Below are 72,089 nucleotides of genomic sequence, written 5' to 3'. Positions count from 1 at the left end.
TTTTTGCTCTTAAAGCATTCAGCTAATTGGATGATACCTACCCACATTATCGAGAGTGATCTCCTTTGCTTAAAATGATCCAATTGTAAATAATAACATCTACAAATTACCTTCACAGCAAAGCTTAGAATTGTATTTAATTTAAAAATCGGTTACTATAGCCTAGAAAAGTTTACACATGAAATTAATTTATACATGCAACGTTTATAAAAAGTAATGACACTATAAAGATATTGCTATACCATGATGATAAATTTATTACTATTTCTTATGGATTTTGGCAGAGTAGCAAGTGCAGAATAATGCCGGCTAGTTTACTGAAAATCATTGTGTATTGAGATAAAGTTTTTACTGAATAGGGGAAAATCCCATGTTGTACTTTTGTGGGGGTTGGGGATCAACGCTGACATATGTGTTGGGAAAACAGACATTTAGGTACCAGGGCAAATTATGCTTTTAGCACCAAAGCCCTAAGTTTTAGAAAGTGGAACTACATTCACCGATGAGCAGCAGTGCAGGGCTACCGTCTTAGAACTGCCTCGGTGGCTGCTTGTACCTACCTACTCAAGGAGTCCTAGTATTTCAGAAAGCTCCTGTTAAATAACCACACAAAAATGCAAAGGACAAGACTGAAAGACCCTGCGTCATTGGAAATGGCAAAGTTTTGATGGATCATATTATGTCTTACCTAATGTTTGTTTTTATATGTCCAATTCATTTTACAGCTTAACCCTTCTTTTAAAAACTTCTTTAAAATTTGGGATTATGCAATGATTAATAACTAAGAGGTTAAACTCATGACCCTAATATTCAGGAGTCAATGTGAGTATGACGAGGTAGAGGGAAAGATAGAAGAAACAAGCAATAACATAATGGAAAATATACATTTTTTAGCAAAGAAAATATATAGTAGCCAACTAACTTTAGGACTGTTGAAAGAGGGATTGATTTTTAAAAACACAAAATCCTCATAGGAATGAGAAAAAGTTAAGTATCAATTTACATTAGATAAGAATTTTGCAATATAGTACAGAAAAAGAAATATAAAGCCTTATTCTGTTATTGTAGCTAGCTTATGCTTCGGAAGAAAGAAAAGAAATCAAATGTATTTATTTAATCCTTTTTGTCAGTGCTACCCAGGGTGAAGAATTCATTTGTAGCTTTTTCATTGCTGAGTTGAGTCTTAGAACTTCACATATATTAAAGTAAAATGTACTTTCCGATCCGAAGCCTTTAAGATACAGTTCATTTCTATTTATAAAAAGAGGGAGGTTTATATAATTCAAATTTCATGGAAATTGTCTAAGACTATAAAAGTTAGCAAAATAAAGGTTAAGAACATATTGTTCTTAGAACGTATCAAGTCAATTTTCAAAATTTTGTATGATTCACATTTCCTTTCACATTGAGTTACAGAAGGTAAAGAAGTCATTAAAAGTCTAATATGTTTTTATAAACATTTAGAAGAATGTATTACAACAGCTAGAGAAAATAGGTTTCCATTTTCCTTTAAGTTCCAATGCAGTCACTGAGTTAACATGTACTTTTCAGTGAAATAATGATCATCTGGAGAAGCAAATATATATGTGCCTTTAAAAGTTTTCTACTTCTGAAAAGGCAGATAGACATTATGAAATGGAAAAATAACTCAATGAAAAGATACCACCTATTAATCGTTTCATTATTTGGTTTTAATAAAAATTTCAGAAACCTGGATTATTGACGGAGAGTCAAAAACGAGGAGGGAGGAATATGCTGCAATGTGGAGGAATCTTTAAAGTTCTATACTAAGTGAAAGAAGTCAGGCATGAAGGTTACTTGTTGTGTGAATCCATTTCTGGAGAATGTCCAGAATAGGCAAATGCATAGAGACTGAAGATTGTTTTCAAGGGAAGAAGAGAGACCTGAAAGACTAGCACCAGCAAGTAAATGCTTCTCCATGGACATAACACATACCTATTCATATACACATACAGCTATTTGGCAGTATAGAGAAAGTAACATGGTTTTATCTGCCCCTTCAGGAAGTATGAAAATGCAGATGTCTCATGTTCTCAGAAGGAAGAGAGCCAGACATCATGATAAACAGAACTAGAATCTAAAACAATATACATTTCTTTATTTTAAATTTGGAGCCAGGATCATGGGTTACCTAACCAAAAATGATATTTTATTTAAAAATACAGTTTGATCAAATAAGAAAGAAATGAAGTTAGGTAAATAATTACTGAAAATAATCAGTTTATCAAATATGTTAAGAATGAAGGGTTTTATAAAATCGTTAGCTGTCTATCAGCTCTATGCATCATTTTCTAGCATGCAGTGAATAATACTGAAAAATAGACAAAATAAATAAATTGGTTATCTTTCAGTAACAGAAACATGAATGATTCTTATTCTATTCATGCACTTTTCTAGAGGTTTTTTCATAATTTTTAAAGTACATATTTATGCTAAGAAGTAAAGTATTAAATACAATTTTAATGTGATTATCATTTTTGAATGACTATCCAGTTTTGTACTGCTACACTAGAATTTTGATCCCATATGTAATATTTTGTAATCACTGTTAATACTTAAAAGGAAGAATGACTGTAGTATTCTCTTATAATAATATACATTAAATTGTAATGGTAATATGGTTGAAATCTTTTATGGCCAAATAACAGTGCAATCCAGTGTGGATATATTGGTAATCTAATACATATTTAAATTATGATGGGCATTTTTGTTTTTTTCAATGCATTTGAAATTGTGTATTTTTTAGATATAAAGCAATAGACGGTAAAGGACAGAGTAGTATATAGGATTGAAAGCAGAAGGAGCCGTTATTACCCCAGGCCTGGAAGAACAAGTGGAAGGACTTGTCCCAGACTGCAGATGGATAGAGACCTATAAAAGAAGTCGTCTTGAGAGAAGCAATGATGTTCTGTCTAAGGACCCAGCCAGCCCATAGAGTTGGGTTACAGATCAACCCAGAACATTAAACACCCTGACATTCCCACGCATCCTGTGTCCAGTCTCCCTTGAGCTCTTATTGTTTGGATATAACTAGAAAAGGCATAGAAGTCGCAAGTTGTTGCATAGACCAGGCTTCAGTGTGAGAGGGTGAGAGGGCAAGTGAACTGGGAGGAGCACACACAGCTCTCTGAAAGGTCACTAAATTATACTTTGAGGGTGATGTGGTTTGGCTCTGTGTTCCCACTAAATTTCATGGCATTGTAATCCCCATGTGCCACGGGAGAGCCCTGTAATCCCGAATGGAGGGAGAAGGGGTGATTCGATCATGGAGGCAGTTTTTCTCCATGCTGTTCTCGTGATAGTAAGTGAGTTCTCAGGAGGTCTGATGGATTTATAAGGGGCTCTTCCCCCTTCATTCTCACACTTTCTCTCCTGCTGCCTTGTGAAGATGCTGCCTGCTTCCCCTTCACCTTCTGCCAAGATTGTCAGTTTCTTGAGACTTCCCCATCCATTCACAACTGGGAGTCCAACCTCTTTTCTTTATTATTACTCAGTCTCAGGTGTGTGTTTATAGCTGTGTGAAAACCAACTAATACAGAGAGGTACTACTGTGTAGAGATTTTATTAAATTGTTTTTTTTTTTTTCTTTTTTTTTTTTTGAGATGGAGTCTCACTCTGTCACCCAGGCTGGAGTGCAGTGGCATGATCTCGGCTCACTGCAACCTCCGTCTCCCAGGTTCAAGTGATCCTCCTGCCTCGGCCTCCTGAGTAGCTGAGACCACAGGCACGTGCCACCACGCCTGGCTAATTTTTGTATTTTAGTAGACATGGGGTTTCACTGTGTTAGCCAGGACAGTCTTGATCTCCTGACCTCGTGATCTGCCCACCTCATACTCCCAAAGTGCTGGGATTACAGGTGTAAGAGAGAGAAAATGGTATAATTTTTTCAAAGCAATTGTAGTCAGAAATAAAGTTGAAATGACAATGTATTGGTAAGAAATTATAAGTTTTGTCTGGGGAAAATTATTTGGGAACAAAAATACTGAAGAATGATGAGATTTATCATGCTCTATGCATCTATCTACAGATTAGGTCCGTCATTTTATTCTTTCACCTGTAAATTCAGAACGAGAGAAGCACAAAATCGAATCTGTACATTAAAAAAGAGACTGGCAAATGTGAAAGAGACAAATAATCCCTTGTATCTTATGAATTGTAAGCAATTATAACTTTTAGTGACAATTTCTTTGTACGTTAAAGCTGTGTGAAATTTATTTTACTCAAATAAATAGGCCCAATTTAAGAGATGATTTTAGGGAAAATCAAGAGATAAGACATAGATTAAGTAACCATTTAGAGAGTTGAAATGTGGAGGCTATGCACTTTGTATGTGGAGCATAGTTTGTTCCTTTGCTTGCATTAATTGTGGCAGATTGCTTGTTGAACTGCCCAGATTCATTCTCCCTTTCTGTTGTGCAGAGGTGTTTCGGGGAGTGGTTCACCTGCCAGGCATGACATTTACCAGCTCCTAGTGAAACAGTAATTACATGTTGGGGAATGGACGGAAGAATAGTGTGTGTCACTGAGGGGCTAAGACGGTGACTGCAGTCTCCCAAGGGTTCTTTTGGTTCTTGTCAAACTACTGGCAGCAGTGAATATCGGAGAGGAATCGGAGGACCTGAGCCATGGTAGAGCCATTACGTACAAATAACATGAATCTCAGAGTCACCACTTCGTGGTAAATTGTCCAGGAGGACAACCTCATCAAAAATACTAACATTTTACTTATCATGACAAAGAGAAGAGTGCCGTGTTAATGCACCTGAGAGTTGGGGATTATTTATTGCATTAACTAATACTAATTATTCTGTCTAAAATAGTAGCTGGTGTTAATCAAAATAGAGAATGACAAAAATAAAAAAAAAAGGAAAGGAACAAAAAAATAGCAACAAGTCCAAACAAAATCGGTGTTAACATATATAGGTATATATTAAATAAATACATGGCATATATACTTAATGTCCATTAAAGTATATATAATAAAGTGAAGAGATCTCATTTGCAGCTTAACTAATTTTTACGTATGTGTATACCTGCCTTCGGTATGCAGTCTGTTGGTAAAATAATTCAAGGGGTGATTTTTTTTTAATCAGATATTATATTTTATTGTTCTATAATGATATTTGATTCTGTTTTTTTTGTTATTATACTTTAAGTTCTAGGGTACATGTGCATAACGTGCAGGTTTGTTACATATCTATACATGTGCCATGTCAGTGTGCTGCACCCATTAACGTGTCATTTACATTAGGTATATCTCTTAATGCTATCCCTCCTCCCTCCCCCCACTCCATGACAGGTCCCAGTGTGTGATGTTCCCCTTCCTGTGTCCAAGTGTTCTCATTGTTCAGTTCTCACCTATGAGTGAGAATATGCGGTGTTTGGTTTTCTGTTCTTGTGATAGTTTGCTCAGAATGATGTTTTCCAGCTGCATCCATGTCCCTACAAAGGACATGAACTCATCCTTTTTAATGGCTGCATAGTATTCCATGGTGTATATGTGCCACATTTTCTTAATCCAGTCTGTCATTGATGGACATTTGGGTTGGTTCCCAGTCTTTGCTATTGTGAATAGTGCTGCAATAAACATACGTGTGCATGTGTCTTTATAGCAGCATGATTTATAATCCTTTGGGTATATACCCAGTAATGGGATGGCTGGGTCATATGGTATTTCTAGTTCTAGATTCTTGAGGAATCACCACACTGTCTTCCACAATGGTTGAACTAGTTTACAGTCCCACTGACAGTGTAAAAGTGTTCCTATTTCTCCACATCTTCTCCAGCACCTGTTGTTCCCTGACTTTTTAATGATCACCATTCTAACTGGTGTGAGATGGTATCTCATTGTGGTTTTGATTTGCATTTCTCTGATGACCAGTGATGATGAGCATTTTTTCATTTGTCTGTTGGCTGCATAGATGTCTTCTTTTGAGAAGTGTCTGTTCATATCCTTCACCCACTTTTTGATGGGGTTGTTTGTTTTTTTCTTGTAAATTTGTTTGAGTTTTTTGTAGATTCTGGATATTAACCCTTTGTCAAATGAGTAGACTGCAAAATTTTTCTCCCATTTTGTAGGTTGCCTGTTCACTCTGATGGTAGTTTCTGTTGCTATGCAGAAGCTCTTTAGTTTAATTAGATTCCATTTGTCAATTTTGGTTTTTCTTGTCATTGCTTTTGGTGTTTTAGTCATGAAGTCCTTGCCCCTGCCTGTGTCCTGAATGGTATTGCCTAGGTTTTCTTCTAGGGTTTTTATGGTTTTAGGTCTAACATTTAAGTCTTTAATCCATCTTGAATTAATTTTTGTATGAGGTGTAAGGAAGGGATCCAGTTTCAGCTTTCTACATATGGCTAGCCAGTTTTCCCGGCACCATTTATTAAACAGGGAATCCTTTCCTCATTTCTTGTTTTTGTCAGGTTTGTCAAAGATCAGATGGTTGTAGATGTGTGGCATTATTTCTGAGGGCTCTGTTCTGTTCCATTGGTCTACATGTCTGTTTTGGTACCAGTACCATGGTGTTTTGGTTACTGTAGCCTTGTAGTGTAGTCTGAAGTCAGGTAGCATGATGCCTCCAGCTTTGTTCTTTTGGCTTAGGATTGTCTTGGCAGTGCGGGCTCTTTTTTGGTTCCATGTGAACTTTAAAGTAGTTTTTTTTTTTTTCCAATTCTGTGAAGAAAGTCATTGGTAGCTTAATGGGGATGGCACTGACTCTATAAATTACCTTAGGCAGTATGGCCATTTTCATGATATTGTTTCTTCCTTTCCATGAGCATGGAATGTTCTTCCATTTGTTTGTGTCCTCTTTTATTTCGTTGAGCAGTGGTTTGTAGTTCTCCTTGAAGAGGTCCTTCACATCCCTTGTAAGTTGGATTCCTGGGTATTTTATTCTCTATGAAGCACTTGTAAATGGGAGTTCACTCATGATTTGGCTCTCTGTCTATTATTGGTGTATAAGAATGCTTGTGATTTTTCCACATTGATTTTGTATCCTCAGACTTTGCTGAAGTTGCTTATCAACTTAAGGAGATTTTGGGCTGAGATAATGTGGTTTTCTAAATATACAATGAAGTCATCTGCAAACAGGGACAATTTTACTTCCTGTTTTCCTAATTGAATACCCTTTATTTCTTTCTTCTGCCTGATTGCCTTGGTCAGAACTTCCAACACTATGTTGAATAGGAGTGGTGAGAGAGGGCATCCCTGTCTTATGCCAGTTTTCAAAGGGAATGCTTCCAGTTTTTGCCCATTTGGTATGATATGGGCTGTGGGTTTGTGACAAATAGCTCTTACTATTTTGAGATACATGCCATCAATAACGAATTTATTGAGAGTTTTTAGCATGAAGGGCTATTGAATTTTGTCAAAGGCCTTTTCTACATGTATTGAGATAATCGTGTGGTTTTTGACTTTGGTTCTGTTGATATGTTGGATTATGCTTATTGATTTGCGTATGTTGAAGCAGCCTTGCATCCCAAGGATGAAGACCACTTGATCATGGTGAATAAGCTTTTTGATGTGCTGCTGGATTTGGTTTGCCAGTATTTTACTGAGGATTTTTGCATTGATGTTCATCAGGGATATTGATCTAAAATTCTCTTTTTTGTTGTTGTTGTTGTGTCTCTGCCAGGCTTTGGTATCAGGATGATGCTGGCTTCATAAAATGAGTTAGGGAGGATTCCCTCTTTTTCTATTGATTGGAATAGTTTCAGAAGGAATGGTACCAGCTCCTCCTTGTACCTCTGGTAGAATTCGGCCGTGAATCCATCTGGTCCTAGACTTTCCTTGGTTGGTAGGCTATTAATTATTATCTCAAATTGAGAGCCTGTTATTGGTCTATTCAGGGATTCAAATTCTTCCTGGTTTAGTCTTGGGAAAGTGTATGTGTCCAGGAATATATCCATTACTTCTAGATTTTCCAGTTTATTTGCATAGAGGTGTTTATAGTATTCTCTAATGGAAGTTTGTATTTCTGTGGGATTGGTGGTGCTATCCCCTTTATCATTTTTTATTGTATCTATTTCATTCTTCTTTCTTTTTTTCTTTATTAGACTTGCTAGTGGTCTATCAATTTTGTTGATCTTTTCAATAAACCAGCTCCTGGATTCATTGATTTTTTTCAAGGGGTGTTTTGTTTCTCTATCTCCTTCAGTTCTGCTCTGATCTTAGTTACTATTTCTCGCCTTCTGCCAGCTTTTGAATGTGTTTGTTCTTGCTTCTCTAGTTCTGTTAATTGTGATGTTAGGGTGTCAATTTTAGATCTTTTCTGCTTTCTTTTGTGGGCATTTAGTGCTATAAATTTCCCTCTACACACTGCTTTAAATGTGTCCCAGAGATTCTGCTATATTGTGTCTTTGTTCTCATTGGTTTCAAAGAAAATCTTTATTTCTGCCTTCACTTTGTTATGTACCCAGTAGTCATTCCAGAGCAGGTTGTTCAGTTTCCATGTAGTTGAGCAGTTTTGAGTGAGTTTCTTAATCCTCAGTTCTAGTTTGATTGCACTGTGGTCTGAGAGACAGTTAGTTATAATTTCTGTTCTTTTATATTTCCTGAGGAGTGCTTTACTTCCAACTATGTGGTCCATTTTGGAATAAGTGTGATGTGGTGCTGAGTATATGCTGTTGATTTGGGGTGGAGACTTCTGTAGATGTCTATTAGGTCCCCTTGGTGCCAAGCTGAGTTCAATTCCTGGATATCCTTGTAAACTTTCTGTCTCGTTGATCTGTCCAATGTTGAAAGTGGGGTGTTAAAGTCTCTCATTATTATTTTGTGGGAGGCTAAGTCTCTTTGTAAGTCTCTAAGGACTTGCTTTATGAATCTGGGTGCTCCTGTATTGGGTGCATATATATTTATGATAGTTAGCTCTTCTTATTGAATTGATCCCTTTACCATTATGTAATGGCGCCTTCTTTGTCTCTTTTGATCTTTGTTGGTTTAAAAATTGTCTTATCAGAGACTAGGATTGCAACCCCTGCCTTTTTTTGTTTTCCGTTTGCTTGGTAGATCTTCCTCCATCCCTTTATTTTGAGCCTGTGTGTGTCTCTGCATATGACATGTGTCTCCTGAATACAGCGCACTGATGCTTGACTCTATCCAATTTGCCAGTCTGTGTCTTTTAATGGGAGCATTTAGCTCACTTATATTTAAGGTTAATATTGTTATGTGTGAATATGATCCTGTCATTATGATGTTAGCTGGTTATTTTGCTCGTTAGTTGATGTGGTTTCTTCCTAGCATCAATGGCCTTTACATTTTAGCATGTTTTTGCAGTGACTGGAACTGGTTGTTCCTTTCCATGTTTAGTGCTTCCTTCAAGAGCTCTTATAGGGGAAGCCTGGTGGTGACAAAACCTCTCAGCATTTGCCTACCTGCAAAGAATTTTATTTCTCCTTCACTTATGAAGCTTAGTTTGGCTGGATATGAAATTCTGGGTTGAAAATTCTTTTCTTTAAGAATGTTGAATATTGGTCCCCACTCTCTTCTGGCTTGTAGAGTTTCTGCTGAGAGATCTGCTGTTAGTTTGATGGGTTTCCCTTTGTGGGTAACCCAGCCTTTCTCTCTGGCTGCACTTAACATTTTTTCCTTCATTTCAACTTTGGTGAATCTGACAATTATATGTCTTGGAGTTGCTCTTCTCGAGGAGTATCTTTGTTGTGTTCTCTGTGTTTCCTGAATTTGAATGTTGGCCTGCCTTGCTAGGTTGGGGAAGTTCTCCTGGATAATATCCTGCATAGTGTTTTCCAACTTGGTTCCATTCTCCCCGTCACTTTCAGGTACACCAATCAGATGTAGATTTGGTCTTTTCACGTAGTCCCATATTTCTTGGAGGCTTTGTTCATTTCTTTTGACTCTTTTTTCTCTAAACTTCTCTTCTTGCTTCATTTCATTCATTTGATCTTCAATCATTGATACCCTTTCTTCCAGTTGATCGAATTGGTTACTGAAGCTTGTGCATTCGTCACATAGTTCTCATGCCATGGTTTTCAGCTCCATCAGGTCATTTAAGGACTTCTTTATGCTTGTTATTTGAATTAACCATTCGTCTAATTTCTTTCAAGGTTTTTAGCTTCATTGCAATGGGTTCAAAATTCCTCCTTTAGCTCGGAAAAGTTAGATCGACTGAAGCCTTCTTCTCTCAATGCGTCAAAGTCATTCTCTGTCCACCTTTGCTCCATTGCTGGCAAGGAGTTGCGTTCCTTTGGAGGGGCAGAGGCACTCTGGTTTTTAGAATTTTCAGCTTCTCTGCTCTGTTTTTTCCCATGTTTATGGTTTTATCTACCTTTGGTCTTTGAGGATGGTGACCTACGGATGAGGTTTTGGTGTGGATGTCCTTTCTGTTTGTTAGTTTTTTTTTTCTAACAGTCAGGACCATCAGCTGCAGGTCTGTTGGAGTTTGCTGGAGGTCCACTCCAGACCCTGTTTGCCTGGGTATCAGCAGCAGAGGCTGCAGAACCACAAATGTTGCTGAACAGCAAATGTTGCTGCCTGATCGTTCCTCTGGAAGCTTCGTCTCAGAGGGGTACCCGGCCGTGTGAGGTGTCAGTCTGCCCCTACTGTGGGGTGCCTCCCAGTTAGGCTACTCGGGGGTCAGGGAACCACTTGAAGAGACAGTCTGTCCATTCTCAGATCTCAAACTCTGCGCGGGAGAACCACTACTCTCTTCAAAGCTGTCAGACAGGGACATTTAAATCTGCAGAGGTTTCTGTTGTCTTTTGTTTGACTATGCCCTGCCCCCAGAGGTGGAGTCTACAGAGGCAGGCTAGGTCTCCTTAAGCTGCAGTGGGCTCCACCCAGTTCGAGCTTCCCAGATGCTTTGTTTACCTACTCAAGCCTCAGCAATGGCAGGCGCCCCTCTCTCAGTCTCGCTGCCACCATACAGTTAGATCTCAGACTGATTCTGCTTTTATAGATTCCCATTTTCTGTTGTAATCCCTTTCTTTTCATCCACTTGTCTATCATTTATATTATTGAATATATTGAACATATTATGAAATTTTTATTATGTTTCCTTCACTATTTTGATGATTGTTCTGTTTCTATTTGCAGTTGGTTACCTTTCACTTCCCTTTTTGAAAGCCTGGTTATTTTTAAAAGAACTATAGAGGCTCCAGAAAGCTTTTTTTGTTTGTTTGTTTCAAAGAGGGCTTTCCTTTTCCCGTGTAGAGAGACAGGCTAAAAACTGGTAAGACAAATAAGACAAGAAATGCATGTGTTGTCCCTGGGCTGCAGCTTTCATAAGACTCAATCTAACTCTGGTTGGGTTTTGCTCTTGGGGCATATTCTTGGAAAATCTCAAGCTTTGGGTTAAAAGCCTATTATGTTTCTTCCTCAGCTTTTAACACCTGGGAGATCCTGATCTTTAGAAGTTACCAGTTTCACTCTTTCCTCTCGCTCTTGTGGCATCTAAATATGGCAGACACCTCAAAGAGAAAATGAACTGTGTTTTGAAGCAAGCCCCATTTGTCTAGGGGGAATTGTCCTAAGTAATACAAGGTTATAGGAGCTTGTTATTCAGCTAACTAGCTCCCCAGTCACCTGCAGGCAGGTCAAGATTCAAGATACAGCCCATTGGGGAAAACTGGCTGTATTTGGGTATTCTCAAGTTTCCTGTTTCCCATCTCCCCTATCAGTCCTGAACAAATTTCAAAAGGTTGACAAATTTTTATTTACTTATTTATTTATTTATTTTTACCTTTATTTGCTTTCCTCTGCATAAATCATGCCTCACCCAGAGCCAAGCCCCAATGTATTTCCAGAGCATAATCAGCATTTGCCACCAAAAAAAATAATAGCCACTGAAAGGATAGTTAGCTCACCAAAGAAGAGTTTCCTGTCTTGAAATTTCAATTCTATTTTACTTTTGCTTCCATTGCTCTTTAATTTATTTAAAATGATAATTTTTATAATACTTTGAGCTTTTTGTAATTGTTACAATTGAACTGTTAAGATCATAACTTTTACACTTAATTTATACACAAACACAAATATACGAATTAAGTGTTTAAATGTGTTTTAGAGATCATATGTATAAAATAAAAGTAGAAGCAGGAAGCCTTCCTGGAAGCAGGGAGATACAACAGAAGCTATATATATGTATACATATACTTCCACATTAAAGTACATACTTCCTCCCAAGGAAGAGCTGGTCTTTTAAATTACTAATGCATTTATGGAAATCCTGTAACATTTCCAGTGACTTCTTTGCACATTTAAATAGATCCAAAATTCTTCCTAGCGGTTAAAATATTATATCATCTGATTACAAACTGATATCCTGATTTTATAATTTCTAAAAATTGGAGCACAACTTTTGGAAATTAGTTATTCATTATAAAGAAGTTTCTGTCTTCAGATTTTCCTATCATAGGGTCTACCACCCCATCTAATGCTGCAATGCCCCTATCTCTCTCCTACCACTCTTATACTTACCTCACATACATTGACCATTTTCTTATCCTTGAAAATGTCAAACTTATTTTCATCCCAGTTCTTTATCAGTCTCACATAACTATTTGTCTAGGATTATTGAAGTGGCAAGCTACTCCTCATTATTTAAAAACCAAATGAAATGTCACATTCACAGAGAAGCTCTCCCTGAACACCTTCCTTAAATTAGCCTCTTCTCATCACGCCCAACTGTAACACCATTTCACTTCCTTTACAGTATTCATTCCTATCTGAGGCTCTCTCATTTACTCATCCATTCACCATTGCATACTTTCCAACATAAAGAAAGTTACAATCAACTTTCTTGCGTCTTTTTCTTTGCTATTTATCAAATTATTTCCAAAGCATGTATTTGCCACCCATCAACTTGTATATTAAAGTCTATGCTGCATTTTTTTCTTTCACTCATCTTGCTATCCTTTTAGAGAAAGATTTTACTAATGTGTGTCTATGCCAACAGTATATGTGCTACAGTTCGAATGCTTGTGTTCCTCCAAAATTCATTTTGAAACTGAATCTCTAATGCAGTAGTATTAAGAGATGGGACTTTTCAGGAGGTCATCAAGTCATGAGGGCTCTTCCTTCTGAATGCGATTAATGTCCTTATAGAAGAAAGAGGTTTCACACCATGTTCAACCCTGTAGCCCTTTTTTCCCTGCCACCATGAGAGGACACAGCTTTCCTCCCCTCTGGTGGATGCAGCAACAAGGAACCATCTTGGAAGCAGAGAACAGCCTTCACTAGACACTGAACCTGCAGGTTTCCTGGTCTTAGACTTTCTGGCCTCCAGAACTGTGAGAAATAAATTTCTATTGCTATAAATTATCCAGTCTGTGGCAATTTGTTACAGCAGCACAAACAGGCTAAGAAATGTGAATATTCAATAAAATAACCAAATATAATACAATGAAAGTAACACAAAATATGCACTATTCCTTATAAAATTTCTTGATCTTTAGTATTTTATAATCAAATTTGTTGACATTTATATAAATACAAACATGTTAAATTAGAATTTCTCTGATTTCACAATTTTTTATATCACTCAACATTTTTCACTGTGGTATAGAATATTTTACATATGTACACAGATCTATATTTACACATCGTAGACTCAGATTCAAAATGCATTCTATGTTGAGCAAATTATTCAAATTCAAACCCATACCTAGAGGTAATATTGGCTGATATAAAAATAATTTTGTAGTTTCAAAATACTCCGAAATAAATTTAATTTAATAACAGAAATGAATCATTATTTCCTTAGCTTGATTAAAGAGGTATCAAAGAGCTTAGTTCATTTTAATGCCAGAAAATTTCATGATTACTGAGGAATGTTCCTCCTTAGTGAGACCAATAATTGACATATGCAGTTTTTATACAAATGCTGATTTATGAGTTGTATATTTAATATTTTGGCCTCTCTTATTGCTTCTCCTCATCAATATGATTTTGAAAAATTCCCTAATGGGGCATAATTTGCTTGTGTCTGTCAATATGAAAAACAGTCATTAAACAATAACAAAGGCCATGACTTTCCCTCTTCTCAACTATCATATCTCCTAAATAGAAATTTGATGCAGCTGATATATTTGTATTAATAACATCTGCTGCTTTCATCATTAAATTCTACCCACTGGTTAATGCCTGGAGCTGTAAAATTATGAGAATTAGCTGAAGGAGTCTTAAAGAATAAAACAAAAACTTTGAAAACATATATTACCACCTATAGTACTTCATAGTGGGCAAAATCACAGCCTCCAACTATGCATGGAATGCATCAAACTTCTTAATAGTGGAGGAAATTAAAATAAAATAAAATTATTGGAGAAAAGCTGTTTATATTGTTGGGTTAAGACTAGAGAATAAAAAAAAATCTTCAGAAATGTGATGAAGTTAATTCAGTGTCTGAATACAAGATAGAGGGCCTCGTTTCTGAGAAACTGTATATCTGACTATGTGTAATATTAGGTCATTTGTTATTAAGGAATATTTAAACTAAATTTAAACATTAAATGCAGGTAACAATCTAACATATATATCATAAATAAGAAAATGATTCTTTAGGCCTATTTAACATTATAATGTAAAGACTACAGGAAAACGAATATACTAGGGGGAATATAAGCAGGGAACCATAAAGATTATATTCTAGGGATATCATTGGTTTTAGAGTTCCTTTGTACTATAAAGTAATAAAATATAAAACTGTATCTTCTCCCTCATGTCATTCACTGAGGACATACTTTTTGACTTTATTTGTTCACTTCAGGATTTTCCTTGAAATCAAAGTTGTGTTGTACATGATTGCCATAAATTGATACTAATCACTCCTGCATTATCTAATAAGGGTCTACATACATAGATAAGAATCTACCTCTAGGTTTTGGAAACTTGGTTGAGAGAATTTCTATGTAAAGTTCCTTTGTTTGCATGCCTGGCTAATTCTCTGCTTTGTTCTCATCTAGAGATTGCTACATTCTTTCGTCCACTTAGACTATGATCTTCATTTTCAGAATTCATAATGCCATTCAGTTGATCTGTGCATTCCCTTCCCAACATTATTTTTTAGCAGCATGCTTCATGACACTTCAACACTCCCAATGTTTTGGTTAAGTGGCTTGTAGCTCCTTGTCATTAATAATTTGAAACATTTGCCTTCATTTGGAAATATTTTTAATAAATATATAATAATCATAATTTTTTAGAACTTCAAAAATTACTAAAACATTAAATCTCCAATTTTCCAACTGTAAATTAAAATTATTTGGTGATATACAGCTTCATTATAATATACTACATATTTTTAAAATCTGCTTCATTATTAAATTGTCTTAGTTTCCAATGATGCTGTTGATTAAAGAAATTTAACATTTTATCTGAATAGTACAGGATTTAAATTGTTTGCTAATATATGTAGGACTCATAGAGTATTAAGACATATCCTGATTTATCAAGCAAAAATTAATTCAGGATTTAAAATCAATGGCAGGCTTAGTGCTTTTTAAAATAGATAGCACTGTTTTAATTAAAAATGTCAGCAATGTAATTACTCCTTAAGCAAAAGGCCACAGAGGGGAAAATTGAATAATACTTAAATTGAGCATATGAAAAAATTAATTTGTGTTAAAAAAGTAGCAATTAGACATTTCCGTGGCAGCGTGAGAGATCATGATCTCAATTTATTGGATTCATTTAGTTTAAAGAAAAATCATGCATTTTTAAAACTAGAAAATAGCAATAGTTACAAAATCCAAAAATTCACATTATCTTAAAATATTTCTGGGATATTGCAGATTTCACTTGACCCTTTAAATCTGTTGTGTCTTCTTTCCTGTAGTAAGTCAGGAATAAAATTTTAGTTATACTAAAAATGTAGTTACACTGAAATTTTAATGTTCCTACATTATTTTTGTAATTTCTTAGTTAATTGCCAAAATATGTACTGCTTGATATTGGAGAAAACTGATCAGTTAAGATTAGTCAGTTTGAGAGTGGATGTGTAGTTTGTTTACAGGGATCTTGAAAAGGCTCAGTTTGAAATTCATTTGAAATGCTAGCAATGAGAAGACAGAGAAAGAGGATCAGTGAAGACACTTAAGAAAGAATGTTCAGAAAAGTAGGAGTAAAAACCTTGATGTCTTGGAAATATAAATAGAAAGAAAAGATAATCACATTGTAAGAAGACATGCCAAAAGTATAAAATGCTTCAGAGAGATTAATTAAGCATTAAAATATACCCATTTGATTGAGCAATCAGTAAGTTTATGGGGGTCACATTTATGAGTCATTTAGTGAAAAGGTAAAAGTAAATGCTTAAATGAAATAAGTGAAAAGAGTTTATCAGGTGATGAACTGGATTATAAATTGTGGTTTGGAAAACCTCATTTGGATAGGTTACCCACCTGAATGTAAGCGAGGAAGCAGAGAAGTAAGTCGTGGAGAAGGAGGGGTATACAATTGGGTGCTTTTATGCTTCATGTCGTCTATAATTTATCTATTCAGAAGCAACTATGATTCCTGATAGAGAGAAAATATGATTGGTACCTGTTTGGGAAAAGAGGCATGTAAGATGGCTGGATTAAAGCTTTGAGATAGTTTACCTTGAGTAAAATTATGAATTAAAATCAATAAATTACACAGAGCTTATACTTTTCAAGAATAATGGATTGAAAAAAAAAAGCAACAGGCATGTCCAAGAGCTGATTTGACATATCTCCCTGTATCAAAATCTACTTGCATACTAAATTATGTAGTTCTTTAAATAAAGAGTTAAAGGCATCACTCAGCTATGCCAAGATCCTCGGAAGTACTACGGCTTGGGTTCTGAGTGTGGTTAGAGCCCAAGGTCATACCAGGGAGGCACCAGTTTAGCATTTGCTTAGGGAGAAGGCAGTGCGTTTGGTTGGCTCTAGTCTCAGATGCTTGCTGTGATACTGGATGACCAGTAAAGGGATGTTATAACTGGTGGTTCTTTGACTACAGAAGAGCAGCTATTCATTTTCATTCAGGGTTGCCAGGTATGTTTTAATTAATGTTTTCAGCAAGATAGACTGATGATAGCACTGGGAGCTGGGCAGAGAATCAAGACAGTGAGATTTAAAGGACAAGAAGGATTCACTATGCCATCAATGGCTTGACAGTGGAAGCTATGAACATGATACGAAATGTAGATGAACTCTAGAAATTGAGGAGATGGCTACATTTATGGCTTATATTTACACTGGCTGCATTAGTAACTATTTTAGAAGGTCTATGTGTCCTACTAAGTGCTATTTTTCTTGATACTTTTTGTAGGATAATTTTTCCTAAGATTTAATTTTAATCTTCATGAGAAAACTGGAAACTTATTAAGTTGTCAACAGTCTACGATGTTGGTCCTTCATGCTTCAAAAGAACAGGAGATACAGACCTTGAGTAAAATTTTTCACAAACGAATTGACCAAGTTTGATGTTTGTTGAAACCTTTGTGGTCACTGTGACATTGATAATCTTTGTGGTGAGACCTTGCCATGGACACAGACATTTATAAAACGATATGCTCTGTAACTGTAGCATTTCCAGTATCGTGTTTTAAAGTCCTGGGTATTGTTATTAAATTGCTTTTTGTTTGAAAGACTATGCTGGAATTCCTTGGTTTGAATTCTTCTTCTAAGCTTTATAGTCTGTTTAAGCACATAGATTAATTATCTAAATAGGGCCCTGGATATATGCAATGCATCTATGGTGATTCTATTATATTTACGTATTTTTATACTACCAGTTTTAACTAGTTCTGTTCTTCTGCTTAAAAAGTGACAAAATATGCTTGCTGATTGATACTTTGAGTGTCTACAATTTTGTGGGAAAAAAAATCTGTAATATTTTTGGGCCTTTACAGGTGTCAATTTTCATTTACCAAGTCAACCTCTGTCTTTTCCAAAGATGAGAAAGCAATGAATTATGAACTCTCTAATAAGCATGCAATTCTTAACAATAATGAAGAAAATTTAATCCAGGTAATTGAATAACAAACTGTATAAAACCTCCTAGAAAAATGAAAATCTAATGCCTTTATGAAGAAAGATATGGAAAACTTAATCTGTAATTTGCTACTAAATGAATTTAAATATCAAATGTGTCTGAAAATGCATTTTCCTGTGTTAACCGGAATTGCTATATGTTTCCTGTGACCTTTACTCCCAGGTATCAGTCTTATGACTATGTTACACTACATGGCAAGAGACTTTGCAAATGTAGGTGAGATTAGGGAACTGATTATAAAATAGAGAAAGTATTCAACTATAGATAACCTAATCACATGAGTCCTTTTAGAGCAGAGTTTTCAAACTGCTGACAGAAAATGAAGTCAGAGAGATTTGAAGCACAAGAAGGATGTTGTACTTGCTGGCTTTAAAAATGGAGGGAGTTATATGAGAAGGATTGCAGGTGGTATCTAGAAGCTGAAACAGAGCTTGGATACAATAAGAAACTGAATTTGGCCAGCAACCCGAATGAGCTTGGAAGGGAATTCCTCCCCAGAAACTCCTCATAAGAACTCAGCTCAACCAAGACCTTGACTTTAGTTTGTAAGAAACTAAGCAGAGATCAAGCTGAGCCTATCTGGACTTCTGACCTACAGAAACTGTCATAGAATAAATGGATGTAGTTTTAAGTAATTCACAACTAATTTAATGGTAATTTGTTACCAATGGAAAACTAAACCAGTTCTCAAATAATGTACTCTAAAGACCATCATTTTAAGTTTTCATTAATTTAAAACAAGAACAATAATCTCATATTTACACGACAATATGTCAACAAAAAAGGCCTTAGTAGATGACTGGTTTCTATTTCTGTTAGCATTCATATTTTCAATGTCAATTCTTTCACCAAAAACTAAATGCACTAAAGACAATTTTAAGAATAAACAAACAAGTAATTTACTTCTTCATTGACAAAATAAAAATTGTAAAATTTTGAAATACACTAGTATGGTAGGCCTCTTCATTGTTAAATTTGCATTTTATTTGGTATTAAAACATTAAGAGAGGCTGGGTGCTATGGCTCATGCCTGTAATCTCAGCACTTTGGGAGGCCGAGGCAGGTGGATCACTTGAGGTCAGGTGTTCAAGATCAGCCTGACCAACATGGCGAAACTCCATCTCTACTAAAAATACAAAAATTAGCTGGACATGGTGGTGTGCACCTATAATCCAAGCTACTCAGGAGGCTGAGGCAGGAGAATCACGTGAACCCAGGAGGCAGAGGTTGCAGTGAGCCGAGATTGCACCACTGCACACCAGCCTTGGCAACAGAACGAGACTCCGTCTCAATAAAAAAAATAAATAAAATAAAATAAATTAAGACAGAAAATTTCATATCCTGTGTAGTATGAGACTGTATTATTTGGACAAAATTATTTCTATTATCTTCAATCCTGCTGTGACTTCCCTGTGGGTTGATATGACTTTCACACACTCCACTGATGAAATATGAGACTTAATTGGCCAATGGAAGAAGGACAGAAGTGAAAATCAATGAGTTCTAAGATGATTCCATAAGAAGCATAACAAGTTTCCCCTCATCCTTTCGGAGCTTTTACTGTCTTCAGTGAGCAAGCAGGCCCCAGGTGAATGTTGTAAAATAATTTAATTATAGTATTAGGATTGATACTTCTAATAGTTAAGAAATAGGAAATGCACTGGCACATATGTCTGTTTTTCTTTTAAATAAGAGTCTGAATTAAGCCTAATCCTTAAGTTCAAATGTTAGAAATCCTATTTTTACATAGACTAAGAAGTATCTAGACCTTCGAAGATGAGTATGTCTAAGTTCTAGGCATTTCTGTTAAGTCGATCTATATACTCTAGGCCTTTAAAATATAAAATATATTTTATTTTTAAAAGTCTCTTTTCAATCCATATGTATTACCTTTGTTAAATTAAGTTGAGCCTTAAGCTGCCCCCTTGCATAGTTTGAGTTTAGCCTAAAGGTTTTTCTGTACATCATCCCCTATAACAAATGGAGGTGTAACCAGACTGCAGCCTACACTTGTGCCAATCACTGAGTTTTGGACAGTCAGCTGTAGTCAACTGTTTGAATCTTATTCAAATAAGGCAAATGCTGAGCTGTAACCAATCCAGCTGTTTCTGTACCTCACTTCCGTTTTCTGTACATTACTTTCCTTTCTCTGTCCATAAATCTTATTCCACTATGTGGCTGCGCGGGAGTCTCTGAGCCTACTCGGGGTCAGAAGGCTGCCCCATTCATGAATCATTCAATGCTCAATTAAACTCCTTTACATTTAATTTGACTGAAGTTTTTCTTTTATGATCTTCTTTGAACCATTGAGGTTTTCTTCTAAAACATGATGATATACATAAAATTATCCTATTAATGATGTGCCTGTTTGAATTCAAACAACAAATGGTTTTCCCTATTTTGAGCACCTAGCTTTGTGGAAGATATATAGTCCCATTATATAATAGAGTTACCTTGTACCAGGACAGAGAACTGTCTTTGAATAATATATCAAAGAGTGGGCTCTGCCTCATTGCCTAAGTAATCAATTTCACAGTGAGACTATTTAGTCAGCTTTACAGATGAGTGTAATGCAGGGGAAAGGTTTAGAAATATATTATTATATCTACTTGAGAAAAATACATCTTTGAGTACAGTACTTAAACTAAGAATTTTAAAATGCATAATAGGAGACAAAGTGCATTGGAGGCTAAGTGGAAAGAATTGATGTTCATCTTTGAGCATAGGGAAAAAATTTTAAAGAAAATCAAAACCCATCCAATTAAGTCCTACCTATTTGATACTTGAATTTTTCCTTGAAACTTTTCTGAGACTTTAAATAGGTCCATAACATTCTGCTCTTAAAAATAGGAGAGAAAAAATTTTGCTGTAATACTTACTATATGAGGCACAAGTTGAAAAGATTTTGCAATATTGAAGATATATTATAAACCTTTTGTATATCATTAAAAATAAAAATAAGAATGCATGAAAAGAGTTGATAATTTTTATACTATATGAAAATATAATTTATAGCAATGGAAATTTCAGAAGAATATTTTAAATATATTTTATTGTTGATATTTCTTAATATTATATTAAGAAAAAATGCTTTAATATTTAACAATACCAAAATGTGAAGTTTTGTAAATACATATTTAAAAAAATACTAGTTTCCCTATATTCACATAAAAAAGGAAAAAAACCACAGATTTTTAAAAATTCTGTGATTTTAAATTTTCAAAATGTTCATATTAGCTGACACCTCCAATGCAATTATTATATATGTGCAAATGCTTATTTATATAAACATATATTTACTTATCTGTGGTGAAAAATCTTTAAAAATTTTAATCACTAATTTAAAAATAACAGTTTTTTTTCTTGTATAGATATTATCATAAAAAAAATTCTTACATATAACCAATTTTCATTCTTGGATTGCAGAATCAAGTATGATTCCTTTTTATTGAGTAGTATATGGAAAACTTAGAGAAAGAAACATCCTTATAAGTAAAAGTGGATTTTTATTTACAAATTCTGCATAAATCCATTGTCTTTTAGACACTATATAATAATAAAGGGGTCAATTCAGCAAGTGGATTTACTAATTATAAATATATATGCAGGCAACACTGGAGCACTTAGATATATAAAGCAAATATTATTAGAGCTAAAGAGAGAGATAGGCCCAATACCATAATAACTGGAGACTTCAACAGCCCACTTTCATCACTGGACAGAACTTCCAGACAGAAAATCAACAAAGAAACATCAAACTTAATGTGTACTCTCATCCAACTAAACCTAATAGATATTTACAGAACATTTCATTCAATGGCTGCTGAATACACATTCTTTTCCTCAGCACATTGATCATTCTCAAAAGTAGACGACATATTAGGTCACAAAACAAGTTTTAAAATAATAAAAAACAAACAAACAAATAATATCAAGCATCTTCTTTGACCACAATGAAATCAAACTAGAAATCAATAACAAAATGAATTTTGAAAACTTTTCAAATACATGGAAATTTTAAACCATGCTTTTTAATCACCAATGAGTCAATAACAAAATTAAGGAGGAAACTGAAAATTTTTCTGAAACAAATGATAATAGAAACACAATATACAAAAACCTATGTTATACAGCAAAAGCAGTACTAAGAGGGAAGTTTATAAATATTAGTGCCTACATTTAAGAAGAAAAACTTCAAAGAAATAACCTACTGAGCCATCTTAAAGAATTAGAAAAGCAAGAGCAAATCAAAGCCAAAATTAGTAGAAAAACATAAAGATTAGGGGAAAAATGAATTAAAATGCAGATAATAATACAAAACATTAATAAAACACAAAGTTAGTGGGGTTTTTTTGAAAGTTAAACAAAATTGAGAAAACTTTAGCCAGTCTAATAAAGAAAAGGAGACAAAAGACCTAAATAAATAAAATCAGAGGTGAAAAAGAAAACATTACAACTAATACCACAAAATTCAAAGGATCATTAGTGGCTACTATAAGCAACTATATGTCAATAAATGAGAATATCTGGAAGAAATGGACAAATACCTAGGTGCATACAATCTACCAATATTGTACCATGAAAAACATCAAAAACTTGAACAGGCAAGTAATAATATTGAAGCCATGACAAAAAGTCTCCAAGCAGTAAAGAAAAGCCCAGGACCTGATGGCTTCACTGCTGAATTCTACCAAATATTTAAAGAACTAATACCAATCCTACTTAAACTATTCTAAAACATAAAGGAGGAAAAAATACTTCCAAAGTTATTCATTGAGGCCAGCATTACCTTGATATCAAAATCAGACCAAGACATATTGAAAAAAAAGAAAGAAAGAAAACTGCAGGCTAATATCTCTGATGAATATTAATACAAATATTCTCGAAAAAATATGAGTAAACTAAATTCAACAATACATTAAAAATAGCATTCATCATGATCAAATGTGATTAATCCAAAAGATGCAAGGATGGTGCAATGTATGCAAATCAATCCATGTGATACATAATACCAACTGAATGAAGGATAAATACCATATGATCATTTCAAAATGATGTTAAAAATGTATGTGATAAAATTCAACATCTCTTCATCACAGAAACCCTAAAAAAACGGGATAGAAGAAACATACCTCACCTGCTTTCACCACTGATATTTAATATAGAATGATATACCTGGAGCAATTAGATGAGAGAAAGAAATAAAGGGCATTTAAATTGAAAAGGAATAAGTCAAATTATGCTTGTTTGCAGATAATATGTTTTTTTTTTTTTTTTTTTTTTTTTTTTGAGATGGAGTTCTGCTCCTTTTGCCCAGACTGGAGTGCAGTGGCATGATCTTGGCTCACTTCAACCTCTGCCTCCCAGGTTCAAGTGATTCTCCTGCCTCAGCCTCCTGAGCAGCTGGGATTACAGGCACCAGCCATGACACCTCGCTATTTTTGTTTGTATTTTTACTAGATATGGGGTTTCATCATGTTGACCAGGCTGATCTCAAACTCCTGACCTCAGGTGTTCCACCCACCTCAGCATCCAAAAGTTCTAGGATTGCAGACTTGAGCCACCACTCCCGGACTATATGATCTTATATTTAAAAAACTAAAGACTCCACTGAAAAACTCTTAAAAGTGATAAAGTCAGTAATATTGTAGAATACAAATCAACATGAACAAACCAGTATCATATCTACAATGCCAATAGCTAACAATCTAAAAAAGAAATAAAAGAAAGCAATACCTTTTACAATTCCTTCAAATAAAATTAAATATCAAAGAATTAACTTAACCAAAGAAGTGAAAGATCTCTATGATGAAAACTATACAATGCTGATGAAGGGGACATGATTGGTTTTGAAATGTGAGGACATAAGATTTGGGAGGGGCCAGGGGCAGAATGATATGGTTTGACTGTGTCCCCACCCAAATCTCATCTTGAATTGTAACTCCCACAAGTCCCACATGTCATGGGAGGAGCCCAGCATGAGGTATTTGAAACATGGGTGTGGGTCTATCTTATGCTGTTCTTGTGATAGTGAATAAATCTCAAGAGATGAGATGGTTTTAAAAATGGGAGTTTCCCTGAACAACCTCTCTCTTTGCCTGCTGCCATCCATGTAAAATGTGACTTGCTCCTTTTTGCCTTCTGTGTGATAGTGAGGCCTCTCCAGCCATACAGAACTATAAGTCCATTAAGCCTCTCTTTCTTTAGTAAATCATCAAGTCTTGGGTATATCTTTATCAGCAGCATGAAAACAAAGTAATACAGGACTCTGTCTTCAGTCTCCTTAAATAAAACAATTATCAGCCAGGAATTTTTGTATCCAGTGAAACTAAGCTTCATAAATGAAGAAAATATACAGTATGTTTCAGACAAACAAATTCTTAGAGAATTTGCAACTACCAAACCAGTACTACAATAACTTCTATGAGGAGCTCTATATCTTGAAATAAATCCTGGAAACTCATCAAAACAGAGTGTTTTTAAAGCATGAATCTCACAGGATCTATAAAAACACAAATACAAAATTCTAAAAAAAGGATTCAGGCAACAAATAGCATGATGAATGGAATAGTACCTCAGATCTCAATATTAACATTGAATTTAAATGGCCTAAATTCTCCTCTTAAAAGATACAGAATGGCAGAATGGATAAGAATTCACCAACCAAGTATCTGCTGCCTTCAAGAGACTCACTTGACACAGAAAGACTCACATAAACTTAAGATAAAGAGGTGGAAAAAGACATTCCATGCAAATGGACACAAAAAGTGAGAAGGAGTAACTACTCTTACATCAGACGAAACAGACTTTAATGCAACAGCAGTTAAGAAAAGCAAAGAGGGGCTATATATAATAATAAAAAACACTTGTCCAATAGGAAAATATCACAAATCTAAATATATATGCGCCTAACACTTGAGATCCCAAATTAAAACCATTACTTACTACTAGGCCTAATAAAGGAGATATACATAAACACAATAATATTGTGGCAATTCAATACTCCACTGAGAGCACCAGAAGGTCAAGACAGAAAGTCAACAAAGAGACAATGGACTTAAACTATACCCTGAAACAAATGGACTTACAGATATTTACAGAACATTCTACCTAAAAATCACAGAATATACATTTTATTCATCAGCACATGAAATTTTCTCCAAAATAGACCATATGATAGGCCACAAAACAAGTCTCAATAAATTTAAGAAAATTAAAATTATATCAAGTATTCTCTCAGACCACTATGGAATAAAATTGGAAATCTCCTCCAAAAGAAATGTTCAAAACTATGCAAATACTTTGAAATTAAATAACCTTTTTTATTGCATCTATTTGATTCTTCTCTCTTTTCTTCTTTATTAGTCTTGCTAGTGGTCTGTCAATTTTGTTGATCTTTTCAAAAAACCAACTTCTGGATTCATTGATTTTTTGGAGGGTTTTTTGTGTCTCTATCTCCTTCAGTTCTGCTCTGATCTTAGTTATTTCTTGCCTTCTGCTAGCGTTTGAATGCGTTTGCTCTTGCTTCTCTAGTTCTTTTAAATGTGATGTTAGAGTGTCAATTTTAGATCTTTCCTGCTTTCTCTTGTGGGCATTTAGTGCTATAAATTTCCCTCTACACACTGGTTTAAATGTGTCCCAGAGATTCTGGTATGTTGTATCTTTGTTCTCATTGGTTTCAAAGAACATCTTTATTTCTGCCTTCATTTCGTTATGTACCCAGTAGTCATTCAGGAGCAGGTTGTTCAGTTTCCATGTAGTTGAGCGGTTTTGATTGAGTTTCTTAGTCCTGAGTTCTAGTTTGATTGCACTGTGGTCTGAGAGACAGTTTGTTATAATTTCTGTTCTTGTACATTTGCTGAGGAGTGCTTTACTTCCAATTATGTGGTCAATTTTGGAATAAGTGCTATGTGGTGCTGAGAAGAATGTATATTCTGTTGATTTGGGGTGGAGAGTTCTATAGATGTCTATTAGGTCTGCTTGCTGCAGAGATGAGTTCAATTCCTGGATATCCTTGTTAACTTTCTGTCTCGTTGATCTGTCTAATGTTGACAGTGGAGTGTTGAAGTCTCCCATTATTATTGTATGGGAGTCTAAGTCTCTTTGTAAGTCTCTAAGGACTTGCTTTATGAATCTGGGTGCTCCTGTATTGGGTGCATATATATTTAGGAGAGTTAGCTCTTCCTGTTGAATTGATCCCTTTACCATTATGTAATGGCCTTCTTTGTCTCTTTTGATCTTTGATGGTTTAAAGTCTGTTTTATCAGAGACTAGTATTGCAACCCCTGCTTTTTTTTGTTCTCCATTTGCTTGGTAAATCTTCCTCCATCCCTTTATTTTGAGCCTATGTATGTCTCTGCATGTGAGATGGGTCTCCTGAATACAGCAGACTGATGGGTCTTGACTCTTTATCCAGTTTGCCAGTCTGTGTCTTTTCATTGGAGCATTTAGTCCATTTACATTGAAGGTTAAGATTGTTATGTGTGAACTTGATCCTGCCATTATGATATTAACTGGTTATTTTGCTCATTAGTTGATGCAGTTTCTTCCTAGCCTAAATGGTCTTTACATTTTGGCATGTTTTTGCAATGGCTGGTACCGGTTGTTCCTTTCCATGTTGAGTGCTTCCTTCAGGGTCTCTTGTAAGGCAGGCCTAGTGGTGACAAAATCTCTAAGCATTTGCTTATCTGTAAAGGATTTTATTTCTCCTTCACTTATGAAACTTAGTTTGGCTGGATATGAAATTCTGGGTTGAAAATTCTTTTCTTTAAGAATGTTGAATATTGGCCCCCACTCTCTTCTGGCTTGGAGAGTTTCTGCCGAGAGATCTGCTGTTAGTCTGATGGGCTTCCCTTTGTGGGTAACCCGACCTTTCTCTCTGGCTGCCCTTAAGATTTTTTCCTTCATTTCAACTTTGGTGAATCTGGCAATTATGTGTCTTGGAGTTGCTCTTCTCGAGGAGTATCTTTGTGGCGTTCTCTGTATTTCCTGGATTTGAATGTTGGCCTGCCCTACTAGGTTGGGGAAGTTCTCCTGGATGATATCCTGAAGAGTGTTTTCCAACTTGGTTCCATTTTCCCCCTCACTTTCAGGCACCCCAATCAGACGTAGATTTGGTCTTTTTACATAATCCCATACTTCTTGCAGGCTTTGTTCATTTCTTTTTCTTCTTTTTTCTTTTGGTTTCTCTTCTCGCTTCGTTTTGTTCATTTGATCCTCAATCGCTGATACTCTTTCTTCCAGTTGATCGAGTCGGTTACTGAAGCTTGTGCATTTGTCACGTATTTCTCGTGTCATGGTTTTCATCTCTTTCATTTCGTTTATGACCTTCTCTGCATTAATTACTCTAGCCATCAATTCTTCTACCTGACTTCAAACTATACTACAAGGCTACAGTAACCAAAACAGCATGGTACTGGTACCAAAACAGAGATATAGACCAATGGAATAGAACAGAGTCCTCAGAAATAACACCACACATCTACAGCCATCTGATCTTTGACAAACCTGAGAGAAACAAGAAATGGGGAAAGGATTCCCTATTTAATAAATGGTGCTGGGAAAATTGGCTAGCCATAAGTAGAAAGCTGAAACTGGATCCTTTCCTTACTCCTTATACGAAAATTAATTCAAGATGGATTAGAGACTTAAATGTTAGACCTAATACCATAAAAACCCTAGAGGAAAACCTAGGTAGTACCATTCAGGACATAGGCATGGGCAAAGACTTCATGTCTAAAACACCAAAAGCAATGGCAGCAAAAGCCAAAATTGACAAATGGGATCTCATTAAATCAAAGAGCTTCTGCACAGCAAAAGAAACTACCATCAGAGTGAACAGGCAACCTACAGAATGGGAGAAAATTTTTGCAATCTACTCATCTGACAAAGGGCTAATATCCAGAACCTACAAAGAACTCAAACAAATTTACAAGAAAAAAACAAACAACCCCAACAAAAAGTGGGCAAAGGATATGAACAGACATTTCTCAAAAGAAGACATTCATACAGCCAACAGACACATGAAAAAATGCTCATCATCACTGGCCATCAGAGAAATGCAAATCAAAACCACAATGAGATACCATCCCACACCAGTTAGAATGGCGATCATTAAAAAGTCAGGAAACAACAGGTGCTGGAGAAGATGTGGAGAAATAGGAACGCTTTTACACTGTTGGTGGGATTGTAAACTAGTTCAACCATTATGGAAAACAGTATGGCGATTCCTCAAGGATCTAGAACTAGATGTACCATATGTCCCAGCCATCCCATTACTGGGTATATACCCAAAGGATTGTAAATCATGCTGCTATAAAGACACATGCACATGTATGTTTATTGCGGCACTATTCACAATAGCAAAGACTGGGAATCAACCCAAATGTCCATCAGTGACAGACTGGATTAAGAAAATGTGGCATATATACACCATGGCATACTATGCAGCCATAAAAAAGGATGAGTTTGTGTCCTTTGTAGGGACATGGATGCAGCTGGAAACCATCATTCTTAGCAAACGATCACAAGAACAGAAAACCAAGCACCGCATGTTCTCACTCATAGGTGGGAACTGAACAATGAGATCACTTGGACTCGGGAAGGGGAACATCACACACCGGGGCCTATCAAGGGGAGGGGGGAGTGGGGAGGGATTGCATTGGGAGTTATACCTGATGTAAATGACGAGTTGATGGGTGCTGACGAGTTGATGGGTGCAGCACAGCAACATGGCACAAGTATACATATGTAACAAACCTGCACGTTATTCACATGTACCCTAGAACTTAAAGTATAATAATAATAATAATAAAAGAAATTAAATAACCTGCTCCTGAATGAGCATTGAGTCAACAATGAAGTTAAGATGGAAAATTAAAAATTCTAGGATCTAAATGGTAATAGTGACACAAGGTATCAAAACTTCTGGGATAGAGCAAAGATGGTGCTAAGAGGAAAGTTCATAGTCTTAAATGACTAAATCAAAAGTCTGAAACAGATAATCTAAGATCATATGTCAAGGAACCAGAGGAATAAGAACAAACCAAACCCATACCCAGTCAAAGAAAATAAATAACAATGATCAGAGCAAAATCAAACTAAATTAAAACAAACAAATACAAAAGATAAATTAAACAAAATGTTGGTTCTTTGAAGATAAATAAAATTGATAGACCATTAGCAAGATTAACCAAGAAAAGAAGACCTATGATCCAAACACGCTCAATCAGAAACAAAATGGGAGATATTACAACTGACACCACAGAAATGCAAAAGATCATTCAATAGTACTATGAACACCTTTATGCATATAAACTAGAAAACCTAGAGGGGGTGAATAAATTCCTGGAAATATACAACCCTTCTAGCTTAAATCAGGAGTAATTAGAAACACTGAATAGACCAATAAAAAGCAGTAAGATTGAAACCGTAATGAAAAAATTACCAGAAAAAAATAATCCAGGAGCAAATGGATTCACAGCTGAATTCTATTAGATATTCAAAGGAAGAATTGGTACCAAAGTTATTAACACTCTTCCACAAGATACAGATGGAGGGAATCCTTCCTAAAAAATTCTATGAAGCCAATATCACCCTATTACCAAAACCAGGAAAAGAATTAACAAAAAAATAAAACTAAGGACCAATATCTCTGATAGACATAGATGCAAAAATCCTTTAGAAAAATACTAGCTAACCAAATCCAACAACATATCAAAAAGACAATCCACCATGATCAAGTTAGTTTCATGCCAGGGATGCAGGAATGGTTTAACATGCACAAGTCAATAAATATGATACACCACGTAAACAGAATTAAAAACAAAAACCACGTGATCATCTCAATAGATGCAGAAACAGCATTTCACAAACTCTAGTGTTTATGAATGATTAACACCTTCAGCAGAATCGGCATACCAAGAACATACTTCAGTGTAATAGAAGCCATCTATGACAAATTCACAGCCAGTGTAATACTGAACAGGGAAAACTTGAAAGCATTCCCTCTGATTACTGGAACAAGACAAGCATGCCCACTCTCACCATTTCTATTCAACATAGTATTGGAAGTCCTTGCCAAAGCAATGAGACAACAGAAATAAATAAAGGGCATCCAAATTGGTAAATAGGAAGTAAAACTGTCACTTGTGCTGATGATATGATCATATGCCTGGAAAACACTAGACTCATCCAAAAAGCTCCTAGAACTGATAAGTGAATTCAGCAAAGTTTAAGAATAAAAAGTAAATGTAGAAAAATCAATAGCTCTGCTATACAGCAACAGCCACCAAGCTGAGAACCAAATCAATAGTTCCACCCCTTTTACAAAAGCTGCAAAAAAACAAAACAAAACAAAAAAAAAAATAGGAATATACCTATCCAAGGAGGTAAAGGCCACTACAAGGAAAACTATGAAACACTGCTGAAAGAAATCATAGTTGACACAAATGAAAACACATGCTAGGCTCGTGGATGGGTAGAAACAATACTGTGAAAATAACCATACTGTGAAAAGAAATCTACAAATTCAATGTCATTCCCATAAAAATACCACCATCATTCTTCACAGAACTAAAAAAAATTCCTAAAACTCATATGGAGCCAAAAAAGAACCCACACATGCCAAGCAAAACTGATCCAAAAGAACAGATCTGGAGGTATCACATTACCTGATTTTAAACTATGTTCTAAGGCCATATTCACCAAATCAGCATGGTACTGGTTTAAAAATAGGCACATGTTCCAATGAAATAGAATAGAAAAACCAAAAATAAACCCAAATACTTATATTATCTTACCTAAATACTTACGTTATCTTCAGCAAAGCAAATAAAAACATACAGTGGGGAAAGGACACCCTATTCAACAAACAGTACTGGGATAATTAGCAAGTCACATGTGGGAGAATGAAACAGTATCTTCATCTCTCACCTTATACAAAAATCAACTCATGATGGATCAAGGACTTGAACCTAAGGCCTGAAACTAAAACTTCTAGAAGATGGCAAAGACTTTATGACCAAGAATCTAAAAGCAAATGCAGCAAAATCAAAGATAAATAGGTGGGACTTAAAGAGCTTCTACACAACAAAAGAAATAACCAGCAGAGTAAACAGACAACCCACAGAGTGGGAGAAAATATTCACAATCTACACATCCAATAAAGGACTAATATCCATAATCTACAATGAACTCAAACAAATTAGCAAGAAAATACAAACAATCCCATCGAAAAGTGGGGTAAGGACATGAATTAACAGTTCTCAAAACAAGATACACACACCCAACAAACATGAAAAAATGCTCTACATTACTCATGATCAAGGAAATGCAAATCAAAACCATGATGTGATACCACCTTACTCCTGCAAGAATGGCCACAGTCAAAAAACAAAAAAATACTAGATGTTGACATGGGTGCAGTGAATAGGGAACACTTCTACACTGCTGGTGGGAATGTAAACTAGTACAATCACTATGGAAAACAGTGTGGAGATTTCTTAAAGGACTAAAAGTGGAACTACCAATTGATCCATCAATCCCACTACTGGATATCTACCCAGAGAAAAAGAAGTCATTATAAGAAAAAGATACTTGCACAAGCATGTTTATAGTAGCACAATTCACAATTGCAAAGTATGGAACCAGCCCAAATGCCCATCAATCAACGAGTGAATAAAGAAATTGTGAATATATGTATACACACATACACACACACGTGCGCGTGCACACACACACACACATATATATACCACTCAGACCTAAAATGGAACAAATTAATGGCTTTTGCAGCAGCCTGGGTGTAACTGGAGACTATTCTAGGTGAAGTAACTCAGGAATGGAAAACCAAACATTGTATGCTCTCATTCATAAGTAGGAGCTAACCTATGAGGATGCAAAGGCATAAGAATGATACAATAGACTTTGGTGACTCAGGGGGAAGGGGTATGAGGGGGGTGAGGGATAAAAGACTACAAATTGGGTTCAGTGTATACCGCTCAGGTTATGGCTGTACCAAAATCTCACAAATCACCACAAAAGAACTTACTCATATAACCAGATACCACCTGTTCCCCAAAAACCTATGGAAATAAAAAAAATTTTAAAAATTTTCCTAGGGCAGAGTAATGGTTTTTACTTTGAAGTTCAGAAAACAAGATGCATTCCATCCTGTAGGAAAAAAATACCCCACAAGCACAGGCAAGCAAAGCAAAAATGGATAGATGGGATCACATCAAGTTAAAAAGCTTCTGCACATTGAAGGAAACAATCAACAAAGTGAACAGACAATCCACAGAATTGAAAAAAAATTTGCAAACTACTCTTCTGACAAGGGGTTGAGAATATGAAAGAAGTTCAAACAACTCTATTGGAAAAATAACTTCATAATCTAATTAAGAAATGGAAAAAAAATTGAATAGACATTTCTCAAAAGAAAACAGAAATGGCCAATAGACATATAAAGAGGTGCTCAACATCAGTGATCATTAGATAAATGCAAATCGAAACTATAATGAGACATTATTTCATCCCATTTAATAACAGAAAGAATGAATAAGACGTAGTATTTGATAGCACAACTAGGTGATTATAGTCAATAATAATTTACTTATACATTTAAATATAATGAAAAGGGTATGATTTGTTTATAAAGCAAATGATAAATGCTCGAGGGGATGGATACCCAATTCTTCCTAATGTGTGTGTTTGACATTGTATGCCTGTGTCAAAAAATCTCATGTACCCCATAAATAAACATAGGATGTACCCACTAGCTTAAAAATATGTATTTTAAAAGTGAACAGTAATTATATTTTTTGTGTAGTTCCAAGTATTTATAAGGGTCCCTGAGTATCTTTATGCATTCAAAAAATGAAACAAAATCTGCAATAAATAAATTAATCAAATTAGTTATAGAACATAAATGGCATCATGAAATTCAACAGTTGTATCGTGATTACAGTTTTAAGTTCTCACGTTCAGTAAGATTTCTATTGCTAGTAAAAATTAGAAGAGGGTGGTAACTATATAGACACAGCACTGATTCATCCTTAAATTCATGCCTTTTAATTTTTAAATTAATATCTACTGGTTATATTTGCCAGAATTACCTTCTGTCCTCAATTTTTATTTGTTATTTATTTTGATTTTTAAATTGCAAAACGTCTAAAGATATGGATTTACAAACGATGCCTGTTTCCAAGATTAATGGTAATATAACAGATAAAAAAGGTGCAGAAAATATTTAGAGTATTTATCAAAAATATAAAATACTATCAGACGAGGTATTACAGTTTGGTCATTTAAGATGCAATCTATTTGATGTGTTTAAGTATATGATAAATGCATGTTTACACATATGTTTATAGATACATAAACGTAGTGATATATTTGCATACACATGTGTTTGTGTCTTAGTGTAAAAGGAATTATAGTTCTTTGAAAGATTTAGATAGTTTTTTCCAAATTCATAGTTTACGTTGAATATAATTGACCATTGCACAGTATTCATTTCTGTGATAAATCAGTTCAACTGTAAAATTCTATGTAGACTGCCTTCTCAGTGAAAGCTTATATTCATCTAACAAAGTAAGAACAAGAAAAACATTCCTAATATTAATCTTGCTCATATTCAACAATATATTATATTAAATTACTCTTGTTTTTAGTTAAAAAATTATTAATTATTCAAATTTCCTACCAAAATTCATCCAAAATTCAAGATGGTGGGAAAATCATTACTTCAGTTCTATATGAAAGACTTGATAATTATTGACCTACTTGACATTTGTATGTGAATCATCAGCCAATTACGGGCCACTCAAAAATTATTCTAATATTTAGAAAGGAAATGTTTAAGGTATTACGTTAATTTAGTTTATACAAAGAATAAACCAAGATGTCAGTCTAAAGATAAAACTACTATGCTTTCTGAATTTTATGCTTTGCCTGCCTTAAGTTAGCAATTTAATAAAATAATTGGAAAGATTTAGAGCTATTTAGGCATAACCTTAAAGAAATAATTTTGATGTTTGATAATATAGGGAGACACATTCATTAGTAATAAAGTGACAAAACATACTACTGAATTATAGGACAGAATAACAGCAAATTATGACAAAAATTAAAATAAAGATGGCCTAAAATTCTCAATGGAAATATGCATTTATATAACTTAAGAAGATCTGAAGAAATGTGTTAAAGATTAGAAAAAGCATTGAAATATATGTTTTTTATTTGTTTACTTTGTTGTAAATGTTTAATTAATCATGGCAATCAGAAAATAATACCAACAAAAAAAGCCTCAAATGATTTGATTATAGCAGCTTACAAATGTCATTTTTGAGTAGTTATATATTTTAGCATTTCAAAAATTTAGATGCTCCAAATTTATATACTGATAATTATCTGCTTAATTTTTTTCAAATGTATGGATCATCTTTCTTCACTTCTTCAGTGAAACAACCTTTGGATTTATAGTTTAAGCTACAACTGTTTCTGATCATCCTTTTACCACAAAATCATTTTAAGATGATGACTGCACTGATAAGACCAATCAGTTTTCAGATAGATTTGATTACCTGTACATATGCTCTGCATTTATCCTTAAAAAGATTTTCAAAGTTATTTAATTACCAGTAAAAAGGTACAGCATAAAACACAAAAATAGCAATTAAGTAAAAACTACTTTATTGTTGTTTCTTGAGAAAGCAGAATGCATAGATGATTTTAGGTACCTGTGTTTTCCTTGTTGAATTTCAAACATATAAACAGGATTTAATTTATATACCATGAAAACTTATTTCCATTTATGAAGCAATACTTTGAAATGGTGAAATATCAAATGACAGTCCCTTTTGCTTCATGAGGGAGGTGGATGGCTTTGTTACATCACACTAGCTTTGTAAATTAAGCATTATGATGCCCACTTTACCCCCTTTGCTTAATCTCATGCTCTGTCAGCTGTGCATTTTGCATTTGAGTAATAAAACTTGCAGAATATTAGCTACTCAGAAGGTTTTATTTCATATCTCAGAGGCTCTCCAATTTTTATAATCACAGAGATTTCCTATTTAAGGTCAGTTATTATATTATGTGTCACATCTCTTAAAGATTAAATACAGCCATCTTTATCTTTCTGCTTCACCTGAGGGGCTAGTGTGTCATGCCTATTACCCAGCACATAAATTGCTCTTTAAAATGAACTGATTTGACTTAAAAAAACTTTGATATTTAAATTAAACACAACCTTAATTAAATTTGTAGTTTAAGAGGAAAGGCAATGATGCTTCAACTAGAGGGAAATAGCTGTAATTATATCCACTATCTCAGAGATGAGCCAATTTTGCTTTCATATATTAATAAGAAATATATAACTATTCTTGCAACTGTTTATAAGTTATCTCTACATCTTTTATCAACTCTTTGTACTAATTTCTGGTATAAACACAAACTTATGTTTGTAATTATGAAGTTATTTTACTTTAGTATTTTTAACATTTTTGGTTGTTTTAAACTAGTTTTAATACATTACAAATGTTAATTTATTACTAAAATTTAAAGCATTTCATTCTATGACACAATGTTAATTTTTTTCAATAAATTAAAACAAAATCAGAAACTAATTTTATGTATACCCATTTCATGCCCATTGTGATTATGAATTTTGAGGAATATAAATTTAAACGTTATTTCCATTCTTTTATGAATGTGTGTCCACAGACTTGTCACATAATCTCATTTTTAACCTGTAATTGGGAATGATAAAGTACATATATAAATTAGCACAGAGCCTAGAACATTGTAACAGTCAAAATAGAAATTATTTATTTTATGTAATATTTATTAATATTTTTCTAATAATACTTTATCAAAGAAGAATTTACATAAAAACTGCCTAAAGTTTCTTTGAAAATCCAGCTTCTTTTTAAATTTTGCCATACTCATTGACACGTATTTCCAATGATAATTTCTACTTCAGCTCACTAACGTACAATGTGTTAAAGTGAAAAAAATTTAAATCAGGAATTTATAATTACGGAATTTTACAGTTGTTACATATCTTAAAGATCATCTTATCTAGCACCTTCATCTTTGAGACAGAAACTAGTTACCTCAAGTCTCCAGCTAGTTGTCAGCAGACTAGTGTTTAGAACAAAATTATAATGGTGACATAAAGCAATTTCTCCTGAATGCCAAATCCCTCCACAATACATGCTATCCTTAAACTTTCAATGATTTTATTTATTTATTTATTTATTTATTTATTTATTTATTTTTAGAGACAGGATCTTGCTTCTATTACCCCGACTGGAGTGGAGTGGCATGGTCATTGCTCATTGCAGACTAGGACTTCTGAGCTCAAATTATCGTCCCACCTCAGCCTCCCCAGCACATAGAACTACAAGTGTGGGCTGCCACACCCTGCCAATTTTTAAATTCTTTGTGGAGATGGGGTCTTGTTATATTTCACAGGCTGGTCTTGAACTCCTGGCCTTATGTGATCCTCCCCCCTCTGCTTCCCAAAGCACTGGGATGACAGGTGTTAATCAGTATACCCAGACTGATTTCCTTTAATTAGCAATGACATACATATTCATTTTTGATGAATACTTACAAATTGATGAAAAATTTTATTGAAAAATATTAAGAAATTCTTATTCTACTAATTTGGTCAAAAATGCCTATATATTTCCATCACACTTTTCCCAGTTCCTTTCGTTCTTCACTCCCTATTGATTACAAGTTAAAAGCAATTAAGTATATTTACTTAGCAAAACTAGTGTTTTGGAAATTACATCTGTCAAATCTGTCATGGGATTTCTACATGAGAAAGGGGCTAATCTACATGTCAATTGCTGTATAATAAATTATTCTCAAACTTGATGGTTTATAACAACATTATTTGTTTTTTATTATTATACTTTAAGTTCTGGGTTACATGTGCAGAACGTGCAGGTTTGTTACATAGGTATACACGTGGGATGGTGGTTCGCTGCACTCATCAACCCATCATCTACATTAAGTATTTCTCCTAATGCTATCCCTCCCTATCCCCCCACCACCCAACAGGCCCCGGTGTGTGATGTTCCCCTCCCTGTGTCCATGTGTTTTCACTGTTCAACTCCCACTTATGAGTGAGAACAGGCTGTGTTTGGTTTTCTGTTCCTGTAATAACAACAGCATTATGTATCTCAGTTTCTGTGGGTTAGGAAGCCAGGTGCTGCTCTGGGTACCTCTCACAAGGCTGCCTTCAAGGTGCCGGCAGAGCTAGCAATGGTCACAAGACTACTGACAAAGGAGTCATTTTAAACTCGCTCACTTGATTGTCACAGGACTCAGTTATTTGCAGGCTGTTGACCAAAGTCCTTGCTTGGCCCATTACTGCAGGTGCATTTCTGTAGGACAACTCATGACACGGCTGTTTTTTCACGGGAGAGAGTAAGAGAAGACGAGAGAAAGAGAACAAACAAGTTGGAAGTCGTAGCTTTTTGTAAAGAAATCTTGCGAAGAGCATCCCATAGCTTTTGCCGTTTTGTATTTATTACAAGCAAGTAATTAGATCCTGCCTATACTCAAAGAGAGGGTGTTACACAAGCACATGAATATCAGGGATAGATACCATTGGGAGACATTTCAGAAGCTGCCTACCGCAGATACTATTAATTTGAGAAAGTTAGCTTTATGGATTTCTGAAAGCACAGAATAATGTTCCCATGATTATATGAAAGTAGCTTTATTTTTTAAAAGTGGCCCAAGGAGTTCATTCCAAGCACTTCACATTTTTTTCTTGATTTATTAAAAAGAAATTGGTGATGAGCTCTCTGCCACTCATTGAAAGTTCTTTTTACTTTTGATCAGATTAGTAAATTACTTACAGAGGTCAAGATGATATTTACGTAGTGATAAGCGTGTAGAATTTTCTTTCTAGTCTCAATCACAAAGTTGAGAATCCACTTATACTTTTATTTATTCTTTTTTCTTCTTGTTATTTACTTGCCGCTATTTATTTCAAACTGCAGAACTCACCATATGAAGTTGCTGTTGGCTCTTGTGGCAAGCAGATTAAACTCAACTTAGTACCATGAGTTGAAGAAAATTTCTTTTGATCTCAGAAGTACAAATCAAACCTCTAATGAACATAAAAAGCTGTAAATTATTGCAGCTGTATATTTTTTAAATAAAAGAAGCCTCACTAAGCTAGAAGAATTAAATCTTATAATATGGACTGAATGAATTGCTTTTATATTTCCAAAGAGTAGACTCATTAAGAGAATATTGAAAATTCAGTTCACACATATGAGAATCTCAGAGAAGGACAATAGAATGTAGAAGCCAATAATTTTAGCAATTGCAATATTCAACATATAAAAATCAGGAAAAATGTTTAAAATTACATAAAATGAACAAAAATATGTAATAATAAAGCATAAAAAATGTAATTTGGGTGTTTGAGTAGTTAATATGGTTTGCCTGTGTGCCCACCCAAGTCTCATCTTGAATTGTAGCTCCCATAATTCTCATGGGTTGTAGGAGGGACACGGTGGGAGGTAGTTGAATCATGGGGTCGGGTCTTTGCAGTGCGGTTCTTTTGAAAGTGAGTAAGTCTCATGAGATCTGATGGTTTGATAAGGGACTTTTCCCTCTCTTGCTCGGCACTTCTTCCGGCCAGCATGTGAAGAAGGACGTGTTTGCTTCTCTTTCCACCATGATTGTCAGTTTCCTGGGGCCTCTCAAGCCCTGCTGAACTGTAAGTCAGTTAAATCTCTTTTCTTTATAAATTACCCAGTCTTGGGCATGTCTTCATTAGCAAACGAATACAGTAGCGCATTTGCAGAAAAAAAAACAAAACAGAAACAAGTACTTCCCTTCTCAAATTTTTCTTTTTCTTTTCTGTTGCCCAGGCTGGAGTGCAGTGGCGCGATCTCGGCTCACTGCAAGCTCCGCCTCCCAGGTTCCCGCCATTCTCCTGCTTCAGCCTCCCGAGTAGCTGGGACTACAGGCGCCGCCACCTCGCCTGGCTAATTTTTTGTATTTTTAGTAGAGACGGGGTTTCACTGTGTTAGCCAGGATGGTCTCAATCTCCTGACCTCGTGATCCGCCCACCTCGGCCTCCTAAAGTGCTGGGATTACAGGTATGAGCCACCGCGCCCATCCTTCCCTTTCAAATTTTTGAAAACTCTTCTAAATTTAAACGTTGTTGGAACAGTAAATATAGTAATGAGCAGTAAATAAAATAGCTCACCTAAAGTCAGGTGACTTTTACTTTACTTTTGTTTTGAATCTCATGTTTATTTTATATTATGGAGCATATAATATATTGACTGTGTTATTGAGATAATAATTATGGATATGTTGTCAGTATCAAATGAATCAATGTAATGAAAGCACTGTCATGAAGCTCTCTTCCACAAAACCTCAACAAAAGTAGATACATATTGAGGAAACAAATTGTTATTTTTATTTCCATTTCCATTTATAATGGGACAGTTTTGTTCTATTATTTTTATTTATAATTACATGAGTAATCTAAGGTTACTGTAAAAATATTAGAAGGTGCAAATATAAAGGGAGAAAGAAAAATATTTTCAACATACGCTCACCAGCAAGAGATAACCACAATGGACACTTTAATTCATATACTTCCACAGTGCATTCAGTACAAATATATACCTATTTATATTTCATAACTAAACTTTCTGCTTTATGATTTCCTACTCTGACCAAACATAGGAGTATGAGGCTCATGATTGCTCTTCCTCAGAACTGCCTTGGCTAATTCTCTCTCCTCACCCATAACTCGGCAGAATTTATGGTAAAAGAAAGAAAAATGTGAGTGGATGCCAAATATAAAAGTTGTATTTAATGTATTATTAATATGTGGAATGACCCACATTGATAATTATATCATAAATAACAAAGTGAATCTTTAATTGCTTTTGCAAGTGTACTATAATATTTAGATGTAACTTTCAGGGAAATCTTGCAAAGGACTCTCCTGCAACAAATTACCACAAATGTACCAGTGTAAAGTTACACATATTTATTATCTAAGAATTTCACTGAGAGATGAAATTTGGGTGGCTACCTTAAAATTCTGACTAACAAAATTAAGGACCTTCAATGAAACAGCTAAAACACTTAAATGTTTAACTGAAGGATTACATTACTGTGATTTAGTGTCCTTTTTTTTTTTAAAGACAGATGTATAAAGATAAGACAGATTTAGATAGCTTTTTGCTTTATTGAGTAAAATAAATTTCAATTCCCAGAGAAAAATGTCTGTAATTATACTCATAGTGTATATATATGTACAAATACATATATATTCTTCCTATGTAAATGAATGAATTAGAAACACCAGGCTTTTACAAATCACAAAAATTATTTCTGTAATATTTTCATATTTTAGTTGAATTATGGCAATGGTGTAATGTGTCACACAAAAGATAAAATTAGTATGATATAAAACACTAATATATAAAGCCTGTTGTGTGCTCACTGTATTGATAAAACAAATAAGGTTTAGTAAGGAATAACTAATTTATTTTTACTATGGCGTGAATAATTTGATTTGTTAATATAATTTTAGTGAAAATTTTTTTGAAATAAAAATATTGTAAGTCAAACTCTAATATACCTCTATTTGTAATATTATATATATAATTTACCATATATATAACTTAAATTCTATCTATCTATATCTATATGTATATAAAATTCAACATCACCTTGGCACTAAGTAAATTACACTGTGAATGTTAACCTCAATAACAGAGAAGTGCATTTTAAACTAGACTCTATGATAATAGAATATTTATGCCTAAATAGCCCTTTCAATCTTACTCTCCTCTTTCGAGAACATTCGTCATAGATATTTAATTTTAAAGTCCATCTAATGCAATTTTCTCATTTATTAGAAATGGAAACTGGGTCCTGTTTTAGAAATGTTAGGTGACTTGCAATTGGTACTTACTAATGGATAATGGAAGCAGGGTAAGACAGGCCCTCCTAACACCAGGCCCTCTGCTCTTTCCCCCATATTAAATGACCTTCCCTGCTTTTATACTGATTCTAACACAAAGGTTCTCATTCTCGATTTGAAAAGCTATTGGAATTATGTATACTAATAATGTAATATGTAACATTGAATTAGTACTGCACTTTTTCAGAGTTCCCCAGCTGCCACACACACGCTTTGTATGAATCCTGTGATAAATTTGAGCTTTGAGCTTGCTAACCTTAAACATGTCAAACATCAATATTTTTGTCAAAGTTAAGTTTTAGAAAATAGTAAGACAAAGACTCTATCGGATGTGCACATAACTCTAGCGAAAATATTATTTATAGCAGTCAAAAAGTAGACATAACGGCAATGTTTTTTAAACTGATGTTTGAATAATGGAGGAATAAATTAAGAAAATTACTCAAGTATTTCACAACAAATTATTGCCTGGAAGTCTTACAAGCTTTGAGATAAAAGTATGTGCACTCTGTCCTCACTGGGCTGACAATTTAGCAGAGAGGATACAAACAGGAAATAGCCATCTCATAACGTTGGGTCAGTCAATCTTAACTGGACTCATTTGAGATTGGAAATAACAATATAAGCTCATAAAATAGTAAGTATGAAGGTCCCAGCAAGGAAAGACGAAACTGGGAAATTTTATCACTTGTGACATGGCAAAAGACTTACAGCTCATGAAGAGTATTCACATCCATATGTGACGAGTTTGGACTTTATCCTAAAATAAAAGAGAAACAATAAAGGATTTTAAACAAGAAAAAACCATACATTTTTAGAAAAGTTTCTCTGGCTGCGCAGGCAAGCATAAATCGGAGAGTAACTGGATGGCACACCAGTTAAGTTCTGGTGGTAATTTTAGATAGAAGTTGTCTTTGAAAACTCTGATGCTACTGTGGGCCCAGAAGAGTAGTTAAATTCAAGTCCTCAGCTCATTACTGAGACGGAAGGGTCAAGTTCACCTTCCAGGTTTCACCGTGGGCCACTGAGTTTATGATAGTATTATTCACTGAGATTAGGAACTCAGAATAAACAACGGGCTAGAAAGGTAAGATGAATTTTCACAGGTAACTCACACCAACTTTTCTCAAACAGAAACGATCCATGCAGAGTTTATAGGAGGATGTTGAGGGAACGTTAGGGCAATGTCATTAATAAAAGAGAAGTTATAAAAGTTAATTGACCTGGAATCAGTCTAAAGATGTAGTGACATACAATCTATAGCTATAATATAAAAGGGTCTGAGAAAATATACAATGTATTAACAATATTTATGATTAGGTAGCATATGTTTTATGATATTCACTATTATTATATTTAATTTTAAGTTCTGACCACTTTGTAATCTCATTTAAAAGTATTAAAACAACTTTGTTAATTAGAAACTCTGCTTTTCTGTACTTATAAAAATAATTATACAAACCTGAAGCTTCATATTTTTGTCTTACCATGCTGTTTTTCATTCTAATTTCATTTTGATAGCATCACATATATATTTTGCAGAGTACTATATACTTATAATAACACTACTTACTTATTTCTGTAGGAAATACTAGCTGTACTTCCATTTTTAGTTTTATATATTTTTCATAATGGCATTTAGTTTCTTGTCAAATAGCATCACTCTCCACCCGTCGTATTAAATACGTAGCTTTTAAATATGCTGTATCTTTTCTTAGAAACATTTAAAATACACACCCCTCTGCAAGAATTTCCAATGTTACCTATAAGTAGATGATTTTCAAAGGGAATCTACATACACATGTGACATAACTTGTTAAAGTTTTTCACTATGCACAGAAAAAAACTAAATACAAATGTCTAAGGACAGATAATATATAATAAATTAATCAATGTGGTGACAAAAGCACTTGAAGCAGGTAACAAAGGAAAAAAGTCAAACATCCTAGAGTAAACTTAGTTTGAGTAATCAGTGAATAGAGAAATATTATGTGATCATAATTATGCCTTTAGGGATATATAATCATTTAAAGAAATGTTTCAATAAGTCATCTCATTTATATATCAATGCAATAATTTAAGTTTCATAAATAAAAATTTGAAGGACAGTATTAGAGACTAAAGTTAAAATACTATGCTTCTAAATAAAACTGGAAAATTTGACGTCTTGGCGAAGTCTTTATGAATATTTGTCTCTGGGAGAATATTCTAACTACAGGATCATAGTAGCTCTCTTGGAAGAATGAACAAAGGTAATGCCCCAGACATGACCCTCAACAAATGAAAAATAGGATATAATGGATAAATGCCTTCTATTAGTTCCTCTTAGTGCTATCAAGCTTTACCACAAATTTAACCACTTAAAGTAACGGAAATTTATCATATAGTTCTGCAGGTTGGAACTACAAAATGCTTCTCGCTGGGCTGAAATCAACGTTTCTCAGGGCCGTTTTCCTTCTGGAGGCTCTAGGGGACACTCTGTCGCTTTCTCTTTTCCAGATTCTAAAGACTGCCTGCATTTCTTGGTTTGTGGCCCTCTTGCGTCTTCATAGCCATCAATGCCTAGTTGACCCATTCTCATGATGCCATATCGACTCTCTGTCTGTGAGGGAATTTCTTGAAGAGATCAGCATTTGGATCAGTAGACGGGGTAAAGATGATCACCCTCACCAGTATAGGCAGGCATCATCCAATCCGCTGAAGGCCTGAATAGAACAAAAAGGCAGTACTCTGGACATGTACCATTGGCTGTTCTGGTACAGGATACTGACTTTCTTGGTTCTCCAGCTTTCAGATTTCAAATTTTTATATATATATAAATATATATTATATATAATGGAATATTAAATATAATGTATAGTAATATATTATATATAATATAATATAATTATATATGCTTATATATTATATGTTATATATTATATTATGTATTATAATATATAATATATACTATATGTATATATTGTATATATGTGTATATATATAGTATATATTATATATTATGTATTATATGTTATATATAAATATATATTATATATTTATATAATATATTATATAATATAATACATGTATAATATTATACATAATATATAATATATATTATATCTTGTATTATATATTATATAAATTATATATTATATCATGTATTATATTTATATATAAATTTATATATATAAATTTATATATATAAATTGTGCACACAATATACACACATATATCTCATATTGTGTAGAGTAATCTCAGACACAAATATTCATGAATACTTTGCCAAGTACTGGAACTATCTGCAGTCTACTGACAATCTCTCTTACATGCCCTTTAAGGTCTTCTGGCCCTTTAAAAATACACGTGTATATTTTTCTGAACCACTTCATAGTGGGTTCCTTACCTAATACCCTTAACTCCTTAATAATTCAGTATGCATTCCCTAAAAAATAATTTAATTCCTTATGTCATCATAGTATGGTTCAAAATATAGTGTTCAAAACAAGAAAATACAACATTACTGCAATACTTTCATTTAATCTCTTGGGGTTTTAAAAATGTGTTTGCCTGGAAATATCTATTTCATTTTACTTTTCCAAGGATTTTTAAAATAACGTAGTGTTTTTTAATTGGATTTTTTCCTCCAAAGTTTATGATGTCTGTTCTTCTTGATTCTGTACTTTCAGTTGAAATCACATCTGTCTGTCTTCTTTTTGCTCCTTAAAGATAATGTGTATTTTTCATCTGGCCACTTTAAGATTTCCCCTCTGAACTGGCGTTTTGAAATTTTACTGTGCTACTCCTAGGGTTTATTTTCCTTATGACTATCCTACCTGCAGCTCATGCACCTTCTTAAGTTCATAGGTTTTGATTTTTCATCTATTTTGCAAAAGAATGAGTAATTCAAGAAAAACTGCTTCTGTCATTTTAGCTTTCTCTAATTAAACCACAGACCTTTTTGAAGCTCGAATATATTTATTATGAGCTCCTTAAGTATTTTAAAAACTTTTTTTCTCATGTTAAAGATTGGATGAGAAATATATAGAAAATACCATGCTTGGACTATGGAGAAAAATATTTTGAAAATCTCTTTGATGTGTTTAATCCATTTCTTTTTTTTTTTTTTCTCTCTCTCTTCTTTATTCTCTCTTTCTAAAGTCTTCAATTTGTATGTAGAATTGCAATCATTGGTTGATGTGCTCTTCTAGGAAGGTTAAACTTTCCTCTGTCTATTATTTATAATTCAGATGATATATTTTGGTATCTTTGATATCATGTGATATATTTGAGCTTTATGTCAGGTTTATTTATGGTTTAATCTCAGTCCAGAATATACATTTTTCTACTAGAGCATAGCTTTACTTCTAGACCTTTCATCTTCTGGACCCTGAAAGATGCATGATGACTCGACCATGACATGCTCATACTTTAATCTAGGCTCTTCAAGACAACAAGGCTATTAAAGGCTCTGATGTGTTATTTTGAATTCCAGTTATTGTTTTTTGCTTTATTTCTGTTTACCTTTGTACATGTCCACCTTAAAAGCTGACAGCTCAAAGAAGATAGCATGCATGCAGACTTTTGGCAGCACATGGTTTTCATCACTTTAAGCCCCCATCACCTTTGTAGTTTTTTAACTTCAACCTGTCTGTGTTACTAGGTAACACTACTGAAAGCCAAAGTACATATATATCTTCTTAGACTCTTATTGTCCACATCCGAAATGTAAACATTCCATGTGTTAAAAAAAAGTGAAGGTAAGGCTGGCGCGGTGGCTCACGCCTGTAATCCCAGCACTTTGGGAGGCCGAAGCGGGTGGATCACGAGGTCAGGAGATCGAGACCATCCTGGCTAACACGGTGAAACTCCGTCTCTACTAAAAATACAAAAAACTAGCCGGGCGTGGTGGCGGCGTCTGTAGTCCCAGCTACTCGGGAGGCTGAGGCAGGAGAATGGCGGGAACCCGGGAGGCGGAGCTTGCAGTGAGCCGAGATGGCGCCACTGCACTCCAGCCTGGGCGACAGAGCGAGACTCCGTCTCAGAGAAATTAAATAAATAAATAAGAAGGTAAATGTGGAACATGTCTGGGTCCCAGTTCACATCCTTTCTCTCTAGAATGTGGCCCCTCACATTCTATATCCCTTTTAGTGCTCTCTTATATCCTCTGAGTATTTTTGTGTGTTTTACAGGTTTTATACTTGTTTTCAGCAGAAAATTTGATTAAAAACTCAACAGTCAGGACCCAATGTGGAAGTCCTATTTGTTAATATTTTTACCATTTTGAAATTAATTCTAACATAAAATTTATACATAAATATGAGAAAACATTTGGGTCCTGAAAGTCTCCGCATAGGTTAAAATTATCTTAGTTAACTGTTTTAAGTTAAAACTGTCATTTAACACATAGACAACCTTCAATAATGCAGGATATTTTATTTTGCTTGCTCTACAAGTATTAGACGGGTGCAAAAGTAGTTGAAGTTTTTGAAAGTAATGGCAAAAACCGCAATTACTTTTGCACCAACATAATACTTGTTACCTGATGTCAAATGAAAGATTACACACTACTTAATTACAACCAATAGTGAAAGTTCATGTATTTATTTAGCAGTAACCTTCAACGATATAAGAAAAAGAAAAGTTAGAATTATTGATTTTGAAGTACAAATTATGAATATTAACTGGAATTATGCATTTTGATTAGAATTTCTCATGTAGTATGGACTCATATTTAAAGTTTAATGAGTTTAAGAGTGAAGGGATGAATCTTTTATTTCAGCGAACACTGTTTGAAATTATATTTTTTCACAATAAATAACTAAAAGCTTGTATATACACAAACATGAAAGAAGGAAATGTAACATGATTTAATATCTAATACTTGGAAATATTAGACGAGAAAAGACCACTTTTCTTTAGCAAAATCATTAAAAGAATTTTAGGAAGATTTATACAAATTAAGATGAGTGACACTAAACCACAGTGTCCTTTTAAACATTTATAATTTTTTATTACTGAAGGTTCTATACTTAAGTATAGTAATAAAAATAAAAATCATTTAATTTCTTGGCAGAATCTATAAATGTTAAATAAAGAGACTATGACTAGGAATAATCAAGTAAATTTGCAGTTTGGCTACTTCAACCTAATGTCTTTAAATTCTGAGCTTCCTCGAGACAGAGCATAAGGCAATTTCTTGGGTGCTCAACTTAAGTGGAGAATGATTGTTTCATCTTAAACTTTAAATAAGCAATTAAAATATAAGTTTCATTCTGCCAGTATCATGGAATATCTCTCCCATATGGACAATAGAGCCTTAAGACAAGATTATTTTATTTTTTAGTTTTTGGACAGAATAATAATGGATTTTCTCAAAAGCAGAGTTACTTTCACTTTTAACTCTTCTTTTTTGTATTTTAGCTATATAATTCAGAAAGTTTTTCCAAATTTATGGTGGTAGTGTTACATTCTAGTAGGTTCAGAGTGGTCAAATATATTTTTCATTTTTATAAGACTATAGTGACGAGCTATGCTAGTTTTGATGCTCCTCTCTTTTTCTTCACCTCTTATTCATTTTTTCTTCTCTTTCTAGCAACATATCACATTATTTCTTCAGTTCTGATACTTGTGGTAAAATATATTTGTGTACTGAGTAACCTATGATAAGAAATACATAACCCGGTGTGCTAGGGTGATAGGTTGTGCAAGGAGGCAGATAAGGATTGCAATGTGTAAAGGACATCAGGGTGATTCAGGAAGAGAAATCTGTTGGGTGGCGACTGGCAAGGGATGCACTCCACACAGACTAGAACTAGGAATCTCCAGAACTTAAACAGGAAATAAAATATAAGTGAAATCAAGGATTCTAGAGGAATATCAGCAACATGTCTAAGAGAGACACATAAGCCAATGAATGTTTCACCAAACAACAACGCAAAAAAGGTTACCCACGATTTTGTACCACTCGTTCAGTGTAATGTGGTGTTTTATCATGAAAAACATTTAAAAGATGACATTGCTTTTTAGGAGAATCTGTAGCTTAAAAGAAACATAAAAGTAGCATACAAATTTATAAAGAAAAACATTTATTTTTTTTGACAAAGTAAAGAGCACTTGAGATTTAAGGAATAATGATAGTAAAAATAAAGTATAAGGCAAAGTGCTATCTCTAGCATATAATAGTTACTCTTTATTGATAAATTTTAGAGGCTACTCAGATAAATTATATACATTATTTCTTGTAATTTTAACAAAAATAAGTATCATCACCATGTTATAAATAAAGAAACTGAGATGTTCAGAGTTTTAGTACTTTCCATAGTTACATTCTCCAATACATGGCTCACATAAAAATCTTTGCTTTCTTTTCTCACTCATTTGTGGGAGCTAATAATTAAAACAATTGAACTTATGGAGGTAGATAGTAGAATAATGGTTACCAGGACCTGGGAAGGGTGGTGGGGTTGGTTAATGGTTGCAAAAATATAGTAAAGTAGAATGAATAAGATTCAGGATTTGATAGCACAATCGGGTGACTACAGTAAACTGTAATTTAGCATCTATTTTAAAAATAACTAAAAGAGTAGAATTGGAATGTTTATAACACAAAGAAGTGATCAGTTCTTGAGGTGATGGATATTAATTTACCCTGATGTGATTATTTCACATTGCATGCATGTATCAAACTATCTCGTGCACTCCATAAGTATATACTCCTACTATGTACCCATGAAAATTAAAAAATTTTAATTAAAAAAAGTCTTTACCTTGAACTTTGTTCTGGGAAGAATCCAAATTAAGACACTCTATTCTAGAAATATTTCTTTGAAATTCACACTCAGGCCGCATGTGGTAGCTTACACCTGTAATCCCAGCACTTTGGGAGGAGAAGGTGGGTTGATCACCTGAGGTCAGGAGTTCAAGACCAACCTGGCAAATATGGTGAAACCCTGTCTCTACTTAAATACAAAAATTAGCCGGGCGTGGTGGCAGGGGCTTGTAATCCCAGCTACTCAGGAGGCTGAGGCAGGAGAATTGCTTGAACTAGGGAGGCAGAGGTTTCAGTGAGCCGAGATGGTGCCACTGTACTCCAGCCTGAGAAACAAGAGCAGAACTCCGTCTCAAAAAAAAAAGGGAATTCACAATCAGTAATTCATGTTTAGGAGTTATTGACTGACATTCAGAAAGCTTGACCCTTTCACTTGAATATAGGTTCTAGAAGTGATGATCTTTATTAAACTCATGTTTGCAATCCCCAAAGAGTTCATTGCAATATCTTAGACACACCCAAGAAACATGTGTGCAAATAATCATATCAAGTGACTTTGTTTAATTTATGGTATCAGAACTCTTTTATAGTGAGACATTTTATACAAGGCTTAATAATATGGTACCTAAAACAAATCAGAAGTACATTGAAGATGAAAAATATAGGTGATAGAATTATTATATGAATCCATATTTTTCTACCTTAATGTAAAAGGTATATATTCAAAATTATAAATTTATGAAAAATGTAATATGAAAGTAGAAAGTATTTTTTATTTGCTAATCACAAAAAGTTCTTAAAAATAGAAAGAGGGATGAAAGGTATTTGTTTTAATCAACTAGCATCTCTAAATATAGTTCAGTCAGTGCAATGCTATCTGGAACATACTTTCATTCTTAAAATCATGTATCTCAATGCCTTAAATATTGTGAATAATCCTTTTATTTAAACAGCTTGATAATTATCTCTGTTATAATAACAATAACAATGCAGTGTTTTATCTAGCCGTAGTGTAAAATAATATTCTATACATTAATGCAACTTAGAAAGCCATGAATTATTTTCGTTACTCACTGATTATTTCTATTACTCTCTGAAAGCCTGTAATCTTAATCATGTAGCATTAAATTCAAAAGAAGATCTGTTGATGATGAAAATGATTTAGATACAAACAAAAAACATTTTATATGATTAGTATGACTTTTCCAGGTCATCAATAAATAGTAAAATACATAATTTATTTTTTGCTACATCATGTAGCTTAGACAGTTTGCATTTTGCATTTATTCATCCCTCTTTAACCTGAGATTTAAAAGAAAATACACTCAACTCAGAGCTGATCTGGCTACATTTCAGTCATTATCTTTGCAGAAAGAATACTTGGTTTACTGTGGTAATTAAAAGGTTGTCTCATGTATTTGTTCCAATGAAATCAGTTTTAATACTAGCCTCAGGATATTAACACCTAACCACATAATTACAAAATCTTAGTGGTAAGGAGGAAAAAGTAACAAACTGGAATTAATTTTTCAGCCTCCTAATTTCCCACTTCTTATCCTAGGGCAGAAATTCATAATTACTCTGTCATGAAAAAATATGAGTGACTATGGTTGTGATGTCATTACCTATTTTGGATAAATACATATTTGCTTCTGGACTCTTTATTGTAATGCTTTCATTTTTTTCTGACTCAATAAAAACAAGAGTAGAATTATATCTCAAGTTATTGTTTGAATTTTCAGTAGTCTATAACAGCAATTCCAATTTCTGGTTTCAACATAGCCAACCCAGCATGGGCTTTCCACCACCAGCTTGTGGCTTTTGAAGCAAAGCTAATTTCTCACACGTTCTTCTCCTGTGAGAAGGTAATTATAACAGAAATATGGGAGATAGGTGGGAGGTCAGTGCTTGGTTTTTAAGATATTTTATGGTACTTTAGAAAAAATTATTTTAAAATAATCACAATATAGAAAACAAACTACTCCATTCCAGTCCAGTGGTACAGATACACCTTCATTCATTAATTCATCCAGTTACTTATTTACTAAATAATTATCTACTTTCAAATATGTTCTAAGTGAGAGAAACCGGCTGGGCTTCTGTGTTGGGTGGAGACTTGGGAAACTTTTCTGTCTAGTTAAAGAATTGTAAATGCATCAATCAGTGCTCTGTGTCTAACTAAAGGTTTGTAAACGAATTGGCACTCTGTAAAAACGAACCAATCACCACACTGTAAAATGGACCAATCAGCTCTCTGTAAAATGGACCAATCAGTGCTCTGTAAAATGGACCAATCAGCAGGACGTGGGTGGAGCCAAATAAGGGAATAAAAGCTGGCCACTCAGCCAGGTGTGGCAACCCTCTGGGTTCCCGTTCTGTGCTGTGGAAGCTTTGTTCTTCAGGTCTTGGAAGTAAATCTTGCTGCCGCTCACGCTTTGGGTCTGCACTGCTCTTATGAGTTGTCACACTCACCATGAAGGTCTACAGCTGCACTCCTGAAGTTAGCGAGGTCATGAACCCACAGGGAGGAACGAACAACTCTGGACCCACCACCTTTAAAAGCTGTAACACTCACTGCAAAGGTCTGCGGCTTCACTCCTGAACTCTGCAAGACCACGAACCCACCAGAAGAAAGAAATTCCGGACATGTGAACATCTGAATGAACAAACTCCAGACACACCATGTTTAAGAACTGTAACACTGCCAGGGTCCGCGGCTTCATTCTTAAAGTCAGTGAGACCAAGAACCCATCGGAAGGAACCGATTCTAGAAACACGAGTAATTGGCTAGATGTGTAACAAGCACAGAGTTTGTACTACTTGCCTGTGTAAAATGTAGAGTGGGTATCTCAGGAAATAAACACACAAAAAAGTAGATAACTGTACATGTGACATGTTCGGAAAATAGAGAATACAGTTACAGAGAACAGTATGGAATATAACTTAATTTAAAAATTTTTTTGGCCAGGCACAGTGGCTCACGCCTGTAATCACAACACTTTGGAAGGTCGAGGTGGGTGGATCACCTGAGGTCAGGAGTTTAAGACCAGCCTACCCAACATGGCAAAACTTCTGTCTCTACTAAAAATACAAAAATTAGCCGGGCGTTGTGTGGGCACCTATAATCCCAGCTCTTGGGAGGTTGAGACAGGGAGAATCCTTCTTGAACTTGGGAGGTAGAGGTTGCAGTGAGCAGAGATCTTGTCATTGCACTCTAGCCTGGGCAACAAGAGTGAGGCTCCATCTCAAAAAAACCAAAAGCAGTGACAACAAAACCCAGAAGTTTCTTTAAAAGAAGTCACCTGCTTTTAGTTTTGGAAAGAAGGGAAAGTGCCACATATATGAAGATAGTGTTATGGAAAAGAATCATGATAAAGTCAAGTTTTAAGAGAGAAAGGGTTATTTGGAAGATCTGGGAAACAGAACACCAGTGTTCCTGGGGAATCATCCTGACTAAAGAGGAAAGAAACTTTAAAGAAAGAAACTGCAATAGATAACTGGGGAACAAAATAGGCTATAAAAATAATGTAGATTTCATCTAAAGTATGATGGTAAAAAGCTGAAGGGTTTTAAGCTAATTTTTTTTAAGTCTGTCGGCAGAATGGGTAGAGGGGGAAGCAAGATTTGGAGGACCAGGCGGATATTGACTGCAACTGTAGAGAGAAGAATGCTGTTTGCTTCAACTAGAGAAGCTGTCAATAATGATAAAGTGAATATATTTCTAGAAGGTTCTGTAGATATGCCATAAGACAACATGTGAATTGACCATGTTTTCCACATCTTTGACCAAGTATAATATTAAATAATGTTTAGTATTGTGACATTTAATTTTACCAAAGATAATTCATGTATTTGTGCTACAAGGATATTACTAAGGTGGGAAGGAGAGACTACGTTAAAAGAAAAGATAAAGTGAAGGATATTGAAAAGCAAAAGCAAAGGAAGAAACTCATTCAAAACTAAGTTACAAAATAAGGCAAAATATTCGGTAAACTTAGACATAATTCACAAATCTATTAAAATGAGAAATTTGAGAATACAGGGAAAGTGCTTTTGATGCATCTCTTGCTATTCACCTTCTCTTTCTCATTTAAATACACATTTCAAATTATGAAAATCTTTTGTAAATATACGATGTAGTATACTCTTATATTAACAAGTGATATATTTAAAAATTAATCCTTATATATCAAATAAATAGCATCTAAACCTACTATAAATTTGTCACATGATGATGAGTAGAGAGCAACAAAATCAATGAAAAGAATTTTGTTATGAATGATTTTTGCTGTGAATGATAAGCAAATATTGCATTCAATAAATCTGTATTTATAATGTGTTAAAAAAATCTATCAAGCTAAACTAATTTCCTCCTCACCTGCAAAGAGAGAAGACCAAGAAATGACTGATAGGCAGCCTACAAGAATACCTGTGAAATGGAGAGTAGAATGTTTGAGAACTGACTGACCAATGGCACCTGAGAAAAGGTAAGAATCAGAATGGCAGATTATCTGGTTAGCAAGAAATGTACAAAAAGGACGCAAAACAGTAGAATATTTATAAGTAGTAGTACATGAATATAAGGTGAGCCCTGGTGGTGACAGAAACAGGTAATTTTTGAAAAAAAAATTCTTCTAAATGAAAAGCAAGGTGTAGTTAAAAACGTACATGATATCATTTTGGATCCTCAGAAATGCCTATATTTCACAATATATTTTCAACAATTTTCTAAAATATTAGAAGTCCATCTGTTTCTGTTTACATATGAATATACATACCTCTGGTATAACTATTTTATTGATTCATATTGGTCATTGGTAATTGAGATATATTCGTTTTCCATACTCCTCCATGATAATACACAGAGAGAAGATTTAGAAAGGAGATTTTACAGGCAAATATAAGTCTTTCTTGGTACAAGTATTTGATAATGTACAATATAACTTATTTGATAATATAAATGATTATGTACTAAATCACCTCTTAAGAAACTTCTTAGAACGGCTTTTATGATTTATTTGTCCTAAAACCACATAATAATTTCCTAATGATTGCAGTTTTTACACATCCGAGTAGGGATTTAGTTTATTTCACTTCATAAGGGAAGAAGGTCTTTGAATTAATGTACAATTATGATTGCTGGTAATTTTTGTCCCTCTGCACATCTATGTGGAATCTATGATAAAATTGCAATAAACAGATGTCATTCAATTAAGATTAGAAAAATAATAAAAATATTTTGTTTAAGATATAAATATAACTATTGGACTGCAACATTATTAACAAGCATTGCCTTCTGTAATCAGCAGTCTTTTATTTTTGCATATGCTGAAATACTGTATAATATTTTGGACCTTTTCCAGGATGTGTTAATGTTATCTAATCCTGGACAACGTTATGTAAAATTCTAAGATGGATCTGAAGACACCTGCCTTATGGTTTGCAAACATTGTACAAATTTCTCCTCTTGTATGTGTTGTGGTCTGTGCATAAGATGGATTTTATAAGTGTAATTAGGCTGCGTTATATGACAAAGGTAAAATGATTTTGCAGATGTAATTGAGGTTCCAGATGATATGGTTTTCAGTTAATTAAAAAAGGAATTATTTCAGTGGGCTTGAATTAATGTGTACACTCTAAAAAGAAAGAGATGTGGAATGTGAGAAAAATTCAATTCCATTGCTGGTTAAGACAGCAGGTGGCCTGTAGGATTGAAGAGTGGACCCTGGCCAATAGCTGGAAAGAAAACAGGGGCCTGACTTGTAAAAACAGAGGACTGAATTTTGTCAAAAACCACATAAGCCTTAAAAAAACTATCCCAAGCTCCACAAAGGAAGGCAGCTCAACCAACAATTTTTTGAGAGCGAGTCCCTCTACCTTGCCCAGATTGGTCTTGAACTCCTGGGTGCAAGCGATCTTCTAAGCACAAGTGATTTCCTCTTCCCCCACTTTAGCCTCCTGAGTAGCTGTAACTACAGACACATCACCAAACCTAGCTAAAGCCATCATCTTGATTTCAGCTTTGATGTGCTCTTGAGCTAATCTATGCTCAGACACCTGACTAGTGGAAATTATTCGATAGAAAATGGGTGTTAAGCTAATTAGTTTGTGATAATTTGTTACAGAAAAGATATGGACATCAGGAAGAATAATATTAACAAAGTTTAGGGGGGCAATGAATTCAATTTTATATCAAGCAAGTTGAAGTAAATCTACTATTGGGACCTAGATCTTGTGCACTCCTACTCATGCTGGTGACTGCAACATTCTACAACTTAGCAACCTCTCGTGTTACTTCATTTCTTTTTCTTTTAAGATGCAACCATATTAACTGACAGGGTTACTTCTTCAAATACTTTATACTTCTGGACTTATATAATTCTAGATGGTGCACTGGCTGTTCATATAAGTAAAAATAATTCACAAATTTTGCTATAAACTTCTCATTTTCTCCAATACAATTAATCCCTTTAGAAAAACTATTGCTTTGTTTTATCAAGAAAGCATGAGGGTACTAACAAAACATTTTTAATAATGCTGACTCTAATCCTTATAATCATGATTATGATCATTTACTGAACTTTATCACTAGCCAGGTGCTAGGTTGAGTGTTATATTCTTATTACTTTCTAAAATTTTACCCATACAACAATTAATTGAGATTGCATATATTCATACTGTTTCCATTTTATATGGAAGAAACTGAGATCAGAGGCAGGGGAAATTGAGAGTTACTGTTCACTGGATATAGAGATTTGGTTATGCAAGACAAAAATAACAATATAACCAGTAAACAAAAAATTGAAGAAACAAAATTAATCTTTATCCATAGAGCTAAAGCTTTTAACTACTGCCCTATTTCAGTTTATTAGTACAGAATCATAGCGCTTAGTTTTCAACCTACTCCAAACCCAAAACCCCTTCATATAGTCAATATTGTAATTGAGTGGAACTGCATTTAGTGATGAAATGTAAGTTTCTGTTTGTTAAAACACATGCTTTTTCTGATGTAAAATATTATGAACATTTTCTTACTAGTCACATTGTATTTCTTCACAATACTAAAGGTGATAAATTGTCTTTTCTGGCTTGAGTGCTTTTTTACTTTAATTTTTTTTTCCTGTCTAATTGCTCTAGGTAGAATTTCCAGTACTTTATTGAATATGTGAGTAAGCATCTTTACCATGTTTCTGATCTTAGAGAAAAAACTTTCTTTTTTTTTTTTTTTTTTTTTTGAGATGGAGTCTCGCTCTGCCGCCCAGGCTGCAGTGCAGTGGCCGGATCTCAGCTCGCTGCAAGCTCCGCCTCCCGGGTTTACGCCATTCTCCTGCCTCAGCCTCCCGAGTAGCTGGGACTACAGGCACACGCCACCTCGCCCGGCTAGTTTTTTGTATTTTTTTTTAGTAGAGACGGGGTTTCACCGTGTCAGCCAGGATGGTCTCGATCTCCTGACCTCGTGATCCGCCCGTCTCGGCCTCCCAAAGTGCTGGGATTACAGGCTTGAGCCACCGCGCCCGGCCAGAGAAAAAACTTTCACATTTTCATTGTTGAGTATAATGTTAACTGTGACTTTTTGTATATGGCCTTTATCATGTTGAGATAATTTATTTCTATTCCTTGTGTGATAGTATTTTTAATTCATGAAGTTATGTTGAATTTTGTCAGATGCTGTTTCTGCATCTACTGAGTTAATCCTGTGTTTTTAAAATCTCCATTCTGTTAATATAATATAGTGTATCCTATTGACTCATTTGTTTATGTTTCATCATCCTTGTCTCACAAAAATAAATGCCACTTGGTCATACCTTGACGTATTTTTACTGTGATATTGAATTCAGTTTGCTAGTAGTTTGTTGAGGATACATGATTTTATATTTATATCTTGTATTTATATCTTTGTTTGGCTTTGGTGTTGGTAATTCTGACCTCATAAAATGAGTTCGGAATTGTTTCTTCCCGTTACATTGTTTAGAATAGTTTGAGAAGGAATAGTGTTAATTCTTAGTTAAATATTTGATGGCATTCTTCAGGGAGGCTACCTAGACCATGACTTTTCTTCACTGGGAAGTTTTTGGTGATGAATTCAATCTCCTTGCTAGTTATAGGTCTGCTCTAATTTTCTCTTTTTTCATCATTAATTTTTGATAGGTTGTATGTTTTAAAAAATTTGTTCATTTTTCATAGGTTATCCAATTTATTGGCATGTAATTATTTATAGTAACTCTCATTTTTATTTCTGTGGCATCAGTGTTAATGTCTCCACTTTTATTACTGATTTTATTTGAATATTGAATTTGAATAGAATGTGTACGCTGTGGTTGTCAGGAAGAATGCTCTCTAAAGACCATTGCTTAGGCACATATTCATCAGGTTATCTCAAGCCAAGACAAAGGAAAGAATCTTAAGCACTGTGAGGCAAAAGCATCAGGGAGCCCATAAAGGAAAACCTATCAGATTGACAGCAGATTTCTCAGCAGAAACCCTACAAGCTAGAAGGGTTTGGGTTCTATCTTTAGGCTCCTTAAACAAAACAATTATCAACTGAGAATATTGTATCTGGGAAAACTAAGCTTCATAAATGAAGGAAAAATAACAGTCTTTTATAGACAGACAAATGCTGAGAGTTCACCACTACCAAGCCAGCACTACAAGAACTGCTAAAAGGACCTCTAAATCTTGAAACAAATCCTCAAAATACACCAAAATAGAATCTCCTTAAAGCATAAATTTCATAGGATCTATAAAACGACAATACAATGAAACAACAACAACAACAAGGTATTCAGGCAACAAATAGCATGATGCATAGAATAGTACCTCAAGTTTCAATACTAATATTGAATGTAAATGGCCTCAATGTTTCCACTTAAAAGATACAGAATGGCACAATGAATAAGAATTCACCAATCAAAAAATCTGCTGTCTTCAAGAGACTCACCTGGCACATAAGGACTCACATAAACTTAAGGTAAAGAAGTGGAAAAAGACCTTGCATGCAAATGGACCCAAAAGCAAGTAGGAGTAGCTATTCTTATATCAGACAAAACAAACTTTAAAACAACAGTGTCAGAAAAGACAAAGAGGGATATTATTATATAATGATAAAAGAACTAGTCCAACAGAAAAATATCATAATCCTAAATATATATGCACCTAATGCTGAAGCTCTCAAATTCATAAAATGATTACTACTAGACCTAAAAAATCAGATAGACAGCAACACAATAATAGTGGGGGACTTCAATACTCCACTGACAGCGCTAGACAGGTCATAAAGAAAGACAACAAAGAAACAATGGACTTAAACTGTACCCTAGAACAAATGAACTTAAAAGATATTTACATTTTTTTCTTTTTTAAATAAAGGCATTTACCAATATAAACTTTCATCTTAGTAGTGTTTTTACTGCCTCCATAATTTTTGGTATATTGTAGTTTGTTTGATTATTTGTTTGTCACAAGATATTTTTGGTTTTCTTTCTGTTTTCGAATCTCTATGCCAAAATTAAAGGTGATTTTTATAATGCTGATACAGTATTGCAGTATTCTAGACCTGTTGATATATTTACCTTCACCAGTAAGCTCTATTTTTCTTATGCTTTCGTGTTGCTGTCTACATTCATTTTGTTTTAAACTGAAGTATTTCATTTAGAATTCTTTCTAAGGTAGATCTAGTGATGATAAAAATACTTCTGCTGTTTGGAAAAGTCTTTATTTCTTTCATTTTTGAAGGATACTTTTGCTGGATAAAGTATTCTTGACTAGCAGTGTTTTGTTTTTTGTTTGTTTTCATCACTTTGAATATGTCATTCCACTCTCTTCTGGCCTGCAAAGATTTCGCCGAGAAAACTGCTGATAGTGTTATGGGGCATTTTTGTACCTGATGATGTATATTTTTCTTGTTGCTTTCAAAATTTTCATTTTCTTTGACTTTTGGCAATGCGATCATAATGTATCTCAGTGTGAAAATTGTAGGTTCATTTTACTTGGAACTTATTGTTTTACTTGAATCTTCCCCAGATATAGAATTTTCCATCCATTATTTTCTTTAAGTAAGTTTTTTTCACCATTCTCTCACTCTTCTTCTGAGTCTCTCAGAAAATGTATATTAGTTTGCTTGATGGTGTTCCAAAATTCTCAGATGCTTTTCTTTGTCATCCTTACTTTTTTTTTCTTTTACTTTTCTGGTTGAATTATTTCCAGTGATCTGACTTCAAGTGTGCTAACCCTTTCTTCTGCCTGACATAGTTTGTTGTGAAATTTCTCTAGTGAATTTTTGAGTTCAGTTAGTATAACCATAGCAGTTATATTTGGTCCTTTTGTATATTTTTCTCTTTATTGACATTTTCAGTTTGTACACACAGTTTTTCTGACCTGGTTGAGTATCATTATGATGGCTATTTTTAATTATTTGCTAATTAATTCATGTATAAGTTGAGCATCCCTTATCCCAAAATTGGAAATCTGAAATGCTCCCAAATCTGAAATTTTTGAGGGCTGGCATGATGCCACCAGTGGAAGATTCCACACCTAAAATCATGTGATGGTTTGCAGATGCACAATACAGAGTTTTATTCAGCGTCCTCAAGAAAAAATAAAAAAATACCTCCCCAACGCCCTTAAGCTTCGGTATATCTTTGCCATAAATGCCCAGATTTCTACAAGCAAGAATACTGACAAAAGGTAATAAAACGTCATATGTGCAGGCTCCACATGCCAATGGTAGGTTTCCCAAAATGCCCCACCTGGGATCAAGACCTATGTGCTTTATTTACTCTGTTTTTTTTTAAGAATTTCCTATGACGAGTGAAAAAATATGATCTCTAATCTCTTTATATATGTAAAAATATACCTTCAGAGTCTGTCAGTAAGCTAGAAGAAGTAGGTATTGAATAATTTTTTAAATTATATTATTTATTCATCAACTTAATAATCTGAATCAAGGTGATCATGATAATTCAAATGACATTGTTTGGATAGCAGAAAGCGATGTCTACAGATAACATGGTGAAAACACGTGATAGTCTTAGTGAAGGACTGCAACAATGTGCATTCATAACAGAATAAGAAATTATGGCAGTTTGTAAAATCAAAGAGAAAATTTTAAGACAAAGACTTCTTAATGAGTCAGATGACTCTGCAATAAACATTTTTAAAAGCCATCTTGTAGAATGCCTCCTTGTCCCCAAAGGATCCACTTTCTGGTCTTTCGAAAGCTTCTGAAGTTTCTTTTTACTTAAAAAAAAGGTGCAGTATATAGTGACCTTTTTATAGAGACAAAGCATCATAGGTGAAGGCTAAAATCCTGCCATTGTAGCTTGTGTTGTTTAAAAGCTAATATAGGTACTCTGATAATGCTGCTGTACTACTTAGCTACCTTAAATAACTTATTTTAATTGCATTAATGATATTTTTATGTTAACCACTTGTATTTATTTGTACATACTTGTGCATATTTTTGCCATTAAGTACTCTTGTGCAAATGAGAGTAAGAAAATGGCTACTTTTCATTTACATCTGAATTCAGAATCAAGAATGATGGTGATGCCAAACAAATCCAGATTATCCACATGGGTGACTGAAATAAGGAAACTTTTGCTTTTTTGTGGTTCAATGTGCATGAATTTTTATGCACCAAATTATTTAAAATATTATATAAAATTATTTTCAGGCTATGTGTATAAGGTGTATATAAAACATAAATACATTTTGTGTTTATATTTGGGTCCCACCTCTAAGACATGTCATTATTTTTGTTCAAATACTTCAAAATTTAAAAAAATTTAAAACACTTCTGGTCTCAAGCCTTTCACATAAGGAATACTCAAACTGTAGATCTATTTCTCATTGTTTGTTTTTGGAGATTTTATTTTGCTTCTCTCTTTGTGTCATGTTTCCCTGTTTCTTTGTTCCTTGTAACCTTGTGTTGACATTCACACATTTGAAAAACAGCTAAGTCTCTCAGTCTATATAGACGAACTTTGTACAGACAAAAGACCTTTACAATCAGCCCAGCTAGAGAGTCTGGGGGACACTCCAGTTTCTGTGATACATCTTCTCTAGTTGTATGTGTAAATTCCCAGTTATAGGGTCTGCCGTTTTATTTTTCAGGTGCTCATAATCTTTTGTGCCCGCTGGTGTCTGTGATACACCAGACATTCTGGAGTTATCACAGGTCATTTTGCTCTCTTTTGTTCTCATAGGCCCCAAGGCTTCTAGGATACGTTGAGTCCTATCAGTGCTTTGAGTCCAGAAAGATAGAAATTTGTACTTTGTGCAGCCCCATGGAAATCTTGGACACTGGACACATGCTTTACTCTTCTCCCCTTTTAAGGAAGAGATTACTACGCTGTATTGTCTTCTGCCTGCTGGGCTGTGGGTCTTCTGGAGCTCCACCAAGACACTAACCTGTTTGCTCTCAGCATTTTCCAGGCATTTAGAATACACCAGGTCTTGTCGGTGCTGTGACACAGGTGAGACGAAACCAGTCTCTCAGAGACCTCAAAAAGCCAGAATATCCAACCTTTTTCTTCCTTAATGAAAGCTCAAGAGTTTTCTCCTCCTTTTTTTTCTACACTGAACTAAGGGGATAGACCCTGGTGAGAGGATGCATGTAGTGGAAAAAAAAATGCCTTTGTCCTCAGTATCCCCCAGTCTGTTGCCTTTTACTATCAGCTCTTTGACTGGGGTGAGATAAAAGCCAGTCCCTTGAGCAGTCTTTCTGAAACATCAGAATATTGGAGATATGCTTCAGTCTTCCCTTTCTTTCTGTAGCGAGAAGCCAGGAGTAGAAGTCTCCTATGATCACATGGGGCTGAACAAGAGACAGAACAAAGATAATTCAGTACCACAAATTTTCCTGCTACCTTTGATGCTGCTAGTTTTGAAATCACCTGGGGTGTGGGAGACTTTAACCTTTAACTGTATTTCTCACAAAAGAAATTGATTCATGCATTGTTGTTGAGTCTTTGTCTCCATGGGGGAAAGGAGAGACTGTATCCTTCTATTCTGCCTTCTTGCTGACATCAATGCTCTAAAATTATTTTTGACCATACAGTGAAGAGATAGCTAATGAGACTGTTTGGAAATATACATTAAGGGAGTATGTTTTGGATACATGTAACAAAATTATTAATGAAATTATAAATTGAGCTGTCATTTTCATCTACAACTAATCTAATATTTCTTTCATTTAAACATACAACTATAAAATGATGAATAATATATTACTGCTTTATTGTGATTCAAGTTTGAAATGATGGACCATAGAGCTTAGAGACTGAATATACAAATAAGCAATGACCAGACGGCATACCATAAGCCCAAGAAAACAAACCACAACCTCTGTACCAATTGCTCCAGAATTGTCAGGACTTGGTCGTGACAGTCTATGACTGCTTACCTATTTTTCTCCCTGCTTCCAACTCATGACCAACCGAGTAAAATCAAATGTGCTCCCCAAACCAACCACAGAATACATCCTGCTGTTAGTTAGCTGAGTTTGAGCATCCTCATAACCTCTAATCAGTGTGTACCTGAAACCTTCCATTTGTTCACTATATAGCATTCTCACTCCCCTGCCTGCATTTGAATCTCTGTCACATTCAAGCTGTCTGTAGGAAACTCTGAATAGATAGTTTGTTTGCATTCAGGTGGTCTTCATATATACATATTAGTAAAATTATTCTCAGGTATATAGTAATCACAAAGGCAGCTATCAGGACTAAATGGTAAATAGACAAGAGACTTGAACAGATATTTTTTCTCAAAGATGTATAAATGACCAATAAACCCCTGAAGATGCTCTAAATCACTAAACTTTAGAGAAATGTAAATCAAAGTCATGATGAAATATGACATCACAACTCTTAGGATGGATAACATTTTAAAAAAACACAGAAAATAGCAAGTTTTGATAAGGGTGTGAACAAATTGGAAACCTATGCATTAATGATAGGGATGTCAAGTGGCAGAACCACAGTGGAATATACTTTTTTAGCATTTCCTAAAAAATAAACGTATGTTATCATGACATCCATAAATTCCACTTATGTAATAAAGGACAAGAATTCAAACACACATTTGCACACTCATGTGCATAGCAACATTATTTACAATAGCTAAAATGTAAAAGCTACCCAAGTGTCATAGATGGATGAATAAATAAAATGTTGTCTATACATATAGCAGAATATTATTTAGCTCTAAAAGGAAGAAAGAATTCTTACAAAGGATCATGCAACAACATGTGTGATCCTTGAAGATACTACGCTAAGTAAAATAAGCCAGTCACAAAAGGGTGACTGTTGCACTTTTTCACTGATATGAAGTATCTAGAGTAGTCACATTCATCAAGACAGAAATTAGGATGGTTGTTGCCTAAGGCTGGAGAGAACAAAGAGAGTTATTGTTTAAAGGGTAAGAAGTTTTTATTTGGGAAGATGAAAAGTTCTAGAAATGGATGATGGTGATGGTTGCACATACATGTGAATTTACTGAATAATCACTGAACCATACACATACAAATGATTAAAATAAAAAATTCAAAGAAAATTTTATACGTTTCTGGAGCTTAAGAAAGAAGGCCATTCCAGGAGAAAGGTGTGAACCCGGGAAGCAGAGCTTGCAGTGAGCCGAGATGGTGCCCCTGCACTCCAGCCTGGGCAACAGAGCAAGACCCCGTCCAAAAAAAAAAAAAAGAAAAAGAAAGAAGGCCATCCATAGATGAACATTTACAGTTCAGATGTGATTATTCAAATTATGAAAAAGTCACTATTCACCAGAGTGTACAGGCAAGAGAAAGGTTTCAAGAACTATGCTTTGGGGAAACAAAGTATCTTCAATGGAGTCCCACTTCTTAACATACCTCCCCCGCTCCCACAAAGGCACTTCAATTTCTTCCGGAATTTGTTGTGTTAAACACGTTTTGTTTTGTATCATAAATATTATAAGATAATCTAACTCCTTACTTTATCATATTACTTTAAAGACTCCTATGATTTGTTGATATTACGCATTCAGGGAAAGAGGACCGGGGTCATGCAGCCTGTATAAAATGCAATATTAAAGTATTTTATATACTTTTTAAAGTCTTCTGTAGTTTTTAATGTCTCAGAGTCCAAACTCTTTTGTTTCAGTCTACCCAGACACTAAATCAGGTCTTTTGCCAGGGTTATTTTCTAACCAAGCAATAAGAAAATAAAAATAATTCTTTGCCAGATTTTATGTAATTTGCCTGTCTTCAATGCCAGTCAGCATTTCTGCATTTAGAATGTTTCATATTTCTCTGGGGCTATGACAACAAATTCAGATTGTTTTCAGTCTTCTACCATTGTTACATATGCCAGGATTTAGCTTTCAGGTACTATCATTTTTTAACTCCATTAAGTCAGCTGGAAACCAACTTCTCCATTGTATTATTTTTCTATTTTAAAGATATTTGAATTACCTTCTTTTTTCTGATATGGTATACCTTGTGGACTTATGCTTTTGTTTTTAGCACCACTGCTATCGATTACTATGGGTACAAGAGGGAAAATAAGTGAAATTGTGTCTAATCCATTATGTTTCCCTGCTAAAGCAACCCACTATTAATCAACTATCTCTCTTGTTTCTGTTTTATTTCTTGCTTGTCTGTTTTATACTGAATTGTTTTCATTTTTTATGAATTTTCTCCTTAAACCTTGGTTTTCACTGTTCTCTCTGCTCTTCCATAATCTCTTTAACTTATATCCACTTTCCAGATGGCTACATGTTCCTGGGAAACGTTGATCTCCCCAAGTGCCTACAATATAATATGTCCTCAATAAAGAATGTTAAATAAATAAATTACAAAGAGAAGATCATAAAGAGTAAGCATGTGTTGTAGAAATAAATGGTGTAGGTATTTGTGTGTGTTTGTATTACTTCCTGTGAGAGTATGAAGTAAAGTCTCCCTATGAATGTAAAAAGTTTATACAAAAGGAAAACTGAGAAAAAACTTAAATTCGCTTATGTAGTTCTCTGTTATCCCACAGACAAAGTAAAAGTGACATTTACTACAAATTTCTTCTATTTGAAAATAAAATTTCTAGAGATTATGTGGGGAAAATTAAACTTTAATTCCACAATAATAAAAAAGAAAATGTGTTAAAAGCTAGTAGGTTTATTAGAAAAAAGTGATTACCTGTTCATTTGTGTGAAATGAGTTACTGAAGATGCCATATGCCATAGCCATAGGTGTGAAAGGAATATAATATGAAGTATGTAGAACTGTTTAAGAAAACATTTTGGGGTTTTTTTGGCTATAAAAAACTCAGATTATGTTGATTAATTTGTTGACATCATAAATTGCAAAGAAAATAAGAAACAAGGTGATATGTTTATGATTTAGACATACGTATACAAGCATACCTCAAATATATTGCTGGTGTGGTTTCAGACTACCACAATAGAGCGAATATTGCAATAAAACAAGTTACATGTATTTTTTGGCTTCTCAGTGCCTATAAAATGTTTACACTACACACTATACACTATAGTCTATTAAGTGCGCACATTATTTGTTTAAAAAGTACATGCTTTAAAAATACTTTATTGTTAAAAACTGCTAATAATCATCTGGGCCTTCGATGAGTCAAAATCTTTGCTGTTGTAGGGTGTTGCCTTCATGTTGATGGCTGCTGACTGGTCAGGATGGTGGTTGCCGAAGGTGGGGTTGCTATAGCAATTTCTAAAAATAAATCAACAATGATGTTTTCCTTATTGATTGACTCTTACCATCATGAAAGATTTGTCTGTAGTATGTGACGCTGGTTGATAGCATTTTTACCCACAGTAGAACTTCTTTCAAAATTGGAATAAATCTTCTCTGATTTTATTCTCTGATTAATCTGATAAAGTCTGCCATTCACTGCTTTATCAACTAAGTTCATGTAATATTCAAAATCCTCTGCTGTCGTTTCAACACTTGTTTCATGGTCTCTTGACCAGAAGCAGATTTCATATCAAGAAACCACTTTCTTTGGTCATTCATAAGAAGCAATTCCTCACTTTTTCAAGTATTATGAAATTAGAGCAATTTCTACAACATTGGTAGTTACTTCCCCCACAGAAGCCTTTAACCCCATGAGTAGTCACCCATGAAGGTTGAAATCAACTTCTTCCAAGTTCCTGTTAAGGTTGATAATATGCCCTCTTTGCATGCATCACAAATGTTCTTAATAATATCTATAATGGTGAATCATTTCCAGGAGGGTTTCAATATTCTTTTCCCAAAACCTTCAGAAGATTAACCAGAACAACTATAGCCTTACAAAATGTATTTCTTAAATAATAAGACTTTAAAGTCAAAATTACTTCTTGATCCCTCAACTACAGAATGGATATGTTAGCAGACATGAAAGCAGCACTAATCTCTGTATACATTTCCATCAGAGCTCTTGGGTGACCAGATAGATTGTCAATGAGCAGTAATATCTTGAAAGGAATATTTTTTTCTGAGCAGCAGGTCTCAACAGTGGGCTTAAAATGTAATCCATGCTACAAACAGAAATGCTGTCAACCAGGATTTGTTTTTCCATTTAGAGAGCACAACAGAGTAGATTTACCATAAATCTAAAGGGTCCTAGGATTTTTGGAATGGTAAATGAGCACTGGCTTCAACTTAAAGCCACCACCTGCCTTAGCCTCTAGCAAGAGTCAGCTTGTCCTTTTAAGCTTTGAAGCCAGGCACTGACTTCTCCTACCTATGAAACTCCTATCTAGCATCTTCTTCCAATAGAAACTGTTTTATCTCCATTGAAAATCTGTTGTTCCATGTAACCACTTTCATCAATAATCTTAGCTAGATCTTCTAGATAACTTACTGAGGCTTCTCCATCAGCACCTGCTGCTTCACCTTGCACTTTTATGTTACGGAGATGGCTTCTTTCCTCAAACCTCATGAACCAACCTCTGCTAGCTTTCAATGATTCTTCTGCAGCTTTCTCATCTCTCTTTACCTTCATGGCATTTGAGGGAGTTAGTGCCTTGTTCTAATTTAAGTTTTGCTTTAGGGGATTCTGTGTCTAGTTTGATCTTCCATCCCAAACACTAGTAGCTTTTCCATATCGGTGATAGAACTGATTTATTTTCTCATGATTTGTATGTTCACTGGAGTAGCAATTTAAATGTCTTTAAAGAATTTTTTTTTTTTTTTTTTTGCATTTACAACTTGGTTAACTGGCACAGGTGGTCTGTTTTGACTTTCAACATGTCTTTTTCACTCAGCTTATTTATTTCTAGCTTTTCATTTAAACTGAGAGATGTGTGACTCTTCCTTTCACTTGAACACTTAGAGGTTACTGTAGGGTATTAATTGGCCTTATTTTAATATTGTTGTGTCTCAGGAATTAGAGTGAACAGAGGAGAGGGAGAGAGATGGGGAAAAGGCTGGTGGATAAAGCAGTCAGAACACACACAACATGTATTCATTAAGTTCTACATCATATATGGATGCAGTTTATGGTGCCCCCAGACAATAGTAGTAGTAACAGCAAAGATCACTGACCATATAACAAATATAATAATAACAAAAAAGTTTGAAATATTGTGACAGTTACCAAACTGTGACACAGAGACACAAAATAAACTCATGCTCTTGGAAAAGTAACACTAATATATTTGCTATACAAAAGGTTGCCACAAACCTTCAATTTGTGAAAAATGCAATGATCTGTGAAGGACAATAAAGGAAAGCACAATAAAATGAGGTAAGTCTCTATATGTACACTTAAAACAGCAAATTATTAAACAGAGCACACATTCTAAAGGACTTGTCTACCACACAGATGTATTGGATCCTCTCTATTTTTATTCTAAAGATAAAAGCAATGAAATTAACTGATTTAACAATTATAATAATAATGAGTGGGCAACAGGAAGAATACAGAAGCTATACAGCAGATTATAATGCAATGTAGTTATAATAGTTGTCACAAGTTATTTCATGAAAAGACATCACATTTAGTTGTGACTGGTACATCATAGTAATTATGAATTGAGTTTTAACGTTTGATTATTTTGCGACCCTTGACAAATTTGCAAATTTGAAAAAAAATTATTATATGTTATTCATTTAATTGATTTCAATTGTTTAGAAAGCATCTTAAAACTAATAATAGTGAAATATTATTGGAAATGCAGATTTGTATTTGACATACAGATTTTGGTCATACATATAATTTGTCTTAATTTTTTGTTTCTTCATTTCATAAATAAAAGTTTTAAACTAAAAACAATGCAAACACATGGTAAAAGTCAAAATAAAGCTGAATGTCTATTATGTTTCCTTCAAATTTGATTATGCAAACAGGCCAAAACAATCACCAAGAGGCAAACAGAAGTGAGAAACACTTGAAGATTGGTTTAAAGGACAATCCTATCAATATTAAGAGAAACAAGAAGGCATTTTAAACTCCTCATATTTGTCTTTTATTACCTCATCCACACCTGCCTTTATATAGCCTTACCTTTCTTTTATTTTACTTTTCAGACAACATTTATTTGGAAATTTCAGGTAAAGATTAAACCTCTATGTTAAAAACTGTGTTACATTGAGGATTACTTCCATTAAATAAAATTAATATTAAATTCAACATATTGAATTTCATGATTACGCTTCATAATAGTGAAAGAAAATAAATCAATCAACAATAGTAGTCAGGGTACATGAATCAATCAACGTGAAACATCATATCAACAGAATGAAGGACAAAAACTATATGATCATTTCAACTGATACTGAAAAGCATTTGATAAAATTTAACATCCCTTCATGTTAAAATTCCTCAAAAAGCTAGGTATAGAAGGAACATACCTCAACATAATAAAAGCCAGATATGACAGACATACAGCCAGTATTATACTGAATAGGGAAAAACTGAGAGCATTTCCTCTAAGATCTGGAACATGACAAGGATGCCCACTTTCACCAACCACTGTTACTCAGCATAGTTCTGGATGCCCTAGCTAGAGAAATTAGGCAAGAGGAATAAGGCATTGAGATACTGTCTTTCTTCAGAAATATTATTTAGCTTGATCTGTTTTTCCTCATTTTATTTAATTAATGCTAACTACTGCTTAAGAAAATAATAGAATTGACAATACATACAATTCCCTTTTGTTTTCATGACAATTACGGTCATTTGGGAGAATTAGTCACTTTTGCATGAAATATCTTTTAGAATACAAGCATTGTCATTTTGAACACTTTTCAAAGGCAAGATGTCAGGCTTCATCTAGATTCCCATTTTGATAATACTCTTGAAAAATGAACTAAAACCCAAACTATATTCAGATTTTACTAGTTTTGAATTAATGTCCTTTTTCTGTTTAAAGATGTAATAGAGAATAACACATTGCATTTAGTTGTCATGTTTCTTTGGTTTGCTCTAGTCTGTGATATTTTCCCAGACTTTCCTTGTTTTTCATGACCTTAACAACCTTGAGAAGTAATGAACAATTATTTTGTAAGACATCCTTCAAATTGAGATGGTCTGATATTTCCTCAAATCAGATTGTGGCTGTGGGTTTTTGGAAAGAATTCCACAGAAGTGCAATGGTCTTCTCACACATCATATTAGGAGTTACAGAATAACCATATGACCTCATTGGTGATCATATCTCTGCTCACTTAGTTAAGGTACTGTTTCCCAGGTTTCTCTCTGAAGTTGCTATTTTTTCCTTTCTATATACTTATGATTTAGACATGACTCACGAAGTCTAAAGCATACACTGAATGGGAAGGTATCAAAGTTCTGGAGGTGAGTGATCTACATATAGTATTTGGAATTCTTCTGAAAGAAAGATTTGTTTATTCTTTACCATTTATTATTTCAATCATTCATTTATATCAGTATAACTCATTATATACCTGAGGTTAAATCCAATAATCTGTTTTTTTGTTTGTTTGTTTGTTTTGTTTTTCCTCAAGTTGTTCTAGTCTTGGCCATGGGAACTCTATTGGATTGGCACCTGTGTCCCTTGACACATTCCTATTCTCCTGCTTTCTGAGCACTTCCTGACATTTCATTACTGCAAGATGCTCCAGATTCATCTTTCATTTTCCTTGGCCCTGCTGTGGAATCAGCCATTTCTTATAAAATCTCTGCTTCCATTAAGGAGAATAATATCTGGCAGCAAAATCTGGGCACGGGGTATATACGTTGTTACTGGAGGATCACTGATCTACAGCCTTTTCAGCAGAGTCAGGTAATATGTTCACGTAGACTGACTCATGCATACGTGTATCTCAATAATTGTTTCAGTATTTATCCATGTGCATTTATGTCAAGCTAAACATAAATTCCTATTGTCTCCAATCTAATTTCATTCTTTATTCCAGCCTTCCCTTGTTGCTTCTCTGTAACTTCTACTGCATCAGTGAGAAGCTTGTCTTCCATTATAATCATATATGTGTGTGTGTGTACATATATATGTATATATATATTCGTTCAACCAACTATACATGGAAAGCAGTTTCAAAATATATAAACTGCATGCTTCTAGGAAACCAGTTTACCAACATGAGTACAGTGTTTACGAGCAGTTTATTTTGCCGTAAGCCTTACAGATTCCAGTCAAAACACATTTTTCCACCATTTCTTAAGCCACCTCCTTTTTTTTCCTTCCTTGCATCCTTTCAGTATGGTTTTACCATGCATTTCTAACATAGATTCATTTCTCATGGTACCTATTTTACCCTGGGATCTTCTGCCCTTCTGGTTTCCTTGTTGTTGTTTGCACACATTAAAGTTTGGTATCCGTGATGTATACATAGCCTTCACATTTTTACAAATGCCTAAAGTAATGTTATTTACCACCCCAGCCCTATAGAAAACACTTCCTTTACCCACAAATTTTTTCCTGTGTGGTCTGTTTATAGTTAATCACTTCCCACCATCCAAAACTTGAAAAATGGTGATCTGTTTTCAGTCTCTAGAGTTATTTTCCTTATTGAGATATAATTCACATAACGTACAATTCATCTAGTTAAAGTGTATAATTCAGTGGTTTTTATATATTCTCAAGGTTGGACAGCCATTGCTACTATTTAATTATATAACATTTATATCATACCATATATATGGCACGTGCTCTCTCTCTCTCTCTCTCTCTATATATATATATATATATATACACACATTTTTTGTATATATGTTTTTTGAGAAAAAGTCTTACTCTGTCACTTAGGCTGGAATGCAGCGGCACCATCTCAGCTCATGAAACCTCTGCCTCTTGGGCTCAAGTGATTCTCCTGCCTCAGTTCCTGAGTAGCTGAGATTACAGGCATGTGCCACCACACCTGGCTAATTTTTGTATTATTGGTAGAGATGGGTTTTAGCCATGTTGGCCAGACTGGTTTCTAACTCCTGACCTCAGGTGATCTGCCCATCTTAACCTCCCAAAGTACTGGGATTACAGGTGTGATCCACTGCACCAGGCCAATAAATCTCATATTAACAGTGGCTCTGCAATCTTTCCTCTCCCTAGTCTCTGTCAATCACCAGTCTTCTTTCTATTCCTAAGAATTTATTATGGATATTTCAAAATATGGAATAACAAAATATTTGACTTTTTTGGGGGGGTCTGGCTTCTTTCATTTAGCAGAATGCTTTCAAGTCTTATTCATTTTATAACAGATATCTGTACTTTATTCTGTTTTATGGTTGAATGATATTCTATTATATGGATATATCATATTTTGTTTATCCATTCATCACTTGATAGACTTTTTTCTCAATTTTAGCTGTTATAAATAATGCTCTTGAGAATATTCACATACAAGATTTTTGTGTGACATATGTTTTAAGTTCCTTTTGGTATATAACTAGGAGAGCAATTATTGGGAGAAAATACCAAACTTTTTCCAAATTGGCTAGATCATTTATATTCCTGCCAGCAATGCATACACTTAACACTTTGTACTGACCACAAAAGAGCACAGTGGACTTTTTGGATCATGAAACTCTATTTTTATGGCTGTAATGGTTATAGGACTGTATTCATTTCCCAATGAACTTTACATTGAGAAAGTATGAATTATTATGTGTTTAAATTATTTTTAATGAAATAATATTAAAATTTAAATATCAATTGTACAAACATGATGATTTTAATATACAAATATCACTGGGAAGAGATCTGATATAATTAGGTTATCCGGGGCGAGTAGGTTACTAACTTTTGTGGTGGATGTTAATTTGAACAACATTGATTTCATTTAAAATTTATGAATAAATTTTCAAAATCCTACATATTTGCATCTTCTTAATCTGAATTTACTCTGTTATATTAAAACAAATGGAGAAAATATTTGTATGAAGGTGATGAATGGTGTT

This window comes from Theropithecus gelada, chromosome 3 (assembly GCF_003255815.1).
Source record: "Theropithecus gelada isolate Dixy chromosome 3, Tgel_1.0, whole genome shotgun sequence".
Taxonomy (NCBI): domain Eukaryota; kingdom Metazoa; phylum Chordata; class Mammalia; order Primates; family Cercopithecidae; genus Theropithecus; species Theropithecus gelada.
Note: the sequence above shows the minus strand (reverse complement) of the source record.